Source organism: Nyctereutes procyonoides, unplaced genomic scaffold (genome assembly GCF_905146905.1).
Source record: "Nyctereutes procyonoides isolate TBG_1078 unplaced genomic scaffold, NYPRO_anot_genome, whole genome shotgun sequence".
Lineage (NCBI taxonomy): Eukaryota > Metazoa > Chordata > Mammalia > Carnivora > Canidae > Nyctereutes > Nyctereutes procyonoides.
The window spans coordinates 71,384,820-71,456,908 of NW_026575142.1; the positions used below are offsets into that span (position 1 = coordinate 71,384,820).

The following is a 72,089-nucleotide window of genomic DNA, read 5'->3' on the forward strand; positions in this document are numbered from 1 at the left end:
ACAGGACATGGAATGGCAACGATAACTGGGAGGCTAGTGCTTAAGACTTTAACAAACAGCAACTGGGTGTTCATGGATGACGATGATGTGGAGATGATAGAGCACAACCAGAGGCACGAGCGTCACAGGGCAGGAGTTTTTCACCTGGGTAGAGGAGAAATGGTGTGCACAGCAAAGCACAGTAAACATTAGCAAATCTGCTTCCCAACTTAGAAACACTCAGTTGGCCTTGAAAAAGTGTTTCTGACACATGGAAACTACACAAGGTCCTTTTTATCATAAGACATAATTTATTCAACTTCAAAACCTATGTAATGTTCTGAAAATTTTCTCTATCTTTTTTAAGTCAGGAAAATATATATGTGCTTACTGCTTAAGATTTTCATGGAAAGTCCCACGCATCTCAATGCTTCAAATAAGGACAGGTATGATGATCTTCTAGACTATCTTCTAGATTTTGAAAGAGAATGCCACGTAAGCTCCAACTTATGGAAGTAATTTTGAAAAACCTAGATAGTAAACACATTTCTCTCTTCACTGAATTTAACCTCTTGGAGTTCTAAATGTATACCTCACTGCCTTCAAAAACTCTCATCATTCATTAAATCCCAGCAAATAAAAGGGCATTTCCTCTGGTGTTGGCAGGTTTCCTTAAAAAATATACTGATACTAAGAATAAGATTCATAACAGCATTTTCATCCATTAGAGAGAATTCATCTTGGAAATGGTAAGGATTTCAACTTTTTAGACTTTCACACAGATTTATTCTTTTATTATGGGACTTAGTACCCATTCATCTTTCAATCAAAAACTTTAAAGGGGAATTTTATGTTTTAACCTTAGATGTTCCATGTTATTAAGAGTTTTAAATTATCTGTGTAGGATTTGCCTTTCTACACAACCCTTTTTATCCTTGATCTCCATAAACACAACTTTTAACTAAATTAGCTTCTTTTATGTTTGCATAAGGTAAAGAATCCAAGGTTGCAGATTTTCCTTTAGAATAGGAGATAAAAACAGAAAAATTAACTCACATACATTAAAACAAAAATTATAGTTACAATGGACAACATATGAGTCAGTTACTTTTCCCACCACACTCCCACAACAAGAGGAGATAAGCACTGGGATTGGGTAGTGCCAAAAACAGGAAAAAATATGCTATCTCATGCCTCACATCAACTTCCTCCACAGTTCCCTGGACAAGGAACCCCACAGTTCAACAAGAGAGTTTATCTGAATAAGGAATTTGTTTTCTGCACATTTCTAAAACTGTCATTGTCAAATAATCTTAGGCACATATAAAACAACAAACAAAACAAAACAAACAAACAAAAAACCAATGGTGACTCCATGCTCTAGTCTGAACTTAGTTTAGAATCTTTTAAAATAAGCAGTGTAGGTAGACATTATAGGACTCCAAGAGGCCTAGAGACCAGTCGGTTATTGTGCCAACCTTCATGGTTGCCTGCCCCTAATTTCACCCCCTACCCCCATCCCTTGGTTGGCACTTGACACTCCATCTCTCTTTAACGTGGTTATGTGTCCAGACCCAGGGGAGACAATGAGCGCTCCCTGAGCTCCCGCTTCCGTTACATGTAAAGGTGCCCACACGGTGCAGCTGGAACATATGAGGCATAAAGAGAAGTTTCCTTGAGAAACTTGATAAATGTTTGCTTTCCTAGTGAGAGGGGCTAGATGTCATTGGCTGCTCTTCTTCTCTTGCCAAGATGGACATAATACCTGGCACACGAGCAGCCATCCTGTGGTCAAGAGGCTAGCAAGTACACGAAGAGGGATCAGTAGAATCAGATGGCAGAGCAGAAGAGGAGAAAGCACCCTGGTCTCTGATAATGACTTGAACAGCTGAACCCACACCAAAACAATCCACCTTTGGATGTTTGGTTTTATAGGAAGAATAAATACCCACTGACGTAGGCCTTTTAGGCAGATTTTCTATTATTTGAAGCTAAATGTATTTACAACCGATGCATCCTTTTGTTACTTTCTCACATTAGTCGCCTTGATTTTAGCACTTTGCTTGTTAATTTTTTTTTCCTTTTTTTTTTCTTTCCAACTGTCTGAGCAGATCCAAATCTTTCTCTCACCCAACACCCTATGGAGTGTGACACTGAGGATGAGTTCCCTCAGCTTTCAGGACTGTTCTAGCCCTTTCCTTTCCCAGGGGCGTAAGTTATCGAGTACAGTGAGGAGAGTCCCAACTCCTGACTTCATTTGCATGGGTTCATTGGTCAGGTCCCACATCAAATGGCCAACTAGACCAATTTAGGGATAGGAAACTCTTGCAGGAACTTTGAAAACATCTATTTCATTCTTTGCCAGAATGTGAAATATATCATTCAGGGAATAGTACAAACAAATATTTTCATAGCTTATTAAAAACAATAATTAACAGAACCATTATAAATGTATAGTTTTTCCAAGAAAGAAAAAAGAAATCATTGCCTATAAGTTCAAAGGAAGAGGGAGCCTGAGACCTCTGAGGGGGAAGCTGATCAAAAAGTAAGATTGGTCTCTCCATGGACAGGACAGAAGGGAGAGTCCTAACATTGGAGGAATTAACTCACTTAAGGCAAGAGGTAAAAAGCAATGTTCAGAGTTTCCAGACTCTGTGGAAAGTACAGAGCAAAGGGAGCAGTGCAGGAGAAAACCGTAATAAGAGACAGCATTATGGAACAAGACCGCCTTCAGCTCGGATTAGGGCATGTGGCCGCTGAGTCCGGGGCTTGCAGGAAGCTGTTTGAGGTCTCAGGGCTTGACAGCCTGTAGGTGATAGGCTCTAGGGCATGAATGGAGGCCATTCTCACACTCTGAAAGATTGATGAAAGCCCTGCAGGACATCTTAAAATGGAATATAATATTTTCTCTTGCGTCCCAGTGCCTAGTAAACATGTAATCAGTGTGGTAAACTAAAATGAACTTTTTTGAGAGACGATGTCTTTAAAATGTGTCTATAGTTCACATTTAGGCCACCCTTTCCAGGATAAAATGGCTTTAGACGTGCTCTGCTCTAGTTTTGATTTTTCTCCCCTAGGTAGGGGACTATGCAGCACATGTGCTATCGACAATCGGAAGTTTCTCCATCCAACTAAGTGTCTTGAATATCTTCATTGTTTAATCTAATCTAGTTTAATTTCTTGATTCATTCATTTTAGCATATACTCAGTTTTTAACTATGTAAAAACAAAGAAGTAGAAGGGAACACAATCCCACCACCTATCTGTATAGCAATGTAGAAAATTCAAACAGTAGACAACAGCCTCCAACTCCCTCTTACCAACAGTAACCATTGTTAGCACCTTACTGTGTCTGTGTCCAGATTGTCCTCACCCTCCTCCCAAAAACAAACAAACAAACAAACAAAAAACCCGACTTTTTGGACATCTAGCTAGATTCTGTAGTTTTATCTAAATAATACCATCTTGCTTATCATCGTTTTTTTTCCCCCCTCAAGTTTCAGATATTTATTAATCAGTGTAAACCCCAACATACACATGATTCCGTGCATTTAGAGGGGAAATATTTCCTGGATAGGTGAAAATTGAGTGGGTGGCTTCTGGAAGACCTTCATTCTAAGCAGCTTTATAGTGAGACTTTTCGTTTAGAAGTCTGGACCTTCTTTCTTCAGTTTGCTGTAATCTACACTCGCTGAGTAGAACTTGTACTGGTCATTGGGACCCAGTTTGTTCCAGGGCTCTGGGTTATTCTTCCTATCTGCATTGACATCTGGATTGAACAATGCCAGGTGTAAGACATACAGCACTGCTCTACTAAGTCCACCCCAATAAATAAGAAGAGGGGGATCAAACTCACATGCTTCTTGGCCTGACTGAGGATCTGGTGTAACAGGTTTGCAGCAGAGGCCTCCAGTCCAGGAGGACATAGCAAATCTGCAAGGCCCAGCACTAAGTAATCCCCATACCGAGTGCTGATCAGCTTGTTCAAGTAAGTACACGCAACCTCAACCAACGACACCAAATACAAGCATTCCAAGTCCTCATTAGACAATACAGCAATCCCAAACTATCTATGTCCTGGAAAGTTTGGTTAAACAGAGTGATTTTCCATGTCCTTGAAAGTTTGGTTAAATGAGGTGATATTTCTTTGAAGGAGATAAAATGTTTTATTATCTTTGCATGATTTTAATTTCTATGCTTACATCAAGCAACACAAATTTCAACTATTGCCTTAACTGTCCACTAAATGATCTTCGTTTGGTTCCTGTGTAATCTCATGAGGCCAACATTCATCTTAGAGATAAAGGAAATAGCTATTTTATTTTGTCCTCCTTATTTTTATTAAAATATTGTTTTGGACACTATCCACCAAATCACTCAGCTCTCCCTACATAAAAAACTAAGTGAAAAACATATCTTTTTAATTTATTGCTGGGAGAAGCATGACTTCCCCTAAGCAAATGACAAGCATCTTCTTCTCTGATAACAAAAACTGTGTCATTGACTATATCTTTCCAATTTCAAGGAAACTGAGAGTTAAATTTAAACATAATTTACAATAACCTGATAAATCCTTATTAGTTGCATATGTGTGTTCTTTTTCTCTTGACTTGACTTTCTACTTTTATGTTTTCTCTGGACTTGTCTTTTTTATTTCTGCACTAACATTTATTTTATTTATATTCTTATTGCAAACATCTTCAATTCCTCCATAAAATATATAAACAAAAAATAAAGCTATAAAATCTTATAAAGAGATGTAGATAAATGAATGATAAAACCATTACTTTCGCCCAGTGAAATCGGAGTTTTCTATTTTCTCCCTTCCATCTGCCAATTCCCTACATTCTCACTGAAATGGAAACCAACTAAAAATCCCCAAGCTAAGAAGATACATTTTTTCCCCTCATGTAAGTATCCCTCCCCAGAGTATGTCCATTCTACATTTATAAGTAAAATTTCCACACAGCTCTTAATAAAGCCAATGTGAAACTTTTGGCCAAGTCAGTCGAGGTGAAAGAGTCAACAAAATGAAATTTAAGGGTAGGATTCTGTTGAGTAAGCCACAGCTCAGTCCCTGCCAGATGTAGAGGTCATGAAGATGGTGGAGGTTCCAGTGGGTCAGGTTAGAATAGAGATTGAGTGGCAGAGAGAAGAGGAACCCAGGCAGTGCATTGGGTGACAGGAGAGCCAGAACTAGGAACATCTATCCAAGAAGCAGTTATCAAGCAGTTATTCTATGATCATAGCCACAATTAATTTACAAAGTTTGCACTGAAACCAATTTCTAAGTTGTGAAGTATCATAGCCTAGCAAAAAGGCTGAATTTGAGTTTGTTTCTCCACTCTGTCACTTACTAAATGACTGACATAGAGTCTTTCTTAACATCATGAATTTCATTTCCTTATTCATAAAAAAATGTAAATAATAGCACATATCTTAATGATAACACATAGGTTATGTAAGGGTTATATATATTACATATATAATCATATATATTGCATATGTATATGTATTTATTTATTTAGGACACAGCTAATGATAAATTATGTTGTTTCTTCTTGCCTTTAGTAGCATTGGTCTTGGATTTGCCATAGAAAAATTAGAAGTGTGGCTTTGAATTGGGATGAGAGAGTAGAAATGAGAACATAGCTGGTTACAGTTGAGTGTACTATCTGTCCTTTAGAGTTCAAAACTGGTTATGGCATTACACTGCTTTTTTTTTTTCCAGAGGAGAGCTTTAGGAATACATATTAAAATATTCATATAAAATGATATGATGTCTGGAATTTGTTTCAAAACACTCCAGAGGGAAGAAGGAAGTGGTTGGGAGTGTAGATAGAACAAGACTGATTGGTCATGAGTTCAAAATGATTGAAACTGAGTGATGGCTACATGAGAGTTAATGATACTACACTACTCTTACAAATATTTCAATGAAAAGTTACAGTAAAAAAATACATAAAATATTTTATTAATCAAAGATCAAATAAAAATTGAAAATTAAACTCTTGAAAATATCTATTTTGTTGTAATATGCTATCTGTGCAATTATTGTTTTACCCAAAATTTATCTTTTGGAACTTAACCAATAAAACTGGATGAAGTATATTTTTAAATTAAATAAATATATAAATCTTTATAGCATTTATTCTCATTTCTGACACTCGATTTTTTTCTTTTACTTATGGTTCATTTTAGTGGGATATTAGAAAGAGACAAAAGAATTCAGAGTGGCATTGTGATCTGAACAAATTGGCCCCTTGATGAAAAGAATTAAATTAAGTGAAAGTAACATCAAAAAAAAATTATTTTCATGCCAGGTCATTACTAGAGAAAAGAGATGTGAGACTAATCAGGGATAATGGCAAGAAACCAAGAACTCTGAAGAGTAGGTGTTAAAGGAGGTCTGAGATAAAGCTGAAATAACTTTAGTAATTTATGTAGATGATACAATGAAGCTAAGAATAGGGAATGTGTGTGTAATAGAATCAGGTTAATTAGAAGGAGGGAAATGACTTCAGAAAACCACACTGAGTTCAAAATTGGAAGCAAAACTAAAGAAAGTAGAAATGTAGACATTTTAGGAGAACATTCTGAGAAAAAAAAAATCAAATGTTAAGGGTATTGGAAATTTTGAAAGGTGAGGACAAGAAAAATGCCAAGCTGTCCTGCAAATACAAATGTTTGAAGGATTGATCATGGGCACATGGCACCTATTTCTGAAGTCTGCGGGCCAGTGGTGGGTGAAAGGGCCAAAGTGCCATCATATGAAAGACTAAATGACCTCTCTGCGGTAAAGACACGTTTCAAAAACTCCTTGGAACCTCCACGGCAGCATAGACTCCACCGACAGAGGATAAAAATTCTACAAAACATAATCCAATCACCTCCTGAACCTTCAAATTGCATGTTACAGTTAATAGAAGTATTGATTCAATTGTCAGAGTCACTATACAATTCCTCATTGAACAGAATCCTGGATGGTGAGAAGTCTAAAGCTGGGCACAAATGAATAATGCACATTTTTCTTGATTTTGCAATTATATGGGGAAATCTTACCCTGCTGTGTGCACACACACATACACCCACTCAACACCAACTCTGCCCTATTCTCATTACCTCAGTTCTTGATATGGAGCCTACACAAATCAGTGGCAAAGGTTACAGCTTTTGAATTCAGGTAGATCTCAAGTCCTGTCCTAACTCCGCCATCCACTGGCTGTATTACTGCAGTCATGATCCTTAACCTATCACCTACTCCGTAGGATGGGTGTAAGAATTGAATGTTATAACAATTACACAGCACTTAGCCTGGATTGCAGCACATAATAATTTCTGGTGTGGTGGTTTTCTCAGGCTGCTATTAGAAAGAAAGAGCTACTGAATAGACTCAGAAATGTGGTAAAGTGTTGCTGGGAAATCCCGAGAAACAAAAGCTACAAAAGCCAAGGAATGTTATATACCTCAGCCACCTCTTGGTGACATCAAGCATGTTGCATGAGCAGCTCTCACAAAAATATTAACCGTGTCCAAAGTGGTAGAGATTTGTGCCTATGGTGTGATTTGGGGACCAACTCAAACTATTCTCCCGTCACTCTGCTGTATTGCCTGAAATTTCCTCACTGAAGACAATTCCTTTGGGGAAAAGAGCATGAAAATAAGAATTACACTGTAACTTATTTTTAATCCCCAGGACCTAGCACAAAAAAATTATTCTTAAAATTTCATTGGATAAATATATGTTACGTATATACTATGCCTCAGACGCCGTGCAAGGCTTTGGGGAGACAACAGTGAACAAAGCTACCTTACAAAGAGTTGCTACCCTTACAATGTTTATGATCTAGTGGATAAAAGAATTAACTCATTAGTGAAGTCATGAGTTTAGGGGCACCTAGGTGATTTAGTTGGTTAAGCATCTGACTCTTGATTTCCTCTCAGGTCATGATCTCAGTGTCTTGAGATTGAGCTCTGCATCGGGCTCCACACTGGGTATGGAGTCTGCTTAGGACTCTCTCTCTCTACCCCTCTGTCCCCGTCCCTCACTCCTGCTTGCTTGCTCTCTCTCTCTCTCTCTCTCTCTCTCTCCCCCTCCCTCTCTCTTAAAAAAAAAACTGTTTAGAAGTTTGGATCACGCAGCCTTCAAATCATGTTAATGTTTCACAATATGTAATTGATAAATCTCCTGCTGTAATTTAGGATAATTGTATTAACTACTATAAAAAAATAACAAACATGCTAAGAAAAAAACCCTCAGATTCATTTTCCTTAAAACACATTCTAAAATATCTAAAACTCCCCTCCTCCCATTCCATTCTTATTCCTTTCACACGACGGCTTCACCGAATGAGCCAAATGTGATCAGTTGCAGAAGCTCTTCAGGGTCATTTTCCAATTTTAAGATACGATCTTCTCCAGTACCCATTTATGACTGAGTTGCCTAAGCTGAAGTTGGGGAAAAGGAAGAGTGGGATGAAGCAGAGATCATGAAAACCATTTGGCAACAGAAATTGGAAGATTACCTTCTCAAAAACCATTAAAAGGTTTAATGTCAAAAGAAGCAAGCACTCCATAAGGAAAAACAGTGAAAGCTAAGGAAGTGGACCAAGAGGTTAAAGGGTGTCTTCAATGGAAACTGCATTGTTTAGAACACAATCAAGGCTAAATTTTATGGAGTTTGTACCTCCCATTGTCTTTAGATATTTTATAATTCTGAAAGATATACAATAACTGGCAGAAAACACAGTAATCCAAAAAATTATTGGTGTTAGGAACACAGATAAATTCTGTCCAGTGGAGGTTCAGTGGAATTCCCTCTCCACTGTTGACGTCAGCTTTGCTTCTATTAAGTGAATTCAAACCAGCCTTTCTGATGAGCTTACATATTAGGTGGCCCTTTAGACTCCTTCGTACCCATTAGTTTTAGTATCTTTTTTGGTTCCTTCATTAATTAATGAGATAAAATGTTTGACATGTATTCATTCCATATCTGTGTGAGTCATGATTATATTCTCTTTCAACATTCATCCTTTACCAATAAACCAAGTCCTCAAACCAAGTGAAAAATCTCCACTGTGGTCTTTATAACTCCTTTCCCTTAAGATAAGTGAAGATTAAGACAAGTTGAGCCAGAGAAAGTGTTATTTGATCTAATAAAAGAAGACAGTTCCGATGGACATGAATTTGATAATCACCTTACCTCCCTGAAAGGAGTCAGAAAGGGCATTTCAAAAGTCCTGAAGGAACTATACCTTGCCTGCGGTGGAAAAATAATAATTATATTAGCTGCAAACCATGACCCCAGGCTGGTTTCAGAGGACTATAAGGAACTATAGACATAAAGCGAGTAGGTACTTATTATCGTATAGCTCTATTTAGAGATGTTTGTCTCGAGAAATGAATCAAATTTTATTAGTTTACTAACAGAGATTTTGCCTCACCAAAGTTATACCCGTATCCAAGTGCATTTCCCTTACTTGTAGAAGTTACAGAGCCCACATTCCTTCCCATTCTTTTTTTTTTGTCACATAATAAAGCCATTTCAAAAGTGGAATAGCATTTCTTTCTTTAATGTGTTCCTAACGTGATTTGTGAAATCTAAGATATAATTTATGTTGCTGCTAAATTCCCATTATCATGTCATTATTCTTGGCTTGATTATTATAAAAATTGAACCTGGCTAATTATTTGAGACTGGCCACATGACAGGTCTGAGATAGTGACTCTACCCACAGGAAACAAAGTATGAAGAGGCCCAAAGACACATGAACCAGGTCCCTGGATGACATAAACCCTTGTATCAGATAAAACTAAGATCAGACTTTTAAACATGGACTTTTAAATATAAAGCATATAACTTCCAGATGTTACTGTTGTCGGTCTAAAGATTTGAAATGTTATGAATAAAGAAATGGAGATGAACATACCTAGAGAGATGAAGACTTTGTAGCTAACAACCATAATTTTTTCATTATATTTAGTAGAAGCATAAAGGCTTGGAAACCCAGTTCACTCCCAGCTGCTTCTATTTCTAAATCTATGTAGTGAATAATTACACTAAATGACCTTCAGGATACTTTTGGGCATTTTAAAAGTGTGTATTTTGAAGCAATTGGCAGTTCTTCATAAAAGTAATTAAAATTTAAACAGTGAATTTTGAAAAACAAAAGAAACCCTTGAACTCAAATTTAGCCAGGAAAAAAAATTTAATAAGATTTTCTTCTCATTTCAATCATTTTCTAAAAATCTAGCACAAGTCAAGAAATCATAGAAAACTTAACAAAGCTCTCTAGAGCCTGAGTACATGTGATAACGACTTGGTACAAAAACACCAAAGGATGGAACAGGAAAAGCCATGAGCTCAGTGTCAGGTTGGGTCTGAGGTAGAAATTCCACCAGGTATGTGAAAATATAGACCTGGAGCTCAAGAGAGATGTCAGGGCAGGAGACATAAAGTTGAGCTCTGAAGCCATAAAAACAGGGTACATTCAAAATTGATGGCATATTGGAAAGGGAAGCCCCTGAGAGTGAACCCTGAAGAAAAACATAAAATAAGAACGTGAACAGAAGTGGACAAGCCATCCAAGAAGACAGAAAAGGCCTAAGAAGTAGGAGGAAAACTGCTCCACAATTCTCCACAGTCAAGGAAGAGGGCGGAGACTCAAGGACCATGGACAGCGGAGGCACAACTGCAACCAACTGCCCCTGAAATCTGGCAAACTCGGTCCACAAAGCACGTGATCATGGCGAGCTCCTATTTGCAAATAAAATGTATCACTCCAGTCCTCTCCTCCTAAAGGGAAAAATGGTAATTCTGTATTTTCATTCAAAAACAAGAGTATGCAACAATTTCTTTCTAATTTGGGCAAATACGTGTGAACACTTGCCCTTTCCTACCATATATCAACCTGGGATCACACAAAAAGAAGTTTTTCGTCTCTCTTCTTGTTTGTTTACTTGCTTATTTGTCTTGCAGAAGGTTTCAACTAGCAAATGGGAAATTGAGATTAGAATTCAAAGTGCTGCCAAAACCATATGGCTAAGAGTCATTTGGATTAAAAAACACGAGATTTGTCTTTGAAACACACCTAATGTAGTTATCTACATGTACATAATACGTATAAACATGTAAAAGACTCCAGATTCATTTATGGCTAACAAATAATGAAAGAAAACTAATCATTTAACAAATGTTAAAAGAGCCAGACACAATAAAAATTAAACAAAAATCAAAAAATAAATTATAGATAGATAGATAGATAGATAGATAGATAGATAGATATAGATAGATAGATAGATAGATAGATAGATAGACAGATAGATAGATAGATAGAGGTTTTGGTTGGGAGGGATGAGAAACAGGATTTTTGTTGTTGTTGTTTGTTTTTAAATAAAATCCAAAAGCTCCTCCACAAGTTTGGTGGTACACAGAAATAGCAGCCTGAATAAAATAAAATCCCAGAATTTAGTCAGGCTGCCTATAGACATTTACGAGCATTATTTAAACAGATAGCTGATTCTTATGCTATTTAGCTGCTATTGAGGCCCAGAATCTTCTTCCCCTGGCCAGATCACCATCACATCCAAGCAGCACTTGCTCATAATTATTCTCAAGGCAACTCACAGCAGAGAGCTGGAAACAGGAGTCTCAGTGGAATAGTGCTCTCCCGATTTGACAAATGCCCCCTTCGGTCTATGTGTACAGCGTCCCGTAACATTTACAAACGCTCAGTTGTACCAAAGAGTCTTGACAAAGCTTCAGATGCACACAGGTGTGCTTTCTCTTTATTTCTTTTTAAGTCAGAGTGGAGGGCAGGGTATAAGGTGGGGAGATGTGATGGGGTGCTGCAAGCACCACTCTGAGACTAAGAATGTTTCCCAAATAGAAAACAATAGACATCGCTAGAAGAAGGATTTCTAAAGCCATTGCGCTTGTTAAAAAGACATACAAAGAGCCATATGGAAAAATAACAAACCTGCATTCAGTTTAAGTCCCTCCAAGGGATTAATGTAGGTAAACTAAAGCCCCATCACATCTCTAATTGCAGAACTATATATTCCATCTCTAAGTTTTACAAATTATTACATAATTTTTATCACACTCAGAACCCTGGCTGCCTGATTTTCCCTAGATTGGGGATACACAGGAGTCCACCCCTCCCTCAGTCCTCAGAGTCTAGGCCGTGGGAACACAGGACGGTGAGATTAAGAACAAGGCCCTGCCACCAGTGAACGCCCTTGGGCCAAGACCAGGGTAGGAAGGGAACTGTGCAAAATCGTGCCTTATCTTGACATCGGTGTGTGACCCCTAACAATGGAGTTTCCTAAGTGTCAAACTAAATGGTATGCTATTTTAAGACCCTAATATCATACTTGAATTTAAGACAACATGATGCCACAACACCAAGAGGAAAAAGCAAACCCGTAGGATACTCCCACAGCGTAAATGTGCGATACCAGCACAGTGTGATTTAAAGGTGAATATTAGGGGCACCTGGGGGGCTCAGCAGTTGGGCATCTGCCTTCAGCTCAGGTCATATCCCGGGTCCTGGGATCGAGTCCCCCATCGGGCTCCCTGCAGGGAGCCTGCTTCTGTCTCTGCCTATGTCTCTGCCTCTCTCTGTGTGTCTCTCATAGACAAATAAATAAAATCTTTAAGATAGATAGATAAATAAATAAATAAATAAATAAATATGAATATTAAGCAGGGTTTCACCAACTGTCAAGCATCTTACAAACTATTTCACACTAACAATGCTTGTGGTATGACTAAGCATGTGGCAAGACATAGAATCCTTGTTCCCCCACCCTCGCCGCCCTACATAACACAGGACACCCCACGCTCCATGTTCACAAGTCCTCTCTTACCAATCAATTCTCGCTAAGACCAGTTGACCATGTATTTACTGTGTCGTCACTATTCTGTGTGCTGACTGGATCCTCGTCCCATCGGGAACACTCTCTGGTTATAAAGTTAATAAAGAAAAACAAAAAAAAACAGGCTTTCAAGTCCATAAACCAAATCTCAATTCTACCGCTTAGATCGATTGGCCTTTCCAGATAGTACAAACCGTTACCTGTTCTCAAGTCAAAGCCTAGGGATTCTTCTGGGATGAGCGAGAGGCACACTCCCTAGCAGCTCAGACCCTGCCCCCAGGCTCCCATGTATTACAGATCTGAAGCTCATCCTTCCACGACCTTCCACTTTGATCCGTACTAAGGAACCCCTCTCTATGCTGCAGGGGCCCCGGACAGGCGTGGGCAATGAAAAATGAAAACCAACCAATTATTCATGGCTTTTCTCTTTGTCCTTATATTATCAGCTGGAGGGCCGGCCTCTGTCCCGTGGTCAACCAATAACGCCGCGGTCCACGTGGTACCGATTGTGTGTCTCGTGAGGGTGAGGGCTCTTAGCACCCCCATTTTGCAGATGAGGAAATGTGGGGCTGAATGTTTCACCTGGTGTTCAAAGGCTATCAGGGACCAGGTCAAGGTTCAATGCAGGTAATGTGACTCCGGAATCTGTACTGTTAACCACCACCCTCTACGGACTCAGAATAATAGTTCTGGACTAACCAAGAAGAAATGCCGTCTCCCTGTGCACAGTACGGAGCTACAAGAATAAGAGAAGATAAAGGAAGAGAAACAAGGAAGACTTAATCAAGAATAGGCATTATGTGTACATCAGTGCAATAAATATGGGGAGACAACACGTATAGGGGCTTAAATAATAGCTAAAGAAAGAACACAACAGTGTAATTCTCTCATTGTCAATATGTAATAGAAACTTCCAAGCTCTACAACAATGCCCCCATAGTGTACCATAATTATCTATTTTCACACACGTTTCCCTGATACATTGAGGCTGTAATCAGGGTCCCATTCACCATCGTATCTGCAGAGCCTGGCACCTGGACTGGCACATGGCAGATATTCAAACCATGCTGAATGAATGATGGCTGAGTGAAACAGTGCTTGAGACCCAAGTTAACAACAACAGATGCCAAACTCTTGGGAGATTTTCAGGGACAGAAGCAAACTACAGAGGGGTGACGCAGTACCATATCTCAAGGAAGTAGGTCTTTACCCGGGTTATGTAGAATGAGTGGAATTTTACCTTGAGAGGAGAGCTGATTGAAAGACAACAAGCTGTCACTTTTAACGGCATGCCATCCATCCTCTCTCCCCTAAACTTGCCAATTTCAGGAAAAATTCGTAGAAAGACAATATTGTTTTCTTTTTTTTTAATTTATTTTTTTATTGGTGTTCAATTTGCCAACTTATAGAATACCAAACACCCAGTGCTCATCCCATCAAGTGCCCCCCTCAGTGCCCGTCACCCCCAAATGTTGTTTTCTTTTAAGAGCTAAGTTGAGCAATCTTGGGAACAAAAAGTGATGAATAAAAGATATAGGAAATTTTGGCCAACTATAAGAAAGAAAGGTGCTAAAGTCAGGCTAATTAAAAAGTATATTTAAAGAAAAATTCTAGAATTGTCTCCTCACATAACTAACTGCCTATGGACTTTCTACTGTCTGGTAGGAATACTGCAATATCCCAGCAGCCTTATAATTTAGATCTCTACCCCTCCCTAATTCTAATGGGTGTTTAAAGAGTTTCATGGTCTTCTGATTATTGCTTTAAAAAATGCGTTCTCATAAAGAATACACAGTAATGCTGCTTTAGAATCAATATACATTTTCATAGTTACTCTTTCCAAGGGATATTGAGATTATAACAAAATGTAATTTATTCCAACCTGAGAAGCATACTCAGAACAAGCCATTACTCTTCTGTATTTCTAATACATCATTTTCCTCATTAGATTTTGCTGGCACAATCTTCCCACTCGTATGCATTCTTCAATGATATAAGTTTATATTCAATTTGATTGCTTGGGGCAATCAATTCTTTAAAAGCTATTCTTAGATTAGATGCCTGAGTTTACATATACAGCATAATATCTAAGAGAAAAGCTAAATTGTCATAATCAGCCATGGACCTGTAGTTTGAAAACAAAGGAACCAAACTGGAAAGGAGAAGGGAGGTTAGTACAGTCGTTTTACCTTTCTTAGTGTAGATGGAATCACTTGCAGCACCAACACCTGAGAGGTCTTAATGCCCATCAGTTATTTTGTGGCCTAATTTTTACCTTTTCAAAGATTTTAGGACTGTGGTATTGAGTTAAACTCCAGAATAGTTTTTAACCTGTTTTTGTATAAGGAACACCACTGAAACGTTGACGGAGCATGGGGATCCTTTCTGTATTCGTTTCCTAATGCTGCTGTAAATAATTTAATGACTTGAACCAATATGTATTTTATTACAATTCTGTAGGTCACAAGTCCAATATGTGTCTCACCAGACTAAAATCAAAATGTGGGCAGGCTGCATCCATTTCTGAAGGTTCTAGGAGATAATTTGTTTCCTACTTGTTTAGATTACAGGCCGATATTCAGTTTTTTGCAGTTGTGTGATAAAGATCCCCATTTTCCTGTTGTCTGTAGCTAAGAGTCTTTCACGCTATATTCTTTGACTTATGGTTGCTTTCCTCCATTTTCAATGCCAGTAACTGTAGTTCCAGTCCTCATGTCTCACATCTCTGAGCCAATATTCTTCCTTTCTCTTCCACTTTCAGGAACTTAATGATTAAATGAAACCTATTTGAACAATCTGGAATAATCTCCTGACTTAAATGTCCTTAACCTTAACATATCTACAAAGTCCCTTTTGTCAAGTTATATAACAAATTCATTAAGTATTAGGATGTGGACATCTTTGAGGTCATTTTTCTGCCTGCCATACCTCCTCAGAATAATTTTATAAGATAAAAATAGATAAAATCAAAAAGGAAACCAATTATATCTAAATATGGTTAGTAAAAAATCATTTCAAAACCAATTTGTGATATAGTTACATATGTGCTTCTTCACTGGTGCAATAAATAGTAAGACCAAGTGGTAAGCCTACCAACTAGTGAACTTTTCAATGTTGAACAAAAATGATATTGTGATTAATGGCAAAAACTGCAAATGTGATATAAAAATATATGTGAGTTCGGGACACCTGGGTGGCTCAGCAGTTGAGCATCTGCCTTCAGCTCAGGGCATGGTCCTGGAGTCCCAGGATTGAGTCCTACTTCAGGCTCCCCTTGAGGAGCCTGCTTCTCCCTCTGCCTGGGTCTCTGCCTCTCCCCGCCCCCCCCCCCCCATCTCTCATAAATAAATAAATAAATAAGTTCTTAGAAACAAATGTATGAGTTCACTGGTAACAATGCCCCAGGGACTGCCAGTTTTGTTGTAGTTTGTTGCTTATGTTTATAATTGAAAAAACTGCTAAATTTCAGTTTGCAATTAGTACAAGTAAATATATATTTGTGTACCGTTCCCCCCAAATTCACAGAACCCCTGGCTCTTAACCCCTGATTTCTTGGTACAAAAATCATGAAATTCTGGTTTGAAATGCTCTTCACCCTCACCCAAAGCACACTTTAGTTTGGACTTCTTGGACAGAGATTTCTAGTTAGAGCAGTTAAAAGACACAGATCATCAGAGTAGATCAGAAAACAAGACTCAAAAAAGGAAAACAAGACTCAACTATATATTACCTGCAAGAAACTCACTTTAAATATGAAACCACATATATATGATTAAAATAAATGGATGGAGGGATGCCTGGGTAGCTCAGTGCTTAAGCATCTGCCTTTGGCCCAGGGTGTGATCCTGGGGTCCCGGGATCCAGTCCCACGTCGGGCTCCTGGCATGGAGCATGTGTCTCCCTCTGCCTGTGTCTCTGCCTTTCTCTCTCTCTCTCTCTCTCTCGGTCTCTCATGAATAAACAAATAAAATCTTAAAAAAATAAAAATAAAATAAATGGATGGAGAAACATATACCATGCTAATACCAATGAAAAGAAAACAAGAGTAGGTATATTTGTTTCAGACAGAACAAACTTCTTTGCTTCTTTTCAAACAAGCAAGGAAATTTATTAAGGATAAGAGGGGCATTATATAATGATAAAAGGGTTAATTCTGTAAGAAGACATAACAATCCTTACCATGTTTACACCTAACAATAGAGCATCAAACCACATGTGGCAAAAACTGATAGAACTTCAAGGAGAAATAGATAAAGCCACTATCATAGTTAGAGACGTCAACACTCCTCTCTCTATCAGAAACAGATCCAGCAGGCAGAAAATCAGTAAGGACATAGCTGAATTCAACAACACCATCAATCAACTGTATATTATGAACATCTATAGACTATTTCGCCGAACAACACCAGAATACACATTCCTCTCAAACTCAAATGGAACATTCACCAAGATAAACCACATTCCGGGCCATAAAACATAACAAATTTAAAGGAAAAGAAACCATACAATGTCTGTTCTCAAACCACAGTGGAATTAAGTTGGAAGCAACAAATAAATAGCTAGAAAATCCCAAAATGCACAGAGTTAAGCAACATATTCCTAAATAACGCATGAGTCAAAGGATCCTAATGATTAGATTGGACCCATCCACATAATCCAGGAAAATCTCCCCATCTCAAGATTCTTAATCACATCTTCAAAGTCTATTTTGTAGTACAAGGTTAAATATTCACAGATCTGAAGATTAGGGCATCTTCAGGTATCTTTGGGGAGCCATTATTTTGTCTAATCACAATCAGCAATGAATATTTGGAATTTGAAATTTGAAATTAAAAAAATGATCATTTACAATAACACCAAAAAAAGATAAAGTTAGGTGTAAATCTAACAAAATATTATAAGAACTATATGTGCAAAACTACAAAATGCTACTGAAAACAATTCAAGAAGATATAAATAGTGGAAAGATATTCCATGTTTATGGATTAGAAGAGCCAATATTATAAAGATGTCAATCCATCCCAACTTGATCTATACATTTCAGTGCAATCCCAATCAAAAACCCAGCAAGTAATATATAAAACTGTTGAATTACTACTGTACATCTGAAACTAATATAACACTATATGTTAGTTATACCGGAATTTTTAAAAAAATAGATAATTGGTAACCCCCGCCTCCCAAAGAAAACCCAGCAGTCTATTTTGTGGAAACCAACAAATTGATTCTAAAGTTTATTTAGAAAAGCAAGATACCTTGAATAGCCAATGCAATCATGAAGAAAAACAAGCCCAGACAACTCACACATCAAATTCCAAGGTTTACAAAGGCTAAGGTAATCAAGACAGTGTGATATTAGCAAAAGAACAGACACATAGTTCAATGGAGCAGAATAGAGAGCCCAGAAATAGGCCCACACAAATATAGTCAGCTGATTTTTTACAAAGGAGTAAAACAATTCAACAGAGAAAGGGTCGTCTTTAAAAAAAAAAAAAAAAAGAAAGAAATGGTGGTGGAACAACTGAATATTCACGTACAGAAATAAATCCAGACACAGACCTTATACCTTTCACAAAAATTAACCCAAAATGGATCACACACCGTAATGTAAAATTCAAAGCTATAAAATTCATTGAATAAAACATAACAGAAAAAAAAACTACATGACCTACCTTGACTTTGGTAATGATATATTAAATAAAACGCCATTAGCATGATCCATGGAAGGAAATACTGGTAATTTGGAGTTTATTAAAATCAAAAACATATCTGTGAAAGGCATTGTCAAGAGAATGAAAGAAGCCACTGATTTGGAGAAATTATTTCCAAAACTTATCTATGATATAAGGCTTATATTTAAAATCTACAAAGAATTCTTAACAATAAAAAAACCAACAAAAGAAACAGAGAGAAGGGCAAATCAGGAAACAGACTCTTACTTATACAGAGCAAACTGATGGTTACCAGAAGGGAGGTGGGGGGTGGGGTGGGTAATGAGTTAAACAGGTGATGGGTAGTAAGGAGGCCATCTATGACGAGCACCACATGCTGTATGTAAGTGACAAATCAAAAATTCTACACCTGAAATTAATATTACAGTTTAACTAATTGAAATTTAAATAAAAAGTTGGAGGAAAAAAAGAAAACAACCCAATTTTTAAAAATAGGCAAAAGATCTGAATAAAGACCCAACCAAAGAAGATACACATATAGCAAATAAGCATAGCCTAACTTTTCACTTGAGCACAGTAAGTTAAAATAAAATGAGATATTATTATAAAACTACTAAAGTGACTAAAATCTGATGACTGATAGTCCCAATTGCTCTAGCAAGGATGAAGAGTAATCGGAACCCTAATTCATTGCTGGGAGAAATGCAAAATGTTGTAGCTGCTTTGGAAAATGGTTTGGTAATTTCTTATAAAGCTCAAGATAGGGATGCCCGGGTGGCTCAGTGGTTGAGCATCTGCCTTCAGCCCAGGTCATGACCCCGGGGTCCCGAGATCGAGTCCCACGTCGGGTTCCCTGCATGGAGCCTGCTTCTCCCTCTGCCTGTGTCTCTTCCTCTCTCTCTGGAAATCTCATGGATAAATAAATAAAATCTTTAAAAAAAAAACTCAATATAGTCTTACCATATGAGCTAGCAACCACATGGCTCAGTAATTTACCCACCTGATTTGAAATCTTATGTCCACACAAAAATCTACAAGTGAAAGATAACAGCAGATCTATTAAAAATCACCAAAAACTGAAAGCAACCAAGATGTCCTTTAATAGGTGAATGGAAAAACTGTAGTGTATCCATAAAATGTAAAATTACTCAGCAATAAAAAGAAATGAGTTATCAATTCACAAAAAGACATAGGTAAATCTTCAGCTCATATTGCTAAGTGAGACAAATTGGTATTAAAAACCCCATATACCATATGATTTAAATTTTAGGACATTCAGGAAAAAGCAAAACTCTAGAGACAGTAAACACATCAATTTCTGCCAGGTGTTTGGTGGCAGCAGGGTGGTTTGAATAGATGAGGTACACGGTTTTTCCTAGAGTGGCATAATTACGTGTATGATACTATAATGTTCAATATAAGGCATTAAGCATTTGTCCAAACCCACAGAGCTTTACACCACAAAGAGTCAACCTTAATGTATGCAAAGCTTTTAAAAATTCATTTAGAAAAAAAAAATAAAAAAAATAAAAATTCATTTAGGAAGACAGGGACCACAAGATGGAACCAACCTCACTGAAGAGAGTGGAGGAGTAAAGTACTGATCTATATAATGTTAGTAAGAATAAAGCCAAAGGGAATTGTGGGTAGCGTTGTACTCAAGTTGGTAAAGTTACTTCCTACGGTGATACGGGTTGACAATTCCAAAATGACTAGACAATTATACTGAACTTGTACATTTATGTAAATGGTGGATGGTTGAGAGCCTGGTGGATCATGAGGTGGGAGTTTACAGATAAGCAAGGGAAGAGGCTGGAATGACCCATCTGGTAATGAATCAGAGTCGGGGACATCAGCATAAACTAATGTTTAACTAAATATAAGGATGGTTACATACAGAAATATTTCTAGACATGTGTGCTAATATGAGTATACATGCATCGATCTCCTTGTTCTGTTAACTGAAAGGGCCTAGGAGCAGGAAGATCCCAACAGCAAAGAACAGACCTATCGCTCAAATCTTGGTTTCTAATTTCATCCTCGAAGAAAAGAAACCGAGGCTCCTTAGAGAAATGGCTGTTTCTAGGATCAGGGCAAAAATTACACAAGATGAGTCTAAAGCAGCTTGCAGTGCCAGAAAGTGAGAAAGTGCGCAAAGAAACAAAAGCACAACAACGGGGTGAGGGGGTAATGTCAAAGGGATATAGGAACCAACTGAAAGCGTTCCCAAGAGCCAAAGGTGGAACAGCTTGAGCCAAAAAATAATAATAACAAAGTAGTATTAAATTATAACCCCAAATATAAAATACTATCCATGAGTTCATACTGATATAAACCAACAAAACAATCTCCTGTGCAGAAGAATTCCAAGTGTTGTATATACAGATACTGCATCCTCAAGGAGGTGGAACGTAATTCCTTACCCTTTAACTGCGGGCTGTTGCACATAGTAGCTTTCTCCCAAAGAAAGTGGCACAGCATACCATGCAGTAGAGTATGTAAGTTACTTTACCGTAGAAAACCCTACAAGACGGTACTGCAAGCCAGGTGACCAAGGTTAACGTCAACAACGATAAGCCATATCGATGAAATATGATGGGAATGACACTTTACAGCTGTGGTTTCCTCAGGAAAACATATATCCTTAGTCTAACGATGTCAACATTTATCAGAAAAATGGCAGACAAATCCCAACCGTGGGGCAGTCTACAAAAGACATTACCAATACTATCCCTCAAACTTCCAAGGTCATCAAAATAAAATGAAGGGAATTCTGAATAACCGTCATAGCCCGGGTGGGCTAAAGATTCCTGACAACTACACGCAGTGGGGTCCCGTAGGGAGGATCTTGGGACAGGAAAAGAACATTTGAGGAAATATGAATGAAGTACGGACTTCCGTTAATAAACTTCCTATACTATCCTTACATGTGGTTTTGCATTTCTAAAACTGCTCTAAAATAATTTTTTAAAAATAATAAAATATTATTTTATTTATGAATAATTAGATTTCCAACAAATAGATTTCATGTTTTTTTTTTTTCTTGTGAAGAACGTGCCAATCTTTAGGGGATACTCCTGCCTCAGTGGATCTAGATCTAGAGCATTGGCCCACAGAGTCTACATCATGATGAGCCAGGGTGGATTCTGCTTTTTCTCAGATATTAAGTTTAGCTTGAATTCTCTTTCTCTCTCTCTAAAACAAATAAAATAAAAATAAAATAAAAATAAATTACCTACAACTGCTTCTAGTTTACAAAGTCTTCAACTAGAAGTCTTAGAGGAAGGCTTAGAAAGCCCTGAGCTTTGAGAAGAACCCAGATTTTTCCCTCTTTTTTACTTGTCCTGATTTTCCTTGGATACATATTTCTTTGTTAACTGAACAATACTCCAGCCATCATTCTCGTCTTGGCTATGGTCTCCACAACACTGTCAGAGTGCGACTCTAAAATGCAAAGATTCTTACCCCACTTAAATCATATTCTTAGCCTGCTTACAAACCTTCAGGGAGTCTCTGAAATCTCTAAGAAAATCCGAATTTCATTAACATGAATTACGAGCCTCTCACCTCATTATCCCACCTCATTCTTTTTTTTTTTTTTTTATAAATTAATTTTTATTGGTGTTCAATTTACCAACATACAGAATAACACCCAGTGCTCATCCCGTCAAGTGTCCCCCTCCGTGCCCGTCACCCATTCACCCCCACCCCCCGCCCTCCTCCCCTTCCACCACCCCTAGTTCGTTTCCCAGAGTTAGGAGTCTTTATGTTCTGTGTCCCTTTCTGATATCTCCCACCTCATTCTTTACCACACTCTTATTTTGCACTTTCCACCCCAGACATCAGTCTGTTGCCTCTCTTCAGGGGCTCTGCAATTTCTCAAGACTCTGCTCTTGTTCTTGCTCTTCTTTGCCTGGAAGGATCTTCCAGCCCCACCCCCAACTTGCATTTCCCAGATTCTCCTCCGAATATCCCAAAAATCTGTCCCTGAACTAGCCCTACTACTTTGCGACCACACACTTCTATTTCCATCTCAGAAGGTACTTACTCGGTACTAGGCCACAATTCTTGTCTTCACTCAACCTCGTAAGCCCCAAAGCAGCAGTGTATAATCCGTAGCAAGCGCTCAGTGAATGTGTGTTGAGGAAAGGAGAGAGTGAAGGAAAAGTGGAAGGGAGGGAAGAAGAGAAAGAAGGAGGGGTGAGAGGAAGGAACGAAACTCTAAAGAGGATTGCTACCCTTGCTACCCGAAGAAAGACCCGTTCATAGCCATGCACCTAGAGCTGCAGCACTTGCGCAGGTAAGTGGGCTTAGGACATCGGAACTTCCCCAGGTCCTCCCTCTCAAACAGCACCGCACACAACTGCGTGCCTTCCTCACACCTTCATTTAGAACAGTATTTGAAAAGCTTCAGGCAAATTATAGGCTGGGCTGATGATACCAATACTGAAAACTACGCTATTATTAGGTGTCCCCTTTTTTCAGAGTCATTCTGAGGAAGATGCTTGGGGAATTCTTGACGAACAACAGAGCTAAGTACCATTAACTCCCAATTTTTCAAAAACTGATTACCTGGTGTGTGGATTTTCCAGACCTTTTGATTGTTCTGCTTCAGGCTATTTAATTGCTCATTAGAGAGTCGAAAGAGGAAGAAGATAAGTCAACCACATCTGTCACTTGCTGGTGTCTGTAGTAAAAATGTTTTAGTAAAGAGGCTGAAATCGTAGGCTATAACATGAATTTTATTTTTATATTATACCGAATCCTCATTATCGCAGGTAATGGAAAGTGGTCTCTATTCAGCTCACATGTTCCTAAAACTAATTTCGGAAATCCCCGTATTGCCACCACTTGGGATTTTTCTGAGTACGTTAAGTGTATTTAATGTACATTAGGCATCCTCATTAAGGCGTCCTTGACACAGGCAAATATATAAATCGCTGGGCTGCCAACCAACACAACTGAGCATGTGACTTCCGGTCAAGGGTCAAGTAATGGAAAAAATAGCCAACGACATGATAATTCCAACAGTTTGACTTAAATTGAATGGATATTTAAGAAAAAATACTATATATATTTAATATAATACTTTGTGTAAAGGTCTGAATCTAAAACCATAATTTTTGTTTTTCTCTCTCTCTTTACAAACTGCTAATGCTAAGTACTTCTAACTCGCATCCCTTGATAATATTTACCTGGTCATGTTCTTAGATTTTTATTGTCTGGTGTCTTAATACTTGGAAGCATTTATGACTCCCGCCTATCAGACCAGTTCTAAAATCTAAATTCGCTGTTTCACTTCTGAAGCCCAAAGTGCACCAAGCATTGAACAAACCTGTTGGCTCTCCAATGTAACAGAGGCAATTAACCGTGCTTGAATGACTTTCTAAATTTAAACCAAGCAAAATGGAGCATCTCAAAGGCCAAGCTGAACTCCAGATTATAATCATCATTTTTTACATTACCACTTTCATAATTTCCCCTACCTTCCTTTTTTATTTTGTCAGAAGTTGCTGTCAAACCTTCGTATAGTTAGAGGCCACCTAAGTCCCCGTCAAAACTTCATATTCTGGATTGTTCTTAATTGTTCTGTATTAGTGTTTTCTGCCTCATTTCACGCCTGCCTGACAAATAGGCTAATGAAGGCACTTCTTTCCTCGGACTCTGACAAACAAACGGGTAACAGATTCATTACCTTTTTTCTCTTTTTGTAGCTAATAAGTACAAATGTTATAAATTTCTCTACAGGTGGTCAGTCTTCTACAACCTTAATTGTTTTCTCAGCTGCTACTTGTCCATAAAACATGAACACAGAAAATTTAACTTTCAGGAAAAATGACATGTATTTGCTCTATTTAACTAGGAATAATTTCTTATTTCTTAAAAAAAATGCTATAAATAATATGCACATTATAAAAAAATACAAATCAATTTACCCAGTACACAAAGCTCAACGTTTTTTTCATGTGTCATCACGAATTAAGCCATTTTATTAGCATCACCCGAATAGTAGATCCGCTTGTGTAGCAGCTTTGAAGACTTTCTGAAGAAATGATGGATCAAAAAGACCAGAAATCATCTAATACATGTCTACTTTTTTTTTATTTGACTTTTGCGTGTGTGTGACAGGAAAGGGGAACTTTATCACTACTGTTAAAAAATTCAGCTGAGTAAATGTTAAAGATCTAATTGGTTTTATTTAATGATTCTTGAATCAGGAAGCATCCAATCTAGCAAATAAAAAGGATCCCTAAGGACTATACAAAATGAACTTTTATAGGCAGAGGGGAGCAGCAACAAGAAAGTCATTCTAGGCAAAAAAAAAAAAAAAAAAAAAAACAGAAACAACAACTACAGCAAAAAAAAAAAAAAAAACAGGTTGGTTATTGCAAAAGTACTTTCCTTTAGGGAACTATGGAGCAGGGGTCTATAGGGCAGATCACTAACTAGTGCTGACCCGGTGATTCCTGACTCACTGGTTTAAGATTCATTTCTGGGAGAGCTGAGACTGTAATTAACAGGGGCTTACTAGCACAAGTGACCCATTTGGGACTTGTTGTCCTGTTTTTAACTCTACTGTCCCAGAGGTTTTGTATGTACCTATTTGCTAGTCAATAGAATGGCAATAACAAAACCCTAAAAGTTCAGGAAAGCTTGGCTATGTTAACATAGCCAAATCCTACACATTTCATAAAATAATGTTGGGCCATGAATTTTTTTTTTTTATTTAAGAGAGAAAATAACCATTTGGAATATCTACCGATTTCATGATTTTGACTCATTTTTAAGTTTTCAGTGAGGTGTAAGAAACCTACAGAAAGGTGCTCAGCTCATAGCTGCATCACTCTGAACCTGTTCGCAAACTGGACACACCTGGGTAGCGACCACTCAAATTATGAAGCAGAACAATGGCAACCCCCTCGAGGCTCCTCTTATGTTCCCCTTATATCACTATCTTCTCCTTGTTCCTAAGTTTTCCTGCCTTTTACCATCATAGATTTGCCTTGTCCGTGTTTGAAACTTATATAAATGGAATCCTATAATATGTACTATTTTGATTCTGAATATTTTCATTAAACGTTATCGTTGTTGTGTGTGAGAGATTCATCAGTATCATTGCATGTAGCCACATTTCATCCATTTTAATTGTTGTGTGGGCATTTCACTGTTTTTATACACAACGATCATCCACTCTACTGTCGAGGGCAGGTGGAGTACTTCCAATCTAAAGCTATTACAAATAGTGCTGCTATAAACACTCTCATGTATATATTTTGATGAATATAGGGATACCTTTCAATGTGTCATACATGTAGCAGTGGTGTTGCTAGATCATGGGTCATGTGTGTACTCAGCTTTAGAGATATTAGCAAATAGGCTTCCAAAATATTTTATAGCAATTTACACTTCTATCAACAGTGCCTGAGTGTTTCACTTGTTCCACATCCTCAGTAACACTTGGCATTTTCTATCTTTTTTATTGTAGCTCAATCGATTGTTTTGCTCTCATTTAAAACCTCCGTGGAAACAGAAAAGTGAAAAAAAATAAGTATTACTATCACTCAAATATTTGGCCCTATAAGAAATAAAATGCATGTAGAAATTGGCATCCGGTAACTTTTCAACAATAGCAATAAACTTGCAGTGTATTTCCTGTGATCCTAAGAGATACACATTCATTATCAATAAGGGATTAACGAGGGGCACCTGGGTGGCTCCGTTGCTTAAGCATTAACTCTTGATTTCAGCTCAGGTCGTGATCTCAGGGTCCTGAGATAGGGCTTTCCCCATGCCCACCCCACTGCTCCCCCTCCACCCCCAGGAACGCCCCACCACACCCTATGTCGGCTCTGCACTCAGCAGGGAGTCTGCTTGAGGTTCTCTCTCTCCTTCTCCCTGCCCTTTTGCTGCCCCCCCCCGACCGCACAAGCTCTCTGTCTCTCTAAAATATATATAAGTTTGTTTTAAAAAAATAAGGGATTATCAAATAAATTGTCTTTTAGAGCAACTGCACATGTATGTTATAGCATGTAACGCCATATTTTGTATGAGTTTGTAGAAGATCCACCAATGAAACCAAGAAGGCAAAAACACTACACATAGATTCCTTTCAAATGTCTTTCCAAATTATGTGCTTGAAAGAGTCCAAAATTGTTCCTACATTCAGCTTTGTTATTACCAGGAGCTGCCAGGTGTTAGAGATACAAAAACAAGTGATGATCCCTACCTACTCTTAAGCCATTTGAGACTAGCCACAGGTACGAGCAAGTACTAACAACGATGTAGACTAACACGTGTTGTCATAGAGACAAGCACATGTGATATTGAAGCACAGAGATACTACTGTGGGTGAGAGATGAGCCGTTCCAAGAAAAATTCCCAGTGGAAATGAATTTCAAGCTGATCTGTGAAGAAAACAGGAATTAGCTGAAATGTGAATTTGTGAAGAGGTCTTCTAGACATAGGAGTACTGTGTTCAGTACCCCAGCCTGATACTTGAGTTCCCTTTACTATGTTCTCCCAGGGGCTGGAAATGCCAAGAGAGTCAAGTCTAAAATCTTTTCTTACAAAGACCCAATGATCCCCTGAAGATCTCACCATGTATTCTGCTTCTATACTTGGAGGTAATAGGAGACAATTCTAAGTACTTCTTTCCATAACTTCACAGCTCCTCTCCATACAATAAAGAATAAAATATCTCCACTTTCCAAATGCACTGAAAGAAATAAATACATAATAAAGATAAAAGAATATTGCCCTAAGTAAAGATAATAACAAAAACCATATGACAAAAATGTTCTAGACAATATATTCAGAGAAAATGGCATCGTTTTGCTTTGTTTTCTCTTTTCAGGACATTTCTGGCACTTAAGAGAGGAAGAAATAACTGGTGGGAGAGGGGTGTCACACTCTAACAAAAGCATAATGTCCTCTTCAGGAAGAGGGAAATAGTTCCAAGTCATTAAAGACAAAATAGGCATTCCATAAAAGCATAAGAATTTGATTGAAAAAGATTACTTCATTCACATGTGTTCCTGCAATTATTAACATAATTTTTAAAATAAAGATGTCAAATTACCTTTGCAGTAGTTTCCAAAATGTAAACTAAAGCTACAGGTCTAGCCAAAAGAGCTGTATTGAATTTTTTCAGGTATATTAACTTTCTGTGAATGTGGCAAGGTCAGAGTTTTTGTTCTGAAAGGAAGAATAGACACAAGGATTTTCATGTTCCATTCTATTTACTGACATTGAAATCATTTGATGGGGAGATGTTTATTGGAAGACACACAGACATAGCACAATTCATGTTTAGGGAGATGGATTTCTTGCAATTGTAAAAGTCAATGGCATTTCACAAATGCTCTCAGCACTCTTTATTGACTTTCTGGATAGATATTTCTACTAATGAAATGAGTCAGTTTCATGAAGCCCTGATGACACAGATAAATACCAACTTATTTCAAACATCTCCCAATGTCCTAATACTTTTAGAATTGGTTTCTGTTGCACCTTTTGGAATTAACTTGCTTTGCATACTTGTAACTTCCTTGCAAACAATCTACACGTATTCAGTTTGATCAGCACGTGGGAAATCACTATCTTTAGATAAATAACTGGAAAGTAATAACTGAGTCATGAGGAGGTCAGAATGTAAGTTGGTTTAAAGGCAAAAACAAACAAAAAATAAATAAATAAAGGCAAAAACATTTGCCCCTTATCCTTGCCCCTTATCAATTATGCTACACATAACTGTAGAAAAAACAGATCTGCATACTACTGTAAAAATGTCATATTTTCCACAGTTTCAGTCAGAAAATGCAAATTTTAATTAAGGAAGACATGTAGAAAGCTAGATTACCTCCCTGGGTTGTGGATACCTTCTTCTCAAGAGAGAGAACATTCAGCAGGATGAGACAGGGTCTTCACAACCATTCAAGAACACAAAATATTCAATCTCTCTTCTTTTTATCATGACCTTAGAATATGTTTAGGATTAATATATCTAGTTAATGCTTTTTCTGTCCAAACATTCAGTCTTACCTACCTGGTTGTAAACAAACATCAATCAAAATCTTAATAGACCCTAAAAAGTATTTGTTTTGTTTTAAAATCTGGCTTGCAGAAGGTTATTTTACAGCCATGATATCCATACATCAAAACCAAAAAAAAAAAAAAAAAAAGGCAAAAAAGAAGAAGTTTTCAGTCATACACTGGAATTTTACTTTATTATATGGTTTACTGATGAAAATTCTACCTACGTGAACGGGGAAAACAAATGTATACCTCACAATGTTGCTTTCTATGTATATTTCTTGCTCACCCCTTTTGTACCCTTTTCATTTCCATAAAGGATTTGGGGCAATTTGGAAAAAAGCATATAAATAAACCCAAGACTATTAACTCATGATAAAGATTTTAAAGGAACTATATATAGTAGAACTAAAGAGAAAAATTGTATGAAGTCTTAACTGGGGAGAAATAAAACAAGTGATTCCAAACCTTACTTCTAAGTTCCTGGCAAACCAGGTCAAAGGACCACACGATGAACTGCATGCTCTCATCATCTGGTAGATAATGAACTCACTAGGAAAGTTCCCAGCTCTTGGAGGAATTCGTCACAAGGATTTTTTACAAGGGACTCTGAACAAGGTAATGAATGAAGACCTCAACAGCGGATGTTGTCGTTTTTAATGCCACCGAAAAAATTCCCTATTATATCATAGACCACTACGAAAACAGCATATAATACTTAGAGATCAATAATAAGAAATGTTCAAGAGAACCAGAGGAATAGAGCCAAGCTATGTTATTTTTTTAGTCTTCAAGTTTATATTAAGCTAGAGAAGTAGATGGGAACTTTTCAATTATAAGTGTTTTTCGATTATTTCTACTGGAAATAATTCCACGCCACAAACCTTTGCAATATTAGTAATATTATAGTAATAGTAAAGATGTTGTGTTCACAACAGTGGAGTAACATGATTCATTCCGGAGGGAGGTATGTCGTATTCATTCTATGTCATGACATAACCTCTGAGGAAACATGATAATAATAATAAACATCCCAGATTGAGGGACACAGAACCAAAGAGATTAAGAAATATAACCGGAGAGACAAACACACCCCAGACCAAGAAACACAGACTTTTGCTGCTTCCGTTCAAGGTCTCGCTCAGCTAGAGCTTTGACAAGGGTTCCACGTAAAGGTGTCTGCTAGAAGGGCAGGATAGTCTAGGGTTCAAAAGTCCAAGCTCTGGACTATGACGGTGGTCAGACTGCCTGGGTCGTGGCCCAACCATGATATTCAAGTTCGCCGGCAGCCTATTCCTCTTTAAAATAAGGTTGATGATAACAGTATTTACCTGGCAGGGTGAGGTAAGTACGGAAAGATCAACCATGCAAGTTGTTTCATATGACCCCGGATACCTGGTAAGCATTCCCTCCATGGTGGAGACACTTGATACCCTTTGTTGGTAGAAATTAATAGATTCTAGTTATTAGGCACGTACACGAGACAGTGTCTTATTCCAGAGGTGAAAGTCCTGTTCCTTGTTTTTCCCCGAAAAGCAAGTCATCCAAATGCACTACTCCTCACTGCCAGGCTGTTTCGCAGGATACGTGGGACCCAGAAAAAGAAGCGGACTTTATATATGGAATCCAATTTTTTTTTAAAGATTTATTTATTTATTTATGATAGGCATAGAGAGAAAGAGAGGCAGAGATTCAGGAGGAGGGAGAAGCAGGCTCCATGCCGGGAGCCTGACGCGGGACTCGATCCCGGGACTCCAGGATCGCGCCCTGGGCCAAAGGCAGGCGCCAAACCCAGGGATCCCCCTGGAATCCAATTTTTAATCACAGACTTCTCAGCTGGGCCACGAGTTTTATAGGATTAGATTTTATTTGTGATCAGTAGCTGAAGCATTCACTTCATAGTAAAAACCAATTTACAAAGATCTGAATCCTCTGAAATCTTATTAGATCCAAATGTTTAGCTTTGGGATACTTCAGCAGAGTTCCTAGGTGTTCTATAAAGCTCTCTAAACCTAGATATAAACAGAACCCTGTAGCCGCTTTACTTTAAAATGAAAACATACATACACGTACGATCAGCAAGCAAACAAATAAATTATTAACCTTCTTTTGATAATGAGCTGGAGATGGCCCTTATTTCCCTGGTCATGGCGCAAGTGTTAGAATGGACTCCCGCTCATGGGCTGAAGAGTTCAGAATCCGGGATGAACTGCATCAGAAATCCATCTCGGTAGGAAAAATTCTATAATTATACTTGACGTGTCATAATAAATTTTTAAATATATTGACATTCTTTTGCTTTGCCTCTTATCTTCTGTGCGATTTAATCAGAGCCCTTTGAAACATGGTTCCTCTTTTGTCTTATGCTTGAATCTAGAGAGAGAAGTTGGAGAAAGTTTTCTGATATGAATGTCATTGAACAAACTTTCTTCAATAATTAATTAATTCACTCTTCCAGCTGCATATTTCAACAAATATTTATTGAATAGTTACTGTGTAATTTTTCTTTTCCTAAGAGGAGAAAAATGATGAGAGAAAATCTCATTTCTTAGAGGGGAAAAAAAAAAAAAAAACCTGGAAAAGCCATCATTTATCGAGTACTTATGAGCCAAAACACCTAAGAGATGCGTACAGATGTTTTTACTGTTTCATCAATTACAATCGAAGTTTATTACAATCAAGTGACTTTCAGCAAGTCACAGGCTAAGGAGGGCACAGCCAGGTGGCACCTCCGGGCTGTCCCACCTGCACACCTGTGCTCTGCACAGCTTCCTCTCCTGCTGTCAAAGAATTTGTAAAGGAAGAGAAGCCAGAGCATAAATATACACTGACATGGAATATGACCAAAAGTCTCCAGTACCTAAAATCATTCAGTAACCAAAGACGTGTTTTAGGGGGAAAAAATAAGGCTAGCCTGCCTGTATTCTATTCCTAAGAAAGATCACTCTTATTCAGTCCGCGAGTGCACCAAAAGTTTTAAATCATGCTTTCAAATTCTTTCTACAAGCCCAGTGCATTTTTGTCGTTCTCCCATTCTTAGCAAAGAGCCTTTGGTCTTTGTCTGGGTAAAATTTACAGAGAGATTTTTATTCTTAGCAATAATAATAGTGACAGATATTTCATGGTTAAGGAGGAAGATGAGCCAGAACAAAACTATGATTCCGTTTCTTCCTGGGCCTTCAGGAAAGGGCAGCGTTAGGTCCGAAGGTCCAGATGCTAGCTTGCTGAAGTTGATAGTTTCCATTTACATTTTCCTGCGGTTTCTCCCCAGTCTCCCTTTACGTATATTTGAATTTTTCATCTTGATCTAAAAGCAAGGGAGTGAGCATATCTGCCTTATCGAGGCTTTGTATTTTATAATTTTTTAAATTTTTTATTTATTTATGATAGTCACACACACAGAGAGAGAGAGAGGCAGAGACACAGGCAGAGGGAGAAGCAGGCTCCATGCAGGGAGCCCGACGCGGGACTCGATCCCGGGTCTCCAGGTTCGCGCCCTGGGCCAAAGGCAGGCGCCAAACCGCTGCGTCACCCAGGGATCCCTCGAGGCTTTGTATTTTAAATAAAACTCTCTGCATATGGCTCGCCCCCTGTTTTTGAAATCCAATCCACGGAATGAGAATAACAAAGGGAGTTGCTCGAGGAAACATTCCCCTCCCACCTCAGTCCCTGACGCCTCAGGGCTCAGAGGCCCAGAAAGCAATGAACTGTCCTTGGAGGCCCACGGGCAAGCCCAAGTGAGTTTATGCCTGTGCTCCTGGTCTTCCTGGTTCTGGGGTGGCTCACTGACTGGCGTAAGTCGTTTAAATCTGTAGGTTTTCGTAATGACCGTGTTCATCTTTCAGCCAACGTGAAAACAAATCTGAGACCTGACATAATGCATTATTTAAAAAGAGAGAGAGAGAGAGAGAGATTGAGAGAGAGACCACTTAAGAGGAAAGCACACAGGTAAACAAAGCATTCCCTAAAACCATCACAATTTCAAATGTAAATGCTGGCACTTATCGATATTTATCTGTTCCATATGGATTCCACATCTGAAATATATTTTCCGAACCGTATACCTTGGATTGGCATTAAAGCTCTTGTTCACTGGTTATTGAGCAACCTGCATCTGGGAAGGACTCTGTGGATGCAGTGGTCTGTTTATTTTGCAAGTGCAACATTGCCATCTACAGGATGTGCCATGCCACCGTGCTACCCTCCTTCGGAGCCCGTTTACCGTCCCAGCTAGAAGCCACCCAGGTTGAAAATACATGTGTCCAAAATCAGTCTGCTTGTCCTGTCGGGCACCACTGTTTGGCGAATGTTCTAGTAGTCTCACAGCTCACCCCCCACTAACCCCCCCCCCCAAAAAGAAGAAATGCATTAGATGGACTTTGCCCCAGCGTCTTTGGCTTTGGGGACTGTGTTAGGGGTTTGCTCAAAGGCTGCACCATGATCCCGTTAAGGGGCTGGAGAAAAGCTGGTATCCACACGAGGTTGCATCAAGGGCCAGGCGTCGCACCTCCTACAAACACTCTTGCAGTTGGCTGCACGTGTGTTGCGTACACTTCCTCACAGAATTCAAATAACAAATACAGCAAATTGCCTTTCTTTCACAGATTTCAAATACCAAAAGAGCAAAACGTCTTTCTCCTCCAACAAGGAGGCAAACGCCACAGAGTTTACTTAATGAGTCTAATAATCTAATCAGACTTCAGACCATTCAGACGACACAACAAAGGCGAAGCTCTCTGCCTGTTTTGCAAATGAAGAAACGGAGGCACATAAGCTGCTGACCTTGAAAAGCCTAGTTCGCTGTCAGACTGTCTTATTTTTGAAAAAAATGGGAGAGTGAAACGGAGAAACAACATACCTCATTTTCTCCATTTTGACACACAGACTAAAATATGGGCTGGGAAAAAATATAGAATATACAGATGGTATTAAGAAGCTATTTTTGACTGCTCATTGTGACCTCAGTTCCGTTGAAATTGGAATTACAATATTTATTAGAAAAAGCTTGAATGTTTCAGGAAAAGCTATTACAGTTTCCTAATACATTTCTAATCTCCTTTCTTGGAGATACTGAATATTAGGATGTCTAATTAGCTCACTCCAATTCCTTAATTGTGGCTTGTCTAGAGACTAAGGGATGGGCACGATAGCATCCATGTTACCCTACCTTCCTGCAATTTTTAAAATCAACTCCCAGAATAAGGAATGGGGAATCTACCTCAGTATAAACAAATCATATAGTCCATAAAAATTAAGCTGACTTTGTTACCACAATTCTAACTAGAAAGTAGCCTAGAAAGAAACAGTAGTGTGTTGGTGCCAAAGAAAAAGCCTCATTAAAAGGAGAAAACAATTTTTAAAGACTCAGTATCGGGGTTTCATTTCAAATGTTTACTTCAGAGTTCTTGTCACATATCCAGCATATCCTCCGGGTGTAAGAACCAAATTTAGAGCGAAAGATTAAAGGAAAAAAAAAAAATCTTAGCCACAAAAACAAATTCATTTCTCTCTAGTCCATCTACATACAGGTATCAAATAAGGGACAAAATGTTTGCATGGACTAAACAAGCTGCTTTTGATCCAAAACCAATTAGATGAAATAAGGTCCAGTCTTCGGCTGACGCCGGTATGGTTTTCCTCTTTGAAAAGCAATTTATGTATCATCCAGTGCTACCAAGAAGGAGAGGGCACCTCTTTTATAGAAACTGCTTTCTCAAGGTCCTCAATGACCCCAACATTGGCAAATCCAGTGGGAAGAACTTAGACCTTACCCTACTTGACTCCACAGCACCCAACACGATTTTTCCCTGCTTCCTGAAACTTTATCTTCACTTGCCTTCCAGATCAAGGCACACTCCTAACTCCTCCTTCCAAGACATTGGCCACCTCTCTCTGCCCCTTTTGCCACATCCACTTCCTCTTTCTGAGCTCTGAATGCTGCCATGCTCCCGGAGATCAGTCCTTACACCTGTTGGCTTTCCTAGTTATACTACATATCTAGATTCTTTCATCGGTCCCATGCTTTGAACATCATCCTTACCCTGATGGCTCCCAAATGTACGTGACCAGCCCCAAATTTTACTTCCACTATAGGCTCCTCTGTCCAACTAACTCAACAGCTCCATTTTAGTATCTAAAGGAGCATCTCATGCTTGATATGTTTAGAACAGAATTTTTTTTTTAACTCTCCTACACACCTATGCTTGCTTCTTTTTAAAAGTTTCCTATCCCAGGAAACAATACTTCTTAGGCACGTCATACATGTTTCTTGAATTTGTTGTGCCCAAGATTGCGAATCCGAGAAACCACCAAGGAGCCGACACCGATGTAATCACATGAGGGTTTAATCACAAGCTCGAGCTTGGGTCCAAGTATACCCGACGTAGCGGAGCAGGGACTTGGACCCCGAGACTAAGAAGCATAGTAGTGTTATAGGGGTCCGTGGCCAATGAGATTGTAACATACGCAGAAAGTTGCACAGTCATGTCGGTCCACACGCAGGTGGCCAATTGAATTATGATTCACCCTATAGTGACCATTTGAACTAGCCTATTATTCTGGTTAGAATTGGTGTGCAGGTTTGGAGGGCAAAAGAGGGGTTTTCATTCCTCCGTGGTTAAAGGTCAGAGGCCCCGCATTCATTCCTATGTGTGCTAGTTTCTGATAAGGGTGTGCTTAATAGCTAAACTAGGGTGAGGGAGTGCCTTAAACAATAGGCAGGTCGTGTGGGGGGTTTTACATGAGATGGTGGGTGTAGCACAAAATGGAGTTAGTCCTGCTCTGCTTGTCCAGGGGCAGGGGATTTTTGTTAGATTTCCTGGTTCCCATGGAATTAAGTTGTAATTAATCAACATAAGAGAGTACTAGTGAGGGATTGAGACTGTGGTTAGGTGCTCCTGCTCATGCTCTCTCTTTCTGATAAAGAAGTAAAATCTTTTTTTTTTTTTTGAGATTTTATTTATTTAATCATTGGAGACACACAGAGAGAGAGAGGCAAAGACACAGGCAGAGGGAGAAGCAGGCTCCATGCAGGGGAGCCTGATGTGAGACTTGATACCAGGACTCTGGGATGATGCCCTGGGCCAATGGCAGGCACCAAACCGCTGAGCCACCCAGGTGTCCCAGAAATAAAATCAGAAAAAGAGAAGAAGAAAGAAAGAGAAAGAAAGAAGAAAGAAAGAAAGAAAGAAAGAAAGAAAGAAAGAAAGAATAAAAGAGACTGTGGTTAGGGAAATCTTCCCAGGAATGGAAAATGTAATCAGAATTTCCTTTACAGCACAGTAGGGCTTGTACGAAGGAGGTGAAACAAAAGACCACTTGCCATCCACACCTTGACCCACTTCGCGGTACCTACATAGCACTTACACTTGACAGATGCTTCAAGTTTATTTGGAGAAGACGTCATTCCACAAAGATCCCTGTACTCTATAATCTACCCTCCTGAGTGCCAGTCCAGTAAGAAAGGCTCTTCTGCTATTGCTAACTATGTCCAATGTTGTGAGAGATTGATTTCTGCCCCGTTGTTGACTAAGAAATGAAGTCAGCCACAAATCCCTGGGAATTTGATTTAGAACCTCCGTGAGGCTCAGGGAAGTGAGCTGTCCAGGGCTGTTTGTGGGGGAGTATGTATGAGTGATCACATCTGATCTTTAAAAGGGTTAAAAGTCACTTTGTCCATCTCGATGTCTTGGCCTACACCAATTCTAAAGCACATTCTTATAGAACGTAAGTCCACAAAATTGCTCTGTGAAAAAAGGGGATTCTTCGAGGTCAAACACCTGAGAAAAGCTGTGAACTTCATGCCTCTCTTAGAGAAACACTGAACACAGAAGCAGGTGACAGTTTCTGCCACTTCCTTAAGTACAGAAGCCCATTTCATTTTTTTTTTTAACCTAAAGTTTATTTGACCACAGTCATGTCCTTGTGTAGCACTACTAACATTCTTTAAAACTTCTGTTCCAAAAAAAAACCAAAACCAAAACCAAAAACAAAAACAAAATAAATAAAAAAATAAAAAAATAAGATAAAATAAAACTTCTGTTCCTTGGAACATACTGTGAGAAATCTTGAGCAGCAGAGCACCAATTAGGGATTCTTGGAATTATATGGTACGTCAGTGGAGATTTTCAGATTCTCTCCTGATTAGATGGGCCAATATTTTTTTAAAACCTACTAAGCAAAATCTCTGTTCCATATCCACATATTTGAAAATGTACAGAAATAGCCTCTGAGTCTCCTTCATTGCTACAAATCTTTAAAAAATGTATACCTGCTTACAACATATTTGGGGAGTACACTTTGTAATGTTTCTTATGGTAAAAATATTCAAAGAATTCCATTTGTGAAATGAATATGTAGACAAATAGAGAATCCGCAAAGTCTTCCCTGGATACCTCAAAAACATCAAAATGCAATTCTGGCATTAAAAGAAAGACTACCTTAAAAGTTATTAACTCTGAGATATATTTAGAGAAAAAGAAATTAGAGAAATCAATATTTGTAGAAAAATAGAGACGTCATTGGCTGATAATTCTTGTGAAATAATCAGATCGAAAGTCTGACCTTTCAGTTAAGAAAACAATGTGCTGAGCTTAATTCAAAAAAGATGCAGTAGAAAATTGTGGAGATAAACGGTCATTCCATAGGGCTAAGAAAAGGCTTTAGAAAGATCACATCCAATTATCCCAAAGGAATGCGTTCATGAATGCCAAGAAACTAGGACAAGTTCTGATTTTTAAGACAATGAGAATATAGAATATAGATATGTCTACATAATTTTGGTATTTGCTGCCTTCTAAACACAGTCCTGTCTATCTCCAGCTGTATCTACATAAAACAAAAAAGAAAGCAACAGAAATTCAGAAAAAGGCAATTTTCACAATAGAACACACACCTCAGTGAGCCTAGTTCAGGACACACTGAGCTATATTTAGGCACATATGTACGATGATGGAGGAGTGATTTCAGGGTGGCTGGGTAGCATGTGTCATTGACATTTCTTTATTTACCCATTTGTTCCTTTATTCAATAAATTTGTTTTGAGAGACAGATACCAGCATATCGCTAGGTTGTTGGGGGTGAACCCTATCAGAGCCTGACAAGGAAGAGAAAACTCGCAAAAGTAAAAGTTAGCAAGTGATGTGTACAATTAACTAACAAAGGGAGACAACCAGACTACTGCTCCAGAAGCAACTGACGCAAGCAGAGCTTTCACAGAGCTCACGTGTGGCGCCCAGAAATGATTACCGCTCTCCTTTCTGTATGTGCTCACTCCTAGCTGGCCAAGGCTGGACCCGTGCAGAAATGTGAATTTGGCAGGAAATGCCTCATTATTCTTCCCTCACACCAGCTGTACAAGTTGCTCCCAACCCTTAACTGAGGAGCTTGAGGGCTCCCAATCTGAGGCCCCTACTCAGAGCATCAGCAAAGCAGGGGTCCAAATGAAAGAAAGGTTAAGCATTTGATTTTGGATATATTTTTTGAGGCATCAGAGTAGTCAGCATGAAAGCAGAAAGGCAAAAAACAAAAAAACAAAAAACAAAAAAAAAATTAGAAATAGCTACTTACGTGTCTATCTATCCATTTAGACCTATATACATATAGGTGCATGTATAGACACATATGTATAGTCACAGAGAGAGTTAGGTAGATGATTGATGGATAAGATAGATCAATCCATCAATTGATCAATAGATAGAAAGAAAATAAATAGATAGATGATAGACGGTGGGAGGAAATACCATCCTGAGGTTGTTCCAGCCTAAGGATGTTAAAGGTTTCAACTGGCCCCAGTCAGAACCCTATTTAGCAACCCATTTACCTCCCTTACTATTCTCTCCGTCGAAATAAAATCATCTCAATTCGCATATAAAGTTGCTACAAGTATTCATTTCTACAACCCTCCTAGAGATTAGTTTAGGATATTATGAATATAAATAGGATATATGCATGCATACATGTCTATGTGTGCCTTAAATTGTGCACATTCTTTTAAGCAGAAATGTATCTTAAGGGCCACGTATAAAATTTTTATTATAAACTCAAACGTTAATAGTCAGAAATGGTTCTCACAGCATAGTTTATAAATGCATCAACTAAAAATCTGTAAACCTTATAGTTAACTTATATGTTCTTTTCTCTCTTTTTTTAAGATTTTATTTGTTTATTCATGAGAGGCATAGAGAGAGGCAGAGACACAGGCAGAGGGAGAAGCAGGCTCCCTGCGGGGAGCCGGATGCAGGACTCGATCCCAAGACCCCAGAATCAGGCCCTGAGCCAAAGGCAGATGCTCAACCACTGAGCCACCCAGGCACCCAACTTATAATCAATAGAGAACTACTTCAGTAAATCTTGCTATATAAAAAACTGAACATTATAAAGTAGTATCATTTGAGATTCAGTTTAGGAAACCAAAACCTTTCTGGGTATCTCAGAGGAGTATAATACTGACACTGGGTGCCCTCAAATTAAGGCAAAGAGCGAAGTCAAGGAGCCACAGCTGGACCACCAGCTCCGAGGCTGCATCAGCCTGGATGGACAGCAGGAATAAGAAAACCATTGGTGCTGCTGCTGCTGCTGCTGCGGCCTCTACGTCCATGAAGATAGTAACCCAGCCACAGGCACATGGAGTTTGACCACAGTAAACAAATCTACCTGACTCGCACACCAGTAGCCATGGCAGCAAGAAGATGGTCTCTGCCTCCCTTTTCTCCCATAAATTTCATGTATCATTGGCCCATTTTGTTGATAGAATCTAAATCATACAGAACCTTCATAGGAACGGAGCCTGAGAAATGTAGCACTTAGCTTATAAGTCCCTGCAACACAGGGAACACGGAAGACAGTGGAAATGCGTGCTGAGTGCCGACAGGCCCCTTCCAAAGCTGAAGTGTTTCAAAATTATTTTGTGGAATACCCATTGCTGACAAGGAAAAAAAAAAAAAAGAAAAAACTCAGAAGGCAAAATTATGGAGATAATAAAGGATCGTAGTTGCAACGATGGTGGGGGCAGTGGGGAAGATGAACAGGCCATGCACAGAGGATGTTTAGGGCAGTGAAAATATGCTCTATGATGGTGTAACGATCACATATGTCACCGTACTTCTGTTCAAACTCATAGAATGGACGACCCGAAGGCAAACTGTCAGTGTAGGCTCATCCCACCACTCTGGTGAGTGATGTGGACAACGCGGGAAGCTACGCATATGTAGGGGCAGGGGATGTATGGAAAATCTCCGTACCTTCTCAACTCTACTGTAAATGAAAACCGATCTGAAAAAAAAAAAAAAAAGGCTTTTAAAAAAGAGAAGAAAAAAATACCCTAAAATTTACAAAATTAAAAAAAGGAAAACAACTCATGTTATGTTGACCTACCAAAACCATATTTCAAAGCAGAATGTAACAGTATCCTACTTTTAGGGGAAACCCAAAAGTCCACTGGCGGTCTTAGTAAGTTCTTACCATATACTCATTTTGATTCAAATTAATGGAGCAATCATGGCAGAAAAGATGAAGGAAGGAATAAGTCTACCTTGGGTTCATCTTTGTCTTTTCTTGTAAGAAAAGCAAGGGTTGAATCTACTATCCTATCAATTTAAAAACAAGTTAAAACACTAATTTGGCTCATTCATTTATTTATTCATTCAACAAATAGTTATTGGTACAAGGGTTTCTCTTTAATATAATTTTGCAGGAGACTTTTATACTTTTCAAATATATTCAAGAATTATGTTTCCATTAAATTGACTTCATTTTTTACTACAAAGACATAATCTCTTTTTACTGCAAGAATATAATCTATCACTTATGTGAAATAAGGTAACAGATATTTAAAACCTATATTAATTTGTATATTTTTTTAGCCAAGGGCTTTAGTAGAGACTCCTTCAGATTAGTCAATGTAAAGTAACTCTAAGAAATTCCATAAATGATATACTAAGTAGAAATTAATAAGGGAGAAAAACCTTGGAAATTAAAAATATTAGAAAAAGCAAGGTATGGCTGGAAATCACTTAACCATATTTAAAATTTTGAAAAACTGTGGTTATGTGCACTTTATTCTATGACTTCTTAAATATGGAGAGATATCCTGGGGGCTTCTACTCGCAATATGTGATGTGGCCTCAGTTATAAAGGAGTAAGATAATAGGGAAAACAAAAGGGAGAGGGGGATTTACCCATAGCTGGGGTGACCACGCATATCTAGCTTCCCTGGAACGGCCCACTTTATACCTCTAGTTCTGTGTAACTATTAATGATGCTCCTTTTACTTTACAGAGTGTTCCAATTTGAGAGATAAATTATATGGTCATTCTAATTGGTGAGAGGAGTGAAGAACTGGGATTATAAATAACATTAAATTAATGGCATATTTAATGGTACATGCAGGGAGTGAAAAATTTTAAAGAGAGGAATCACTGAAATTGGGTCAGTTGCCAGTAGAGAAAGCATTATAAAACTACCAAATGGAATGATAAAGTGCAAGTCAATAGTGCACGGTCAACTTACAGTCCTTCACTAAATAATGTTGGATTTTATCTCCTTTCATCTTTAACTCTTTACCAAATCAATTGGGATATGACTACTAATAGTTGATCATAAATCATTAATCTGAAGGGATATCAGTAAGTCATGCCGTTCAACCTCTACAAAGAGCCCTAGGCCCAACTTTGCCGAGACAAAGTGCTAACAGCAGAAGGCCATTAGTATTTACAGATTTAGCTTGTGTCTGTATCACACTTTGGTAATTCTCATAATATTTCAAACTTTATTATTATTTTTATATTTGTTACAGTTATCTGTAATCAGTGATTGCAACTCACTAAAAGCTCAAATGATGGTTAGAATATTTTTGGCAACGAAGTATTTTTAAATTAAGGTATGTGCATTGTTATTTTTTTTTTTTTTGACACAAAGCCACTGAACACTTAGCAGACTACAGTAGAGTATAGGCACATTTTTATCCGCAGTGGAAAATAAAAAAAAATTATTTGACTTGCTTTTTTGCAATATTTGCTTTACTGTGGTGGTCTGGAACCAAATGAACAGTATCTCCAAGGTATGACTGTATGTGTTCATGATATTGTTGTTATACAGAATAATGTCTTTAGTTTTAGAAGATGGTTGCTGAAATATTTAGGGGTAAAGGGTTATCATATCTACAGCCTGTTTTGAAATAGTTTGGAAAAGCTTTGCACAGTGGCAGTATCATAGCCAATGAGGTTTATCTGAGGAGTGATTATTGCTAATTAGTTTGGGGAGATGTGTAGACAGACATAGAAATAAATGTAGATACACAGATAGGTAGATAGATGAACAAAATAAAGCAAAATGTTAACAACTGTTGAATCCACCACCTGGACTACTTAGTGTATGGCTGTTCATTGTACCATTTTGCCTTGCTCAAACTTCTGTATGTTTGAATTTTTTTATAATAAATAGAAAAAAGTAAAAAGAGAACATTAGGTCGCCTCTCTTTTGCAGTCCTAACTCCTACTGCATATCCCACCCACCCCCACCCAAATCCTTTAAACCATATCAATATTTTTTTTCTCATCCTCTTTCTAGGTAACCTCATTTATTCTTCCACCTTAAATATCATTCAAATATAGTTCATTCCCCCAAGTCATCTCTGACTCAGATATCACCTCCAAACTTCTATATAGATAATAAAGCTAATTAAATATCCCACCTGGATATCACAGATGCTTCTCAAGTTGACAGATCCACAACTGACATCTTTATACCCACTCTTCAATAAATCGATTCATCTACAGTGTTCTTCAACTAAGCATTTAATACCTTTTTACAGCCAAGACCCTAAATCAGAATCCTGGGTACTATCCTTGATTCTCACATCTCCCTCTTCTTCCACCCAATCAGTTAACAAATTCTATCCATTTAAACTCCAAACCTCAAAATTGAATTTTCCCCCAGATTGTCACCACCACTCTGTTCCAGACTACATAATTATCCTTGCCTGGGCTAAAACAATAGCCTTTAATCAGTTTCTGTACTTCCTTGCCTTACCCTTTACAATCTATTCTCTATAGATAACCTGAACTAATTTTTTAAAATATAAATCTAATCTTTAAATCCTCTGATTAAAATAAGATGGCTTCCCAGTGCATTTAGACTAAAACCCACGTTCCTTAACCAGGATCTCAAGGTCCAAGTAGATCTAGCCCCTGGTCACCTCTTCTACTTCATCTCAAGCTTCTCTCCACCCTTATTCACTGTTCTCCTCATACTAGCTTCCTTTCTGTGCACATAAACTGTCAAGCCATTTTCTCCTACAAAGTTGTGTCCATCCTCTTTTATCTGTTTGTCATGCACTTCATTTTTATTTATTTAATAAATTCTCAAATAGCAGCACTTAGTGTGTCTGGGCTCTTTTTAAAAGAGTTTTAAGAATATTGATTTATTTAATATGTCAATCCCACGAAGTAAATTCCATTACGATTCTTCTTTTATAGATGAAGAAAAAGTGTAAGAAAGTGGAATGATTTGAACAATTTTATATAGATCATGCTAGCCCCCCACGTGATGGCATTTGGAAACAGGCCCTTGAGAGGTTAATGTGTAGTCATAAGGGGAGGTCCTTATGATGGTCCCAATGGCTTTATAAAAAGAAGGAGGATGGGAGAGAGAGAGAGAGTGATTATTCTCTTTTTGCCATTTGAGGATACGGCCAGAAGGAGGCCATCTGCAAGCCAGGAAAAGGGCCCTCTCCAGGAGCCGAATCAGCTGGCACCTTGCTCTTGGACTCTCCAGCCTCCAGAACTATGATACATATGTCTGTCGTTCAGCCACCCGGTCTACGGTATTTTCTTAGAGCAGCCTGAGCAGACTAATACATATCATAAGTGATAGAACGAGGTTATAAACCCAAACTGAACTTTCAGCGACTGTACTATAACACCATAGATTCTGTTCTTCTTTGGGCCCTTGGTATCTCTACTTAAACATTAATTCTTTAGGCAATGTCTTCTCTGAGTCCCTCTCTACTTCATCATAACACTTTAGTGTTCCCTCCATTGCACCTCTCCCAAAGTTTAGTGCCTATCTTTTCACTGTTATGTGTCTACCTTTGTGCTTATCTGCTATGTGATAGGTGTTACTAGGCAATGAATATACAATAATTCATAAGACAGACCTTGTCCCTACTCACATAAAGTTTGGAGTCTAGATGAATCGCCTTTTTGCAATTTCAACACCAGGATCATAGGCACCAGTGGAGAATAAATTCAAGAAGAAGAGTTAAGACCATATAAAATTGGGATAAACCAGGAGACAAGCATATAGATGAATATAAGTCAAGGAATGAGAATTGCTGACCTAGGCTGGGTCATGGCAAATCTGAAGAGACAAAAGTAGGGAACACAGGGGAGCTTCTAATAGAAGAGTATCCAATAAGAACTTTCCAGCTTCCTTTAGAAAAGGTTTTCATTCCTTTGGGATCTATACATTTGAGGCAAGCCCTACAATAGCCCTCAAGCCAGAATAGCATGATCTGATTGCTAAAAAGCTAGATGTCTCCAGAAAGTTGAACGAACCAGGGTGGAATTTGAGATGTTGCCTCCATCTTTTAATTAGCAATAATCGTGCCTCGGATAAACCTCATTGGCTATGATGCTGCCACTGCGCAAAGCTTGCCTCCATCTTTCAAAGACACAATAAAAGTATTCTGCAATACAGTGGGCCACTAATTACCCCCTAATTTGGTATACCAGGCAAATGGAATTTGTCCAACAGTGTAGATGTTTTTCATGAAAGTCAGTGAACTGTTAAACATGCCCAGTCCAAGATGGAAGTCTGTAATTTCTAAGAATGTGAGAACTCCAGTAAGTGCAGTTCCAGCAAAGAATCTCAGATTTAGACCCCTGACTGCCCTCATGTGGGGGCCTTTCAGCAGATGTAAAAAAAGGAGGCACCACTTATGAAAATCTAGCCTTCAGCTTGAGCAAATGGTTTACCCAGTCTCAGGGGTCTCAAACCCTTATGAATACCTTCTATATGCCAAGCACTAGTTTATGCTCTAAAGATGCAGAATAAGCAAAAAGAACATGGTTCTGTGGTTATAGATCATACATTCGGTAATGAGAGACCCTGAGAGATTTAGTGAATGAGAAAAATGAATTAAGTCATTAATTAAAAATTATTTCTGATAATGATACCACTATGAAAAAAATGAAACAAGATCATGAAATAACAGAGTGACTTAGTGTTGTGAAGCCTGTTAGCTCCATCCTCATATAAAGTAGGGTCGAATAGAGCACACAGCTACCCAGCCAACTACATTTCCCAGACTCCCTTGCAGCAAGTGTGCTCATGTGGTCACGTCCTCACCAATGAAATAGGGAAGGAAATAATGTGCGCCACTTTTAGATCTGGGCCTTAGCATACTGAGCATGCCTACTCTGGGCACTCTTTTCTCTTCCCATTGGCTAAAAACTGAATGCAGCAATAACACAGCTTTAGTTAGCTACTCAGATAGTAGAAATATGTTGGGCTCATGACCGAACAAGATGGAAGGATCCTGGGTATACATAAATGACGCCGTGCAGTAGAGTTTTCTCATAATGTGGACCAATCACATTAATACTATTATGTGAAATATAGATAAACAGCATCATGGGTCCTTTTTTAAGTAGCAGCTAGGCTTCCTCAAAGTAGTGATTTGGGACACAAGTATTAGCTAGGATGATCAGAGGAAATGGCATTTCAGAGACAAGGCCTGAATGATGGGAAGTAATTAGCCATGTAAATACGTGGGATTGAAGAAGAAAGAGCATTAATAGCCTGCCAGAAACACACACCCTTTCGGGAAAATTTTTATTTAGGACCTTAGTAAAACTCAACTACTACCTTAACACCAGAACCCTAGATACTGCTAGACCTTTGGCAGCGGGCTGGGAGCTAGATCATGAAGAGTATGAAAGGCTGAGGGTGAAGAACATAAACTAAGCCAAAGCACAGCCCAGGCCTGAGGCGAGAACCAGATTGGATGATCTCAGGCTCCCCTACGACAAGTATATAGCTTCCATTAGTCAAGGTAAAAGCAAGTGGACCGCTAATGGTAGGAAAATAAAAGTAGCAGGAGACATGGCAAGCAGCTGGTCAGATAGTGAGTGTCAAGACAAATCAGACAATTTTAGTTATTTAGTCATTCAACATAGGGTTTTTTTTCTTAATTAAGATACTATATTTGTGCGTATGTGATGGTTTCTGCCAGAATGATGTACCCAGACCTTTTCTTGTTCCCCAGGGTGATAATATATCGCTGTATTTTTGCCTTAACAAGCGTGAAGAACTGTTTCTCTGTTTTGTCGTTCAAGTAACTTATTGACCTACACATTGTGGTCTGTATGTGCCTGAGATTTCAAGCAGATTCACAAAACCATGTACAGAAAAAAGGAGAAGGGAAAGAACATTTTACTATGAAAAGAGAATGTTGGCTTCTAATGATTTTCAAGCACCCATAAGATACATGTAAAACTCGTTTTCTGAAAGGTTCAAGGACCCTTAAAAAATGATGGATGAAGGACAAAATGCAAAGACCTAGGAGAATAATTAAAAACCAAGTGATCCAGAAGAGCAGACAAAACAGAATAAAGCAAACAGGAGGCCCCACTAGGGATGCCAGAAGCTGAAAACGTTGGTATAAGCCTAATTTTATACGTTTCTCTTTAGGGCATAAGTCTAGGATGACTAATACAGAACCCACAGGCAGAAATAAGTAGAAACACTAGGCAGGCATGTGTAACAAAGAAAGCGCTTGCCATAGAAGCTAATTTCTTTTTATTCCACCTTCGATGAAAGTGGAGAAAATATTTGTTAATCACAGTACCATTTTTTAAGTAAATGTCAATGGGCTTAATGCTCCCCATCTGTCATGCAGGACTATACATATTCTTGCTCAGTTACCATTTTTCATCTTCTATCAGAGTGAAGGAAAAAAAAAACAGTTTTCGCTAGGTAGTCAGAAAGATAAAATGCTAAGAGATCTAATTTCAAGTGTTGTGATTGCTGTTCTGCCGATAGCAACGGAGTCTGCAGCTCCAGTGGACGTGATGTCTGAGTCTCCCCTTCAGCAGCTAAAGAAGGAGGTGGAGGGAAGCACCCTATGGCTCTGTGCTCCCCTGCAGAGTAAAAGGGGGAAGGGGGCCCTGGTGCTGCTGCAAAGCACCATTAGTTGTGACAAGTTAACTGTCATCTCACTCCTCTAATGAAAAACCTTCAAAGCTTCCCTGTTCCCCTCAGGATTTAGGAAAAATTCTGGAACATGGTTTAGAAAATCCTATTTCCCTACCCTTCTCTCCCAGTCTTTCCATATCCTCACCTCGCATTCTTGAGCTCTGATCACGTGGAACTACTGAGAAATTCTCAGAAAGCACAAATACAATCACCCCCCCACCCCCCTTCTCATCTTCAGACCTCAGGTTGCCCTCTTCTTGCCCAGGGAGCTTCCTACTCATTCTTCAGTCCTCAAGCTAATTCCCACTTTTTCTGAGAAGCAGCCTCCCATGGGGCCCAACCCGAGGCGATGCCCCATGAGCACTCATGATGCTCTGTGTCACCCCTGCCCTGACGTGCGCACGTCCGTTCCAGCCCTACTGCCTTACTTGTCTGTGTCCTCTCCATTATCATGAGGTGGTTTTACATCTTGTTTACCATTGACCCATCAACATCGAGCTCGATGTTTGGTATATGTTAGGCAATCAGAAAGAAAATGTTCAGAGAATATGTTTCATTAAAGAAATGAAGACAATAAGACAATTTTTAGGTAGCAAGAAATAAACTAAAGAATCTCAAATGAAATTTCTGGGTGCTATTTCTCAGTATGTCCAGATATCGTGGCCTCTGAGTCCTGCCTCACTTCTCCACCTCACATATTTTTGCACCAGTTTTTAAAAGGCAATGCTGTGGCCCCTAAAAAAATAAAAATTTGAATTATGTATATATGCAACTTTGGTTAAATCCATCACTTGACACAAATATAAACAGCAAATATTAAGGCAATAACTGCATAAGATACTTTCTGGGAAGATCATGGAAACTTTACAAGACACCTTTATATAACTCTGTTAAAGAGGAAAGAAACGGAATTTAAAAAAATATATATTTTTGACTCACAAAGTGTTAGTTCTGCTTTTAATTTAATACCAGTGTTTGACACAAAGCTTTAAGGTTAAATAACTAAGATACCAAAGAACATGTATTCGACATATTTTCTCTGAGGTAAACCTGGCCCAACTCATTTATAAGTACATTTTCTATCGCGTCCTTGGAGAAGCCGACAGAAGAGAACTCCAACTGAGGCAAGACAGACAAGGAGCCACCATGACAATTCTTATCTTACGCGCTTCCTCAGAAAATTTCTGTGGCTTATTCAAGTTCTTTCACATATAGCAGAAAGTGATTCATTTTTTAAAAGGAATAAACAGCCGTAAAATAAAAGAGCTGGTTATAAGTTTCACCAAATTCAAGATGTGCTACTCTAAAATACTGCTCTTTACATAGGAGGCCGTGGTCCTCATTCCTCCCTTCATCCATTCAGTAGGCACTGACGCAGCACTTCTTGTGCTCCGGGCACTGAGGACTCCAAATAACAAGGCATGTCCTTATCCTAAAAACGTTCAAAGAGTGTCACATTTATTCTGAAAAAAAATAATCACAGTAGGACAGCAGGTACTGAAAGAGGATTATGACTTTAAAATCACCTACATACATATATTTGGGCTTTGACTAACCTACTGTTGTGTATTTTGCTGATATTCATTAATATATACATACTTTCCCTTTGTACCAAGGTCGACATATCTTATTGGCAAAGAACTTATACTGCTTTTTAGTCATGTGTTGCATTGTTTCTCTAAATTTTCTATGACCTACAGTGATAAATACATTTTGCATTGTGTTTCAGTGATACATATACACCTACACACCTAAATATATACCTATAACAAGGTCTCACAAAAATATACCTACCATTACTACATCAATTTATTTTGGTGTTTTATATCTTATAATATCGTATATAGTCCCTTGAATTTAAAAATAAACTGGGGCACCTGGGTGTCACAGTCAGTGAAGTGTCTTGATTTTGGGTCAGGTCATGAGATCAAGCCTCACATCCAGCTCCATGCTCAGTGCAGACTCTGCTTGGGATTCTCTCTCCCTCACCCTCTGACCCCCCACCCCATGCTCTCTCTCTCTCTTTCTCTCTCTCTCTCTAAAATAAATAAATACTTACTTTAAAAAAATAAATAATGACAAAAATACATACTAGTCATAATTCACTAATAAGCAATAACCACGATTTGGAAAAAAAAAAAAAAACCTGTGGGAGTGACATCACCAAGATAGCAAAATAGGTCATTCCTGACTTCATTCCCCCTCACAAGAACAACAATAGTCAAGAAAAAGACACCATAGAGAGAATCCTGGAACATGGGAGCCAGCTGAAGAACACCATCCCCAGCCTGCACCCCACAGCACTATAGAGACCAAGACAGACTGCACTAGAAGGGTAAGAGAAGCAGCTACCTGTTGGCCACATTGCCCCTCCCCAGTCCAGCACAGCACCATGCAGAGAAGACTCCCTTGAGCCTCCCACTCCTCTATCAGAAAAAAAAGAACCCAGGGAGGACAAGCAGCCCCGCCTCACCCAGCATTGTGTGTTGCTTTGTGGGAACCTCTTATCTCACACCCTGGGGAATCCTCAGGACTTGACTACTAGGAATTGGACTGTGACAGGAAAGTGGGGAGGGGCTTGCAACAACCAGCATTTGGATCTTGGCAGACCAAAATCATACCTGCGGTACCCAGGTAGTAATCCCAAGCAGCAGTTTTGCTCACTGACAGAACCAGATCAGGGGCACACTCTAACCTGGGAACTCCCAGGGGTGCAGAAGTGCCTGATTTGGATCCCCAAACAAGGAGTCTTGCCTTAGAGCCCTGTTTGCCAGGCAAGGAATAATGTCACAGCCCCACCCACTGTGGAGATGCCTTCCAGCTCCCTCTGACTAGGAGAACTGGCAACAACTAGAAGCTGTGTGGCCCAGCAGCGCTTGACTCTGGAGAAAGGCAGGCCAAGTTAATAGTTTGTAAAGCAAAGCCGGTGGCCCTGTTGAGCCAGAGAACTTGGAGGTACAGGGCAGCTTGAGTTAAGACAATAAACATTTTTACCAGTTTTAGAGATGCTTCCCCCACTGTGCCCAGGCGAGGAACTTATATCCCCATTCATTGCTGAGTACAGCCCTCAACCCGTCTGAGTAGGGAACCTAACCAGAACACACAGGACACTCCACAGCCCATCTGACAAGCCTGTTTACAAAAATAGCACAGCAAATGGCTTCTCCCGTCTGCAGAGCAAAACCAATGATTTCATCTGACCAGAGAATTCAGTGCACACTCTGGCCTGATAAAATCTCAAATAAGCTGTACAGACCCTGGGTCCTGTCATGCTGCCCTTCCAGGGCAGGCAAGTTAATAAATAGCACAATATCCTACCGAATATAGTGCCCATTCATGACCTCTAGTAAGTCCAATCAGAGAATCCAGACAACCGTGAGCCCATCTTACAGTACCACTTGGATAGGAAGCCAAACCAGCAGCCCTATCCAATTGTTATCAGCCAGTGGCACACCTTCCCCCTCCCAATGTCAGAGTTCACACAGTTCCTTGCCCCAAAATAGACTGTAATAGCAGGTCCCACCTGCCCAAGGACATTACCAGCAGACACAACCAGAAACCCAAACTGAGCTGGCTAATGAAGAATGGTCTCTGCAAAAGCAAACCTGTAAAGTCTAGAAAAAGAAGCCTGATTACTCAAATGCACAGTTACCAACATAAAGAATCAAAGATCACAAAAGCAATCAGGTAAATATGACACGGCCAAAGGAAACTAATACAAGTCCAATATCTGACCCAAAGAAATGGAGATCTATAAGCTGTCAGACAAAGAATTCAGAAGTATCCTCTTAAGAAAGTTTAGTGACAACTAAAAAAAAAAAAAAGACAACTAAGCAGAATCATGAAAACAATGCATTAACAGAATGAGATGTTAAACAAAGAAATGGCAAACATCAAAAACAATGGAAAACCTACAGGTGAAAAACACAATCAACCGAACTGAAGCACCTAATAGACAGTTTCAAAGGAGATACAACCATGCAGAAGAAAGAATCATTGACCTAGAGGATAATAGTCAGAGGAGGGAAGAAAAAAAAGGAGGAAAACAAGTAAAGAAAGCCTATGGGAATTAGAGGTCACAATGAAAAAGAAGTGATATTTGCATGGGAATTCCAGAAAAGAAATAGAAGGGGACAGATATATTTAAAGTAATGATGGCTGAAAACTTCTCAAACCTGGGGGAAAAGAAGGGGATATAGATCTGTGAATCCCAAAGGATCTCAAAGATGTTGAACCTAAATAGGGCTACACTGACAATAATTAAATTGTCAAAAGTTTAAGACAAAGAATTTTTAAGACTAGCAACAGAAAGGAAAGAAGTTACAGACAAGGTAACACCCATAATACTTCTGGTAGATTTCTCAACAAAAACTTCAGGCCAGGAGAAAATAAGATGACATACTTAAAATATTGAAAGAAAATAACTGTTAACTAAGATTTCTACACCCAGCAAATCAGTCCTTCAGAAACAAAGGTGTAATACTTAAACAAAGGCTAAGACAGTTCATTAACACCATACTTGCCTTACAAGAAATGCTACAGGGGGTTCTTTAAGTGGAAGTAAAAAAAAAAAATGCTAATTAGCATGGTAAATGTTATAAAGTAGCATAAATCTCACTTGTAATAGTAAATATATAGTCACAGTTAGATTCTGCAATATGGTAATGGTATTGCATAGTTTACTTGTAACTCTAGTTTAAAAGGTAAAAAAAAAAAAAGAGTGCAGCAAAAAGTAACCATGACTATAAAAATCTGTTATCAGTTACACAATACAGAAAACATGTAAATTGTAATAACAATAATCTAAAACATATAGTGGAGGAGAAATAAAAATGTAAACTTTATGAATTTTATTAAAGTTATGTAGTTATAAGTTTAAAATAAGATGTTATAAGTTTAAAATATGTCATGTAAGCCTCATGGTAACCCCAAGGGAAAATATTGTAGTAACTATGCAAAGGAACATAATAAGGATAAGAAACAAGTAAAAGACTGTAAATGAGTGTATTATTAGAGAATAAAACTAGATCTATGTCTTATACCATTCACAAAAATTAACTTTAAACTGATTAAAAGCTTAAATGAGACCTGAAATCATTAAACTCCTAAAAGAGAACATAGAAATAAAACTCCTTGACATGGCTCTCAGTAAGGACTTTTTTTAATATGACATCTAAAGCACAAGCAACAAAAGAAAAAACCAAGTAGGACTATATCAAACTAAAAAGTTTCTGCACAGCAACAGAAACCATCAACAAAGTGAAGACATCCTAAACGTCCATCAATGGATGAATGGATTAAGAGGTTGTGGCATATATATGCAACAGAATATGACTCAGTCATAAAAACAGGAAAAAAATCCTATCAGTGAAAAAAGAGAAAGGCAAATACCATACGATTTCACTTGGATGTGAAATCTAAAACCAGACAAATTCAAAGAAAAAGAGATCAGACTTGTGGTCACCAAACATAGAGGGTAGGGGGAGGGGGAATTGGAAGAAGATGGTCAAAAAGTACAAACTTACAGTTATAAGATAAACAGTTACCGGGGATGTAACGTCCGCCATGATGACCGCGGTTAACAGTGCTATGGGATATACAGGAGAGTTGTTGAGAGGGTAGATCCTAAGAGTTCTCATCACAAGGAGATTTTTTTTCCTTCGGTTTTTCTTTTCTTCTTCTTTCTCTTTTTACTGTATCTGAATGAGAAGATGGATCTTAGCTGAACCTATAGGTGTAATCATTCCTCCATCATGCTATATACCTTAAATGTACGTAGTGATACATGTCAATTTTTTCTCAATGGAACTGGCTAAGGAAAGACCTGCAAAGTGTTAGAAGAACATGTGATGATACGTGGTGAATAATCACATGGCTGAAGGTAGTATATAGCATAAGGATGACAGTCCAGGACCTGCAATGACACAGATTTAAATTTAAATCCAGGCCCCACCAATCACTGGCTGTATAACCCTGAGCAAGTTACTCAACATTTTTAAGCCCTCAGTGTCTTCATATTGAAAATGGTGAAAATAATAGTACCTCCCTATTGATAGAGAAGAGATGATGCATATCAAATCATTTACTATATTGCAAAGCAGATAATGAGTACTCAGCAAATGTTAAATTCTAAAAATCTATCCAAAGAAATAAAAACAAGACTTGAGAGGGACATTAAAAGAATTTGACTTTGGCCAATTTCAATGAGATATTGCGGGGGTGGGGTAGACTTCAAGTGGGGATTTCACAAACTATCTAAGCAAACATGTATTTCATGGACTGGGGAGATATTGGAGTATGTTACCAAGGTGGTCCCTTTCCTGTTGAGTTGCAGAAGAGAATTGCATTCCATTTATTTAATGTGGTTTCTTAAATATGGTCAAAAAGAGGAATATCGAGGGACAAATGGAAGAGAGAACATTTTTGAGGTTTCTCCAAGTCTCACGATAAGGATGCGGTTTGACAACTCGACAATGGGCACCCGGACAAAACACCTCCCAGGACTGCACCCGCAGAGCTGCACCATGCCCTGAAACCTATAGCCTGACCCCAGGGGTAAATCATACGGCATCACAGGAGCATTTTGCCCAGATTATGGGTACTACTTACTCCGCCATCTGCAATAACTTGGCTTCGTAGACTCACCCAAAACATCATGTAAAGCATCCTCTTTACCATGACCCCTTAGTTTGAGACCTACCGAACAGGTGGGGCTTTTAGGCAGAGCGCGTGTAAGAGATTCACTCTCAACTTTCCCAAGGAAGCCAGGCCATTCACCTCATCTCAACATCTCCCTCACCCAAAAGGGCTCTACTAACCCTAGAATCATCTGGTGTAGGGACAAGGTCCACAGGACTGAGAGATTCGACTTCCATAGGACATTTTTTATGCAGTCCCCCTGCAAATCGACTGGATAATCCCATGCTCTCAAAGCAGAGGGGGTGCAGATGAGGCACAGCTGTAGCTTGCATCCCCCAAATCCTAAGGCAGCTGAGTGGTGAGGGAATGAAACTCACTGTCGGAACACGCGCAGCAGCTTGGTACTTACTGGAGCTGGTTACAGAGGAAGACCCAGGGGAGCCGTGGGAGAACAGGTGCAGGAATGAGCGTGGAGTCCCAGCACAGTGAGTGAATCCAGGGGGCGACGAGGCTGCAGCCCGGGGCTCTGGGACGCAGATGGGTGGGCGCGCACCGTGTGTCCCCCTGGCTGGAGTCGCCCTGCCACGCTGACAACTGTCCTGTCCCATCACCCTGTGGCTTGGCCCGTGCCTTGGGGACTGATAAGGTCATAAACGGCTGAGGTCACATCCTCAAAAACCCAAGGACATAGTTTAGAATCAGTGTTGTAGAAATGCCAAGGGGCTGCCCCCCAAATGGCACGCTCTTGGGGGGCACCAGGGCTTCACCATCCAGCATGTCCAGCGGTTGGCACGCTCTTGGTACACAGTCCTTGTGCGTGGTGGTGGGATGAGGGCAGTGCACACCTCGGGGTCCTGCGATTTTGACCGATCCATACGTGAGACCTCGAGACTCTCCAAGCCTCTTTTGCCTTTTTCAAGAAGGGTCACTATTCACTTGGCTCCTACTTCATCCCCACCCCCAGGGCTGCTACTCATAACTTTGAGACGCTTAAACTCAATCTTACGAGCTTTGTCGATAACTTCTGAAAATCCACCTACTCTGAAACTCATGTAAATATTACATGGACAAGGAATACTTATCCTAGCCTTTAACTGGGGAATGTGAGGATGTCCACAACCTTTAAAATTTGAGAAATGCTTTTGCTTCCTTAAATATGCAGAAATACAGTCGACTTAGTGCGGGGTTTGTTGTAAGACATTCGGACAATTTATTCTCATAACAACTATATATGGTGATATTGTCTCTATAACGGCCTCAGATGGTAATAGTATTGCTTTCACTTTCAAGATAATGGAAACTGAGGCACAGAGAGTTTAAGTAACTTACCTGGTTCTCAACACTCATCGGTAATGGAAATCGGCAATTTGAAACTTGGACATGCGACTTTATAGTTTGTGCTTTTGATCGCGGCATGGATGGAGGAGGAAAGTTCCGTGAAACTCAGACACCAATGCAAGAAAAAGTAGTTTATTTGAAATTATGTCTGATGTCAGAGCCGAGTCATGACCTGGGAGTTAAAGTCTAGCGAGAGACAGCGGAGCCTGCCCTTTGCAGTGTACCCGGAACAAGCTTAACAGATGGAGGTTGATCCAGTTTCCAGTTACTTCCAATTACTTATAAGATTAAAGAGATAATCCATTATGACAATGATATAAATGTGTTTACTTGCATACCAACATGTGCTTTTAATAAAAATAAAACTTTAGTTATACAGAAGAAATACATCCGGGCCCTCTTCTCACGCTCAGGAATCAACTGAATTACAGTTTAGGCTCTTCCCAGAATTTTTACTCCTTCAAAAACATTAGTTTTCCCGCAAAGGTACTGAGTTCTCCTTAAGAATGATCTCATAGATCAATATGGGGGTGGGGACATTATTCCGTTAGGAAAAGCGGGGCCCCCACACGTGGTCTTTTGATCCCACTGAGCCATGTAAGAATGGGCCTTGGGCCTGGAACACTTCCTCACCAAGAGATGAGGCGTCCAAAGAGCCTGTGCTGGACTTGTCACCCCGTGTGGGGGTATCTTTCCCTGTTTCAGACCCAACACGCGCTCCTTTGTTTTGCTTAAGTGTGCGCATCACATGGCACCTACCCAAACCCAACGCATCCCCTTCAGGGAGAGGACAGGCTCTTCCGTGACAGCATGAGAAGGATGCGCCGGCCGGCCACGGGGACCAGTGCGTACCATGGAAGCTGATTTTGCTCTGTCTCTTCTCTACGTGAGTGAAACATGTTCCGCGCAGACCTCGACCACAGCATGTTTTCCTTAGAGACTCCAACCCCAAGATGCAGTGGGCACGAGAGTTCAGACTTCTACTCCTGGTAACAGGCAACAGATGCCACTTGCTCGACGCCTGCCCTCCCCGGGACCCAATTAGCACAGCTTTCCTGTGCTGTTCCTTCTCTGAGGCCTGCCTCTCACCTCCCCCCACCCCTTCCCAGGACTTCTCCTCAATATACCCTCCCTGTTCTTCAAAACTCATCTCAAGAAGCTTCTCCGTGAGCATCACTGCATCTGAGATGCACCTCGTCGGAGCTCCTGTAGGACCTGCTTCATACCCCGGGTGCAGCAGTCGGCACGTTCCACTACAATCACCCGTTACCCTATGGCTCCTCTAGGCTACGCGCTCATGGGAGCAGGTGCCATGCCTCAGTCGGGTTTCAGTACCAGGATGTGACACTGTGCCTCGCACGTACCAGGCATTTGTTCCTTCATCCAACACGTATGTGTTGAATACCTGATGTGTTGCAGGCCTCATGCTGGATTGGGTGCATCGCGGTGAATGAAAATAGGCCAGATCCCTGCCTTCGAGGAGCTGATAAACCAGCAGGGGAAACACATGAACCAAATAATCACGGCAAAATGAGCCCATGTCAAAATACGACTGGCATGACTGTCGGATGAAGAGGCCTCAGGGTATACAATAGAGGAAAAGGAAATGAAAGAAAGAGAAGATGTTTTAGGACAGAAGATTGGGGGTGGGGTGGGGGGGTCCCCCAGGGAAGCAGTCACTGAGCTAAGTTCTGAAAGAATTAGCAAGAGGGTTCCAGGCTAGCAAACACCGCCGGTGAAGGCTGGTGGGGGGAGGAGAGAGGGCAGCAGCGCATTCTGACGACGCTGGTGCCAACGGAGCAAGGGAGCGAGGGCAGCAGACAGAGGGCAGAGGTCAGCTCCTGCACGGGCCTCGTGGAAGCAAGGAAACGTATGATCAACCACGTTCCTGTTTCAGGACGACTTTGCCACCGCAGCGCAGACTGAGGAGGAGCCAGTGGGCCAGGAGGTGGCCCGGCGGGCAGAAGGGTGCGTGGGTGCTCCCCCAGCAGTGGCAGAAGGGAGCTCGGACTGGAAGGCTCCTGGGCCATGGAGAGGAACCCACAGAGACAGTTAGAGGGTCCTGGTGACAGATAGGAGTTCACTCGGTAGACACGCCTCGAATTAGTAAAGGGTTGGAATCGGAAGGGTAATTTGGGGGTGATTCCTAAGATCCCTGCATATCTGAGGTCACGGCAACGCTGCCAGGGAGGTCGGCTTAATAACCGAGGCTGGCCCTCTTTCAGAAAGACAGACAGACAGACACAGAGCCAGAGAGCGCCGTGAACTAAACCAACACAGGTTTCACTCTCCAGGGGTGCTCTCCATGCAGTCCCCCCCGCTGCTCCTGCAGGGGCCTCCCTAAACTGCCTTCCCGTCGGCAGTGGGACTAACTGGGGCTGGACTGGGCAGTTCCAGGCTAAGGGTTTTTCTTTTTTGTTGTGCTGTGTTGTGTTTTGTTACTTCGCAGTTAAAACCTCAGCTATAAAAAAATAATAATAATAAATAAATAAAAATAAATAAATAAAACCTCAGCTATCACAAACACCAAGCTGCTAGCCACAAAGGCAGTTTGTGTGATCTTCACCATCGGGGTTCACTTTTATACCAACATGGAAGGGCTTATCGTCTTACCCTCTGAGGACACAGCTCTTTGAAGGAATTCTCCAGGGCAACCTCCTGAAGGAGGTTAGGATTTGGCTGAGCACCTACTGAGTGTCACGCTTGAAACATCTTCCCCACTTACATTCCCGCGATACCTTGTAAGACAGTTAGCAGGGGCCCTGTTTCTCACCGGGCAGGCTGAGGGTTCAATTACGAGAGCTGGTTAAGGCAGCCGTCGGTGCCACACCCCCGTCAGCCTACTGCCCTCCTCCTCCTGTGTCCCGAGTGCCTTAAGATGCGTTCCCATGCTCCCCAAAGTGACCACCCAGGGTTTAATCTCTCTAAAGAGAAGCTGACCCTCCCCCACACACACACACGTATTTCTCTTTGTAGCTCGTCATGAAATTAAAAAAAAATCAACAGAGATAGATGATAGATGATAGATAGATAGATAGATAGATAGATAGATAGATAGATAGATATAGATAGATAGATAGATTCTACAAGGAAAATTATGATGCTTGAGATAGTGCTACAGAGGAACCAAGTATGACGGGGGAACAGGGAAACACTTTCTCAAAGAGCGATAATTGTCCTGAACCTGCCTTTGTCCCAGAGGTTCAAACACCATGACACCATTCAAGGAGTGGGGACAAGGCCAGTACAGAAAGGACCAAATGAGCAGTTAGAAATGGGTAAATGTAAGGTTGAAAAATAAGAAAACATTAGATCGTATTGGGTCTTACAGGTCATACAGAATTTGGATTTTACCCTAATTGTAAAGGAATGATGACACCAGCTCCTCTACCTCTCAAGTCTCCAGTCTTGTACCTATAGATCAACAGGAGGGGAGAAATGAAAAATTCTGCAAGAAAATATCTGCCTGAAAATAATGCCACCCCTCACCCTCACTCAATATACCAGTTCTTGACCTTGGGGAAAGGTAAGGAGAACTCACTGTTGTACTGGCTCAACCTGGATCAACCTCTTGTCAGCACCTAGTTAAAACGAGTTTGTCTGTGCATTTTCTCTCCCCCTGTTTAATATGAGGTCCCAAAGTGACTTCGTTTCCCAGAATCAGTATTAACGCCTGCAATAGGTTTTAGGTAGCGCATCTCTGCTAACAAAACTCCCTTCCAAACTGGGCCTCAAAAACAAACTGTATCATGAGTCAGGAAACATTTCCAGGAAGCCCCCTGCGTACAGAGCACCGAATTTCTCCCTTCGAGGCAGGTAAATAGGCTCTATTGGCTCACAAAAATCGCTAAAACTCAAGGCCACACGGGCAATGAGAAAACAACAGAAGTTCCCCACCTTTGCCCATCCCTGTCTTGAAGGATAATTAGACTAAGTTGCCATAAAGGATCTACTTTTCATTCACAGGAGCATCCTATGGGTCACAGACAGCATTCCCCCAATCAGTCCCAGATCCGTCGGCGGTTCTGGTTACAGGCGTTCTCCTTGACGTGTGGCAGGAATTCCATGAGCTTCCCCTTCCCCGGGAAGACGGCAGCTACTGGTTCCCATGCGGCCTCGGAGGGGGTCGTGCAGCTGTTTCTGACAGGCACAACAACTTGCAACAACCTTCCCACTTCAACTCTGCCCCAACACGTCGACAGATTCATTAGCCGGACACGCCACGTTCTCATAATTTAGGAAGCATGAAGCCCATGCCTAAACGGAGGCAAAGCAGACCAAAAATAGAATTCTAATCAGCTTTCAGAGGGGGTGCAGGTCAAAGGATCAGCAAACCTGCTAATGATTCACATTTCCACATCTTGCCAACAAGACACTTTAATTGACCGAGTTCCAGCTGTTCCGCGTAGGAAACACGCTCCTACAGAGCAGAACTGAGTCTCATGCCTCAGTCCGACGTAGGTAGGATTAGGAGACAGCTCTGCGTGTTCCTCCTCTTGGTGGGGAAAAAAAAAATGTAGACCCCCTACAGAATCCTATATGGAGGGAAGAATTGGAAATAAAAACGTATTCACAGCCTGACAAGTGGGTAGCAAAATATTGATTCTAGCTTCTTAAAACAAGTAAAATATGTGAACTAGGGAAAGAACCATGTGTGGGAGGGAACCATATCTCACAAGATGAAAGAAAATAAAAGAGAAGCAAGTTGAGAGGCAAAAGCCAGCAGTTCCCCCACACCCAGTTGCCAGGCTGCTGAGCGTCCTGGTGTCGCCGAGCTGGGTGGGCCACCCCAGAAGGCACAGCGGGAAATGCTGCCGTGCTGAAGGGCCCCACGGCCCGGGTGGGGTCAGGTATAGATAGAGAAGTCGTGCTGCCCGGCGGTGCCGCCCCGGTGCTCTGAAGCCTGTGGTCCTTCTATTCCCTTATGTCTCAGATCTCATAAAATAGGCATCAAACCAACTCGTGTTGCGAGAAAAAGGGTCTTATAAGCCCTGAAAGGAAAATGCGGCCCTAATGGAAGTACAGGCTCCCTGTAAAGGCTGTGACACCCTCGAGGAGCGAGAAGCCCAGGACTTGGAGGTAGAGACCTCGGGACCTCCATCAATTACCCAGCTGCTGTGCCCTTCAGGGACTTGACTCTCAGCTCTTCGCTCAGTGGAGGGCGATGGGGCCTGCCCTGCATTCTTTTCGGGCCGACTGTGAAAACCAGGAGTTACACGCGTGCTTCCTTGGTGTGATCTCTCATAAAGGGAAGATGTGATGAAGGCGAGCCCGTGCTGCGTACTTGGTACTACTCGGAGGAGGACGGATGGACCCGGGGACCAGGGACCAGCCTCTGCTTGCTGTCACCAGGATGGCAGGTGGATATAAAACCTAACAGCCCTCCCCCGGGGCAGAGGCTTGGACGGCAAACAACACTGGACGTACTGAGTCTTTATGGGCACTCAGAATGTTTCCCGTGGTCCGAAGATCCTACAAGACAGAAGAGACCTACGCATAGGTGAATCTCGGATATGTTTTGTTCGTTTGTCTGGTTGGTTGGCTGGTTGGTTGGTTGGCATTTTCTTTCTTCTTTTTTAACCCAAAACAAGATAATCACAGTCTTCCCATAGAGCAGTTTCTAAAACTGCAACAGGCACATGGACCGGCCAGCAACCTTGGTGAAGCATAGATTCTGATTCCACACTTCTGGGACGGGCCTGGCAGTCCACCTTTCTGATAGCCTCCAGGGTCCACAGGCAACCCTTGAGGTAGCTGGGCCGAGAGGACACCGAGAGAGACTCTGGAAGGATATAAGGCATCGTATACTTTTAGAGTAGAAAGGATCCAGATTTAAAACCCTAAATCTGCATGTGGGCAGAGCGGAGCCAAGGATTAGCGGACGCGTCCAGCATCACCAGAAGGCAGATCTTTCACTGCCCACAGAATTCGCCACCTGCCTTCCCCCATGTTTCCCCCTCCACCAGCCTGGCTATCACACACTTGGCGCTTTCACCCTTGGGTTTCTTTTCCTGTCTCTCCGCTCCTTTTGGAAGAAAGGGGTAGAGGGAGGGAAGAATGTGAGTGCGGTACATGAAATGCATCCAAGTTTTGAATCATGGGATCTCTTATTTAAACAAGATAAGGATAGCAACAACGATGAGTTTCTAGAATGAAAAAAAGCTAACCACATTGCAGCTCTCAATGTCCCACAGTGGCACTCAGCTCATAGTGATGAGCTCTTTGTTCCCAAAGGGGGGTCCCTGGTGTCTGTGCACGCACTAGTACGCGAGCTAGTCTGCCTATGAGCCATTTCCGTCTGCGTTACATCTAGGGGGTCCATATTTACTGAGGCACTAGACACCTAACTCACTCATCACATTAGGACCCTCCAAAGAAAAGTCTCTTGATCCAAGGAGGGGAAAGAGTTCAAGTGAAAATTTTGAAGCTGAAGGTAATTACCAACATAACCTTCCACTTGTGGGCTATGTTCCAAAAGGGGAAAGGAGGAGAGATACACTTTGCACGGAATGAACTTCAGCTCTGCTCCCAATCACACACTTTTATAAAAGCCGGGCTTGAAAAAGCTGCACTGAGGTCTCAGTACTTTTTGATGCCACTTATCCAACCAAAAGCAGGAGACCGGGAACGGCTTCTACGCTCCATCTCCTCTGTCTTACAGAGGTACGTGTAGGGCTGTGAACTAAACAGGGGGAGAGGGACCGAAGAAGTAAAAATAATTGCTCTTTAAAAAAGCTACTGAAACAGCAAATACTCCTACATACACCCAGAATTTGCCCTTTTAGAGAACTGCTGCATTTCCACCTACAACTTGATCACGAATGGAGTATTTGGAGACATTTTGGCTGTAAATGAGGCTTAACACATACAAGGGAATATTTGTTCCCAGGGGCTTCAATTATGCCACTAAATACCGAGCAGCGATGGAGACACTTCACACAGCGAGAACTTTCCCCCTCAGTCAGCACCGTACCCAGCGCCTTTCCCAGCGCAAGCACTGAAGTCTCACAAGGACTCTGCCCACGGTGACGGTGACGACGCTGCTGGAATGCCACAGGACACCCCCTAGGTTATTTGGATTTCGTTATCAACACGTATTTTTAAAATCCCTTGTTAGGATCAGAGCCTTTGCAAAATTACAATTAAAATACCCAAGTTGTTTTTCTTTGACTAACAATAACCGAAATAAGAGACCTTAGTCTTATACGGATAGGGACCCCTTTTGTTGGAGACGTCTCATAGATGGTAAATAATGGGACAGGTTTAAGGGTTCAGGGGGTTTCTGCTGAGATCTAAAGACCTTCTTTCGGTTCATGGAAGTGCTCTCTATAGGGACTTGTACGGTACCCAAGAGCTTACAGCATCGATGCTACCCTAAGGATTTAGCCCTCACTCCTCCAAAGCTACATTCCTTATTTATTAAATCTTATAATGAATAAGAAATTATACTGCTTATATGTAGTCATGGCTCAAGGAACAATGTTAAGCCACTTACATAACGTGAAACTAAAAGAAATGTGCTTTCATATTGCAAAACAAGTGCGTGGTGGTTGAGTCTTTGTGTCTCCCTGGGTTAGCAGGCACCCTAGGACACTAAGGAGGCATGAGATGAGGGACGGGCAGTGTGATAAGGATGGGCTCCGGGGGTAAAAGACATTCAGGCCCTTTGCCCCAATGAACCTTCCCAGCAGCAGTCATGGCCTAGAGACCAGATGGCTTTTGTTACTTCCTCACCCACATGTCCAACCCTCCCATCATACCTCTCCCTTCCCCTCACCTCGACCCAACTCCTCCTCCTGGCAGATCTCACAAAGCATATTGAAAACCTCCAATAGTCAGGAGAGGTGAGAATGGGTCCTGGGCTTGGTATCAATAAGCAGGAAGTTGAAGTGGTCTCAGGGTATTCTCAGGATATAAAGGGCTGTAAAGACGAGAAAGTAAGAATGAGGGGATCCCTGGGTGGCTCAGCGGTTTGGCGCCTGCCTTTGGCCCAGGGCCTGATCCTGGAGTCCCGGGATCGAGTCCTGCGTCGGGCTTCTGGCATGGAGCCTGCTTCTCCCTCTGCCTGGGTCTCTGCCTCTCTCTCTCTCTCTCTCTCTCCCTTTGTCTATCATAAATAAATAAAAATAAATCTTTTTTTAAAAAAAACGAAGTAAGAATGACAGGAATTTTCCAAGAACTATAGTTACCATATGACAAAATACAAATGAAGCCATACTTTTTCTATATTAGGGAATTTAAAACAAGCAGAAGACTCAAGTGGCAAATAAGATTAAGTGACCACCACACACACAAAAAGCTAAATTGGCCAATTATTGTCCTGACAGAAGGCATGGAAAGGTGTCCAGATCTGTGAAAAGATAGGACAGGCCCATATAGGTATCACATTCAAGAATCAAATGTTTGAGGAAAGCCTCTTAAAGACATCAGTTCTTCCCAAATTAATCTAAAGGTTCAATTGGTGGAAGGGGAGGAGGGCAGGGGGTGGGGGTGAATGGGTGACGGGCACTGAGGGGGGCACTTGACGGGATGAGCACTGGGTGTTATTCTGTATGTTGGCAAATTGAACACCAATAAAAAATAAATTTATCATTAAAGAATAAAAAAAATAGAAAAGAAAGAAGGAGAAAAGAAGACCATTTTTCAATAAATGTTGGAAATTCCTGAGGAAAAAAAATAAAATAAAGGTTCAATTCAATTCCAATCAAAGCATCAGCAAGGTTCTTCATGGAATATTATAGACTATTCTAAAATGTTTATAGAAGTACAGTGATCCAAGGGACGCCTGGGTGGCTCAGCGGTTGAGCATCTGCCTTCTGCTCAGGTCATGACCCTGGAGACCCAGGATCGAGTCCCGCGTCGGGCTCCCTGCATGGAGCCTGCTTCTCCTTCTGCCTGTGTCTGTGCCTCTCTCTCTCTGTGTCTCTCATGAATAAATAAATAAAATCTTTAAAAAAAAATAGTGTCATGCTGCGGCTATAGGGATGACAAATAGACCAATAAAATAGAATCCAGAGCTAATAAATTCCCAGCATATATAGAACAATATCTAATAATGATAGTCAAAATTAAAGTGTTATTTACCTGATAGCATGATGGTTAAGAGTATAAACACTGGAGCCAAAATGCCTCCATTCGAATCCCACTTCTACCTCTTACTAGTTACGCCACAGTATACTCACCTATGAAGTGGATGATAATTTACATCTCACAGATATAAACAACCTTCGTAGAGTGCCTTCCCCTACAGAGCCACGGCTAGTGTGACCAATGAAATACCAAGAAAATGATGAGGTGTGACTTTCAATGCTAGGCATAATGAACATCGCAGCCGCTGGCTTGACCACTGCGTCTGGAGGCACCGACTGGCGTACGTAAGACCACTCAAGTAGCCCCATGGAGGGGCCTGCAAACATGAACAGACGCCACTACCCAACAGCCAGCAAAACATGCCAGACGCGTGAGTTAACCACCTTGAAAGTAACCAACCTCTCCCATCTCCAACCTCGGCTTCAGGTAACTACAGCAGTGACGTCAGCAACGGTCTGAAAGAGCTGCCGGTGCACTGCAGCCACTGAAAATGTCAGAAATTCGATTAGTATTATCAATGTACAATACTAGGGATCCAGCAGAAAGTCATGGGAGAGGGAGTTCTATTCTCTGCCCACGAAGATAGTGTCTGAACTATCTCTGTTCCCAGGGCCCAGTAGAGGCTCAATAAAGTGGTTTATGGGAGGCCAACCATGTGCCAAGCATGTTGTAGGCAGTGAATGAACGAATACTTGCCTAGAAACCTCCCCAGCTGGTCCATCACGGCAGTATATAGCACAGTAAGAAAAAAAAAAAAAACTCAAAGACTTAGACAAATGATCTTTTGGTCCAAATTCCCCCTCCTTCAGAGAGTCATGCTCACCTAGTCTAGCTGAGCAATTTATCCATTTTATTTACAACCACTGAAATACTCATGGGGAAGAAACATCTCGGGAAGAAGATTAGAGCAGCACAAAACTTAATCAAACTCAGCATAGTTCCTGTATATTCCATTCAACTTTTAAATTATCTCTACGGGTTGATTTAAGTTATCCTGGATTTTAAAAACAAATAGGAATTTATAGATTTCTCCCCTCTCTCTCTAATACATTATATATTTAAATGATGTTAGAATACGTGTTTCAGGTTTCTTAATCAGTCCATCTTCGGGCAAAAGAGAAGTTTTTCCTTTAAAAAAATTAAAGAATACTTGGAGGCACAGGGGATGGCTTTGGAATGACACAAGTAGTTTTTATCTAGTATGCAAGATAAACTTTTCCTATTTCAGGCAGTCTTCACGGGACACAGTTCCAATATGCACAACATCTATTTACCACGGTTTAGTTAAATAACATTAATCTCTCATAACATGGTTCAAGCTTCAAGAACAGTAAGTTACCTGTGAGTACAGAACTGGTGGAAAGTACAGACTTCATCGCTAGCTCTTCGGTCTGAGAATCACTGCACAGGAATCAACGCGCATCATGATCAATGACTGACCTCACTGCTCCTTTCACAGTCTACCAGTTGTGCGTGGAGCCACATCTGTCATTCAGTTCATGCACAGACAGTAAAGCATGTGGTTGTGCTGCCTCCTTTTCGACAAGTGACAAACCCACGTGACATTTTACAAAAATGGATAATCCAAAGGACTGACAAAGATGAAAACGTAGCAAAACCAAAGAACCCGAAAGGTAAAATTGTTAGTGATTAGAAAATGTTCATGAAGATAGAATGAGTTCTAGGCCTGCAAGTAGGTACAACATACCCCATACTGGAAAAGTCTAGTGAATTTAAAAAACAAGGTAAAGTCAATTCAGTATCTTTTAGTTGAACTGGATTAGGAACAGAAAGCCACCGATGGTTGAAATAAGGCTTCCTTATTCTTACATTTCTTACATTTTATTTTTCTTACATTTTATTTTAGATTGAAGACGGTAATCAAAAACAAATCCCAATCTGTTTCGTTAGCACTTAAGACAAAGCAGTGAAGTTAGCTGCCACATTGAAAGAAAACTATAATTACTGGGAGCCTGAAAAAGGACATTTCACTGCCAGTAAAGGCTGGTTTCGGCGTTTCATAAGTCAGCACGAATTGAGTCATGTTAAGTGATCTGGTGAAGCTGTAGCTCAGACAAGGATGCTTTTGTGAAATTTATACCCGGATTCCAAAGAGTTAGAGAAGAAATAGCTGACCATGGGAATGTTGCCACCGCTCCCCTACAAGAGACTAGCTATGCAGCCAGAAAACTTAATGAAGGAGAATCTATCAATATAAATGAGGAAAGCGGTTGAGATGAAAAGGATGAAGATGTCCCAGAGGAAGTGACGCCAGCAGAAACCTTCACATTAAAAGAACTCTCAGAGATATTTTACAACGTTGAAGGTACAGGGGATAAAATGTTGGAAACTGATCCAAACTTAAAAAAGGAGTAGGACAGTTTTCCAAGGCATAAAAAAGTCACTCGCTCCATGTCTTAAGTTACACGATGAGAAAGCAAGGGCTGTATAAACAATGCTTGATGAGTTCTTTACCAAGAAATAAAACAGTTCTGAGCTGAATAATTCTCAATACTTCTAGTGTCCTAACTTGCAATGTATAAATGAATATTCGTCGTATATTTTTCCTTTCCCTGTATATTTATAATGGACAGTGGGACAATCTTTAATGCTTGGACCAAAAAAAATGATGCAATTTTCCCCACTGATTATTAAAATTACTTTTTATGGTTTCAGCTTGCATCGTCATTTAATATTCTGAACTACTGTGCCGAGTGAGGGCTGCTTGCATTTGGTAAAGCAGTCTTGGTGGAACAGGAAACAATAAATGTGGGAGACGTAACTGATCTGTTGCATTTCGGTGGTTAACAGGATAACTCAACACAAATAGGAACGACCTTGGCTAGCCAGGCTTGGGAACCCAGGATTTCAGGATACAACAGGAAAACCACTGCCTTTTCTCAAGTATGAGAGCAAATTTGCTTTTGACTTGTAGACCCGTGAGTAGAAATGCACTAGACAAAGATTTAAGGAGTCCAGGTTCAAAACTGGGCTCTAGCACAGATGCCCCGTGTGACTCAGGGAAAATCCTCCTATTCGTTCTACAAACATTTATTGCCAGACCCCTGCTATGTGTTGAGGATGCAAAATTGAATACGACGTAGAATTTGGCCTCGAAGAACTCACAGCCTATTAAGAAAGAAAACCCAAAAATGGTGACTGTACGGTTTATATCTATAAATCAGATCTAATAATGCTTACCTCCCAGGGTTCCCGGAAGGATAAAATGAGACTATATGAGAAAGCGTCTTACTGTCAGGCATTAAAGGAGTACTGGCTACTACTAATGTGATCGCACCACTACACAAAGCTACACTGCATTACTCTTATCCACTGGGTCTCACAGTGTGGCCTCCAAACCAGCGGCATTACCATCACCTAGGAAAAAATTCAAAATGCAAATTCTTCGGCCCCACCTCAGTCTAGTGAACCAGAAACTCAGAAGGTTTCAGCCCCCAGATTTGTGTTTTAACAAAGCCCTCCAGGTGGTTCTGCGACAACAGAAGTTTGAGAAGCAGGGCTGAGTGTTGTCTCTATAAGGTTAAACTACAGGTAACACTAACCCTAGCAGGTATAAGACATTCATTTCCCAATTACCAGTCGGGAAATTGAAGCAGAATATATCTCCATGTACTGACTGGCCAGGATAATTAGCAAAATTCCTAAGGCACCGTTAATCATCTCAAGTCCTTTCGCTAAAATCAGAATCAGAATAGAGCCCCATCCATACTAGTCTGCTGATGGTTTGAGCTATGTATGAGCCTCAGTTTTAAATACATGACACAGATTGTAGAAATCCATATGAACTTTTTGTTCCAAAACCCAGGTAAGAAGACTATCATTACTTTAGTGAAAAGGTCATGACTAAACCCAATTTGAGAACTCCTCTTGGAAAACTCCTTCAGAATCCACGGCACATTCAGGTCAATTTCGTCAATATTAATAAAGGTTTGTTCTTTGAGAATGAGCGTCATGCTCTACCCCTCCAGGAGCCGGTTGGATAATGAATTATAGGAGCTTCCAAAAATGGTAGTATTTGCCCTACGTGAAACAATTCAGCAATTCCAGTGGTTCCATAAAAGAGTATCTCCATGGACTAAATGTCAGAAAGACACAGCCACCTTCACCTCAGGTTCACTGATTATCACCTACAGGAGAAGGTAGGTAGCACAGGTGTTTGTGACAAAGCCCCCCAGAACCTACCACGCCTGGTATAGAATGAGCGCTCGGAAAAATAGTTGTTGAGTGAATGGATCCCCAAGGCTGGACAACATGAATAATAATGGCCACGAGGTCTTACTACCAACCATAGGTCATGACCAATCCTCACAAGCTCTGTGAAATAAGCACTACTCTTTCCATCCTACAGATGAAGCCAAAGATTAGATGAGTTTAAAAGAAGAGTGAGCATCTTTCATTTAGTGAGTGACAAAATGAAAACTTGGACGGAGGCTCTTTTGCCTCCCAGGTCTTCTCAATGACACTACCCGAAAGTGAGAGGCCGCGGTGGCCTCCTTTATCCACCAAAAAAAGAGTACGTTATATGTATCACATAAATCCTTTAATAAGCCAAAATTTTTGTTTTTTAACAAACGAAAACTCTTTAACAATCCAAGTGGATCTTAGAGAATAACCTGCTACTGGTTTACGCAATTGCCCAGAAATCTGGCAGCTTCCTTTCCCTTTTGGGCCACTTATCTTTGTAATTCCGACTGAGGTATTCATTGCTTTGTTAGTTAATAGAATTTGCCCTTGCTATTGATTGGTTTATTTAGAAGAGCGGGATTCCTGGAGCACATGAAGGTTTTTTGCCACTGAAAATTACCTGGCCCTGGATCATACACTGGTTCCTTTATTTTATTTTTAACAGAACCACAGGTGCTAATTAGGTGCTCTTTCAAGCTGCCAGAATCAGATTCCAAGGCCCCAAACTGCTGTCGGTCTCATCATCATTAGCCCTGAAGTGCTCCTCTATGAGGAACTTTTCACACTTGACATGTCCCTGCTCTTTGCAAATTATTTTAAACGACTTCTTAATTAGAAGTACTCCGTTGCCCCGTGTTAATGAAGCAGGCAGGAGCTGCCGAGTGGCCAGGAAATAAAGACAGTTCTGATTCCCGTTTTCCTCTCTGAAGACCCCTGTTTCTAACCGAAGGCATCGTGTCCCGTCTTTAACCAGTGTTGTCTTCTTTACAATAAAATGTGAATTCTTTATCTCTGGGTTGCAGATTTTTGCAGGCGTCATAAAACTCAGATCTAGTTAACCTTATTTCAATGCTTTTCCCGTCTACCATGACCTCTGGAATACATAGAGAGGAGATTATTTCTTTCCGGAAGAATTATCTACTACGGTCTACGTTTCTGACCCAAGAAGTGGTTCCTGTATGCTTTGCAAAGGCATTGCGCAGTCCGTTAAAGGAAGCGTGCTTTCATTAGGAAGACCCGCCACAGAGAACCCTACAAGAAAGTATTGTCAGATTCAAAGAAACCTTTTTGCCCCCACACCACTTAGGAGAACACGTAACATTGTCCACCCATGGTAAGAATTTGTTTTGCTTTCTTTTAATTCCCACTGATTGTTCATGATTCTGTTTAACAAATTACTTAAATAAATAAAAAAAGAGAAGGATCATTCCTCAATTTTATTTTGTTTAAAAAAAAAAACATTTTCTTCCTTATGCAACCATTTGACAGGGAAAATCATGACAGATTAGGATACATATTACAACATTAAAATTTTGTTATAAGGGAACTACTGAGGGGCACCCTGGGTGGCTCAGTCAGTTAAGCGTCTGCCTTCAGCTCGGGTCTTGGTCCCGGGGTTCTGGGATCGAGCCCAAGTCTCGAGTTGGGCTTCCTGCTGAGAGGGGAGCCTGCTTCTCCCTCTCCCCGCACCTGGTTGTGCTCTCTCCTTCTCTCAAATAAATAAATAAAATCTTACAGAGAAAGAGAGAGAGAAAAAAAGAGAGAGAGAACTACTGAAAGGAAACCAGCGGTCCCTCCTCACAACCCTGGACGATGGTTTTTTCAGACCTGAGGGGGTTCTTAGCTTGGAACTGAGTCTGGATACATCCAGAGTCAGGCCATACTGAATTCCTCCCTCCTCTTGACATGGTTCCCAGGCCCTGGCCTTGGCTGATTTTACCTACCAAGCTAGCCCACGCTGCCTTTTGAGGACATCTTTGTATTTACCTCTTCTTCTAATCCGACCACCCCACATCTGACTGCTTTGTTCATGGCAAACAGAAAATTAATAGATGCTTAAAGAACACAGTGAAAACCGAAAGGAAATTGTACTAAACATTGATCACTAAGTCAAAGTGTCTCACCTAATACCTTCAACAATAACGGTAACATTCATTCGGCATTACTACATTCCAGGCCCTCTGCTCCTTGCTTGGTATGCATTATCCTATGTATTTATCGTAACACCACCAGGAAAAGGTGTATCATGCCACCTCCATTTTAGAGACAAGAAAAAGAGGCTTCCATAGACGATGGCTTGCCTTACATCACATAGCAAGAACTGACAGAGCCAGTCTTCTAGAAGGAAATCACCAGACCACATGCCCTTAACCAGAATTAGGTGATACAACATAGTCCCTCCGGCTGTGCCCTCTGCCTGGAGCTAAACGTTATCCAGAAGCACACCCAGCAGAAGTTCAGCCAATTACTAAATAAGCTCAAAATCTGCCGAGCTTCTAAAAACATGCGAGAAAACATCTTATTAACTGGCAGCTTCTGGGTACTTGTCTGTTTTATCCGTACCCATGTGGCCTTCAAGACAGTGGCTCCCGAAGGGTGTCCCAGGATCATCGGTATTAGACCCATCTAGGTACTTGCTCAATATGCAGATTACTGAACCTCACGCCAGACCTCATGGGTCAAAATCCCAGGAGTATGAATTTTTAATCTGCTCCTCAGAGAACAGATTCGCAGGCACACTGAAGTCTCAGAATTATTATTCCAGGCCCTCAAAACCAAGGTTTCTCTTGTATACAGTCATTCAGTCCCTTTGTTTTTGTTTTTTGGGGTTTTTTAAAAGATCTTATTTATTTATTCTTGAGAGACACAGAAAGAGAGAGAGAGAGGGAGAGAGAGAGGCAGAGACACAGGCAGAGGGAGAAGCAGGCTCCAAGCAGGGAGCCCGACGTGGGACTCGATCCCTGGTCTCCATGGTCACACCTCGGGGGCTGAAGGTGACGCTAAACCACTGAGCCACCCGGCCTGCCCTGTCCCTTTATTTTAAGTGCAGGTGGTAAGGCGTGGATCACATCACCAATGTAGCTTTCCTCATCCCCCCTTGGAGGAAGTTCGGTTTCCTGAATTTATATCCAAGCCCTTATTTTAGAAGTGAGGAAACAAAAGTTGAGATCAATTAAATGATTTCCCCAAAATCAGATTTTAAGGCAAGGCTTCCTGATCCTCAATCTTGGCTTTTTCTCAAGCTTAATTAGAATCATTAGAAGTAAACAGTGCACTACTGTTAGATCACACTTTGCAAAGGGAATGGCTGATCAGATAGGACAGGTCCTAAGACATCAAAGGGGGAAAAAATATCACTGAACTCAATTTAAAAAGATGTGCAATAATTCTGTAATATTTTCCACTCTCTTCCCATAAATTTACTAAAACAGTAAAAGGTAGAATTATGTCGCCTTTTATTGCGAAGTCCCATATTTATGATTTTATGATGCAATATGGAGACAAGTTATTTTAGGGCTTCTTTTGTTTTAATAACAGCACATAAAAATTCTTGCTGATATTTTGATTTTTGCTTTTGTTTGTAAGAAAGAGCCCTCTACAAGTAACCCTTAATGTGTGCTACTACTCATCATGCTTTTTACTCAGATTCACATTTAATGATGAAATGTTGGGTTTAACCCCTATAAATTTCTTTAAATCTTTGTATTCACAGTATAGGAAAAAAAATTTTTAAAGATTTTATTTTATTCATTTGTGAGAGACAGAGAGAGGCAGAGACAGAGGCAGAGGGAGAAGCAGGCTCCCTGTGGGAAACCCGATGTGGTACTCGATCCCGGGACCCTGGAGTCATGCCCTGAACCAAAGGCACACGCTCAACCACTGAGCCACTCAGGTGCCCTGATAAAAACTCTTAAAATAGCTAATTATGAAGGAATAAACTTCCAATAATAATTTATTTCTCTCATTTTACAAATTATCTATGAATTTTATTCACTGAAGTAATAGTTGCTCTTCTCTGTCAAATTCAGACAAAGCCAGTAAACTGAATCCTCAGAAGAA

General features: G+C 40.3%; 1 non-coding gene and 1 pseudogene across 1 annotated transcript; both read right to left on the minus strand.

The window, feature by feature from the left end:
* Window positions 1–3,623: 3,623 nt before the first annotated feature.
* On the minus strand, window positions 3,624–52,324 carry LOC129498484 (cytochrome c oxidase subunit NDUFA4-like; annotated as a pseudogene).
* On the minus strand, window positions 44,071–44,213 carry LOC129498984 (U4 spliceosomal RNA). Its single transcript, XR_008662253.1, has one exon. It is a non-coding gene; the product is annotated as a U4 spliceosomal RNA (small nuclear RNA).
* Window positions 52,325–72,089: the final 19,765 nt, after the last annotated feature.